The sequence below is a fragment of the Oncorhynchus mykiss genome, chromosome 15 (genome assembly GCF_057628025.1).
Source record: "Oncorhynchus mykiss isolate SJ-2025 chromosome 15, ASM5762802v1, whole genome shotgun sequence".
Lineage (NCBI taxonomy): Eukaryota > Metazoa > Chordata > Actinopteri > Salmoniformes > Salmonidae > Oncorhynchus > Oncorhynchus mykiss.
Genome location: NC_143036.1, coordinates 52,023,714 through 52,095,802, shown reverse-complemented (window position 1 = coordinate 52,095,802; position 72,089 = coordinate 52,023,714). Strand labels below are relative to the sequence as shown.

General features: G+C 44.0%; 1 protein-coding gene across 1 annotated transcript; it reads left to right on the top strand.

The window, feature by feature from the left end:
* The first annotated feature begins 23,191 nt into the window (after window positions 1–23,191).
* LOC110490198 (putative RNA helicase mov-10-B.1) lies at window positions 23,192–63,910 on the top strand. Its single transcript, XM_021563446.3, has 23 exons — window positions 23,192–23,652; window positions 31,759–31,858; window positions 32,259–32,506; window positions 32,795–32,891; window positions 33,713–33,857; window positions 36,988–37,264; window positions 37,840–37,965; window positions 38,074–38,236; window positions 38,414–38,565; window positions 39,226–39,399; window positions 39,501–39,613; window positions 44,202–44,398; window positions 44,487–44,584; window positions 47,771–47,868; window positions 48,286–48,384; window positions 48,548–48,656; window positions 49,916–50,033; window positions 50,255–50,446; window positions 54,518–54,589; window positions 57,145–57,270; window positions 60,127–60,215; window positions 62,642–62,760; window positions 62,859–63,910. Exons 1-23 carry the CDS (start codon window positions 23,528–23,530, stop codon window positions 62,918–62,920), a joined length of 3,099 nt encoding a protein of 1,032 aa, XP_021419121.3. The 5' UTR covers window positions 23,192–23,527; the 3' UTR covers window positions 62,921–63,910.
* The last annotated feature ends 8,179 nt before the right edge of the window (window positions 63,911–72,089 follow it).

Below are 72,089 nucleotides of genomic sequence, written 5' to 3'. Positions count from 1 at the left end.
TCGGACTGCTCGAAGATAGCGTACTTAATAACGCTGATGTCCGGGAGGGCCCTCGCCTTGGCTACGGTTGTGTGGGAGCAACAGTCCACCGTTTGCCTCAGTCTGGAGGTGGTACGAAAAGTGTTTGATTCTCCGAAGTCAGGGAGACAGGGTGCGCGTAAGCTGCTCCGACTATGTCAACCCGGAAGCCCTGTCCGACACATTCCTTCATGGATTATCGGAGGTGATTAAAGAAGAGCTAGCAGCCTGGGAGCTGCCCATGGACCTCGACTCCCTCATAGCCTTGACCATCCGGATCGACGGACTCCTACGGAAACACAGGAGGGAGAAGGGGTCTGTTTCCCTGTCGCACTCGAATTCCACCTCACCTCCAAGGAATCCCGGAAATCCCCGAAGTCTACATTTCCGAGAGAATTTGTGGCTAGATTGTCTCCTGCTGAGCACTTACGCGGACTGAACACCAAGAGCTGTCTGTACTGTGGAGCTATGGGACATTTCTTATCTACTTGCCCATTAAAAGACCAAGCTCATCAGTAGGTACAAGTACACTGGTGAGCTGTATGGGGAGGTTCCAATCTCTCACTAATTGTAACCCTCTCTATGCTACCCTGTTGTGGGGAGACCCGTCCAAATCAATCCGGGTGCTCATTAACTCTGGGGCTGACGAGAGCTTTATGGACACTTCCCTGGTGTCGGAGCTAGGTATCTCCACTCAACCCCTTTCCATCCCGATGGACGTCAGAGCGCTGGATGGGCGCTCTATTGACAGCGTCACCCACAATACGATTCCTACCAACCTGCGAGTCTCAGGCAACCACCGCGAGGCTATGAAAGTCTAATGTAACCATGGTTTTGGGGTTTTCAAGGCTCCAGAGGCACAGTCCCCTAATTGACTGGGCTATATGTTCCATCATGGGTTGGAGTCAGTTTTGCCATGCACATTGTCTGAAGTCGGCGCAGCCTGCCCCGGGAGATCTCCCGGCGGACTTGGGTAAAGCCTCGGATCTCTCCACAATTCCCGCGGAGTACCAGGACTTACGGGATATTTTCAACTCTGCCCACGCTACAGCTTTTCGTCCGTGTCGGCCCTACGATTGTGCAATCAACCTTCATTCGGGCAAAGCACTGCCTCGGGGGTTCTTCTTTGTGGAGAGAATATTTATGCTGCAGTAGTTTATGTGTCGGGGGGCTAGGGTCAGTTTGTTATATCTGGAGTACTTCTCCTGTCCTATTCGGTGTCCTGTGTGAATCTAAGTGTGCGTTCTCTAATTCTCTCCTTTTCTCTTTCTCTCTCTCGGAGGACCTGAGCCCTAGGACCATGCCCCAGGACTACCTGACATGATGACTCCTTGCTGTCCCCAGTCCACCTGGCCGTGCTGCTGCTCCAGTTTCAACTGTTCTGCCTTATTATTATTCGACCATGCTGGTCATTTATGAACATTTGAACATCTTGGCCATGTTCTGGTATAATCTCCACCCGGCACAGCCAGAAGAGGACTGGCCATCCCACATATGCTCTCTCTAATTCTCTCTTTCTTTCTCTCTCTCGGAGGACCTGAGCCCTAGGACCATGCCCCAGGAATACCTGACATGATGACTCCTTGCTGTCCCCAGTCCACCTGACTGTGCTGCTGCTCCAGTTTCAACTGTTCTGCCTTATTATTATTCGACCATGCTGGTCATTTATGAACATTTGAACATCTTGACCATGTTCTGTTATAATCTCCACCCGGCACAGCCAGAAGAGGACTGGCCACCCCACATAGCCTGGTTCCTCTCTAGGTTTCTTCCTAGGTTTTGGCCTTTCTAGGGAGTTTTTCCTAGCCACCGTGCTTCTACACCTGCATTGCTTGCTGTTTGGGGTTTTAGGCTGGGTTTCTGTACAGCACTTTGAGATATCAGCTGATGTACGAAGGGCTATATAAATACATTTGATTTGAAGGTCGACTAACGGGGCCTTAATGACATTATAGTTTAAAAAAACGTTACCCGCTACCACTCATCTCCTTGGCTTTCAAGCCTCTCCAGGGGGCGGTCCTTCGGAACGCCTACCATCTGTTTTGGATACGGGAAGGAGTTTAGTGGAAGACAGCCTTTAACACAGCTAGCGGGCACTACGAGTACCTGGTGATGCCGTTCGGACTGACCAACATTCCGCAGTGTTCCAGGCCCTGGTCAATGATGTGCTCCATGACATGTTGAACCGATTTGTGTTTGTCTATCTCGACAATGTCCTCATTTATTACAGTGTCCTCCAGCGTCTCCTGGAGAACCAGATTTTCGTGAAGGCAGAAATGTGAGTTCCATCGCTCCACCATCTCCTTCCTAGGATACGTCACCGTTGCAGGGAATATTCAGAAGGACCCTGACAAGGTGAGAGCGGTGGTGGATTGGCTTCAACTCACATCCAGAGTGCAGCTGCAACGTATCCTGGGGTTTGCTCATTTCATCCGGGGTTACAGCACCCTTGCTTCCCCCCTCTCTGCACACACCTCTCCCAAGGTTCCATTCATGTAGTATCCAGCAGCTGACCGGGCGTTCGACCTCAAGCAGCGATTCACTACAGCTCCCATCTTAAGCCACCCCCTCCAGTCCCGTCAGTTCGTGGTGGAGATCGACGTCTCGAACATCAGAGTGGGGGTTGTCCTGTCCCAGAGTTATGCCCAGGACCAGAAGCTGCATCCCTGTGCCTTCCTTTCCCATCGTCTTAACCCCACTGAGAGGAACTATGATGTGGGAAATCGAGAATTACTCGCAGTTAAGATGGCATTGGAGGAGTGGAGGCACTGGTTAGAAGGGCCGAACATCCATTATTGGTGTGGACAGACCATAAGAACCTGGAATAGCGCCGTACCGCCAAGCTCCTCAACTCCAGGCAGGCAAGTTGGGCCCTGTTATTCACTCGTTTCCGGGGGGGCCCGGCTAACCGGATGTTTGTCCTGGGAATGGGCACCTTCTTCGAGACTCACCGGTCATCCTGGCTCCCGTCAGACCTTGGCTTTCATCAGACAATGATTTGGTGGCTCACCATGGTTCCTGAAGTCTCCGTGTTCATTGCCGCCTGCACTGTGTGTGAGCAAGACTCTGCGGCAAGCTAAGGCTGGCCTCCAATCACTCCTTGTTCCTCCTCTGGTTTTTATCCCCAGTCGGATTGAGCCAATTTTAACAGCCAGTCGGAGTGAGCCAATCAGGACTTGGAGACGACTCTTTGTTGCCTCGTCTCTACCAATCCCACCATTTTAATAAAATACAAATATATATTATTGGAATTACTCAATAGTCTGCAAAACTTAAATGGGTCTCTTGTGCTGGGTTTAATACAAAGTACCGGTGACTCCTTACTACACCCACTCCATACACTGCAATGCAATACATACTTAATGGTTTGTAGAGAACTTTTCTACCTGTCTCAGCTAAAGATGGATGGGAAATACTCAGTAGGGTCGATACTAACCAAATATGGTTAGTTTTGGAGGGGGACTGCGTCGTATATACACACAACACCTCATTCTCTACCCCTTCCATAGTCCCTGTTGCAATACACTGTAATCAACTTTACATGTGATACATATTGTTTTGTAGAAATAACTTTTCTAAGCTAAAGTGGGGTTGGAAGGGTCTCTACCAAACAAATGTGTGTAGTTTCACACATATCCAGCATCACAGCCCTAAATGACCTGGTGGCCTACTATCCATGGTCCTGAAATCAATACACAAGCAACAACAACGAAACACAAAAGCTATTTAAAAAATAAAATAAAATCGAAACAAAATGTAAATGTAAACAATATTAACCAGGCTATTAGGACACAGTATAATCATACTTTCTGAACAGAAATTGAGAAAATGATTTACAAGTTGTAGGCCGATATGTGTTTCTTATCTATCAAGGGTTGCAGTACACAGTAAAGGCCTACTACCTAATTAAAAATAAGAAACAACAAAGACAAGATTATTTACAACGTATATTGTCATGATTATCAAGGTCAGCAAAGGCACTTTTTGCAGAGTTTAAAATGTATTACATAAGGCTACAAGGCTAACAGTACACATACAGGCTTTCAGAACAACAATGGAGAACATGATTTACAAGTTACAGGCCTATTTTAAAAGGCTAATTGATCATTAGAAAACCATTTTGCAATTATGTTGGCACAGCTGAAAACTGTGGTGCCGATTGAAGGGGTACGTGTTATGTGTTGATTTCCTATCGCTGTTAGCAGTATACTACAGTAAAGGCCTATTAAACACGTTTCCAAAACCAATAACAGAGACAAGATTGGAAAAGATATAATACAGAGACATATGTTGATTATCTATCAAGGTCAGCAAAGGCATTTTCTGTAGAGTTTAAAATGTATCTCGGATAACTGATACAAAACATACTCTGGTATGGGATTGTGACAAGGCGTATTCTCATTGCCCTCTAATAAGATTGCATTAGAGCAGTTGTTCCCAAACTTCTTATAGTCCCGTACCCCTTCAATCGGCACCACAGTTTTCAGCTGTGCCAACATAATTGCAGAAGGGTTTTCTAATGATCAATTAGCCTTATAAAATGATAAACTTGGACTAGCTAACACAACATGTCATTGGAACACAGAAGTGATGGTTGCTGATAATGGGCCTCTGTACACCTACATAGATATTCCATTAAAAAATTAGCCATTTCCAGCTACAATAGTCATTTACAAGGATATTGACCTCATTCCGTCAGTAGAAGATGCCTGGTTATTCTTTAAAAGTGCTTTCCTCACAATCTTAAATAAGCATGCCCCATTCAAAAAATGTAGAACCAGGAACAGATATAGTCCTTGGTTCACTCCAGACCTGACTGCCCTTGACCAGCACAAAAACATCCTGTGGCGTACAGCATTAGCATCGAATAGCCCCCGCGATATGCAACTTTTGAGTTTGAGTTAGGAACCAATATACACAGGCAGTTTGAAATAGCTAGCCTTCACTTTCCTAACAGAAATTTGCAAACTCCAAACAGTTTTGGGACACTAAAGTCCATGGAGAACAAGTGCACCTCCTCCCAGCTACCCACTGCACTGAGGCTAGGAAACACAGTCACCACAGATAAATTGAGAATTTCATTAAATAAGCATTTTTCTACGGCTGGCCATGCTTTCTACCTGGCCACCCCTGCCCTGGTCAACAGCCCTGCACCCACTACAGCAACTTGCCCAAGCCTTCCCCATTTCTCCTTCACCCAAATCCAGATAGCTGATGTTCTGAAAGAGCGGCAAAATCTGGACCCCTACAAAATCTGGACCCTCAATCTAAAATTATCAGACGAAATTGTTGCAACCCCTATTACTAGCCTGTTCAACCTCTCTTCCGTATCGTCTGAGATCCCCAAAGATTGGAAAGCTGCTGCGGTCATCCCACTCTTCAAAAAGAGGGTGACACTCTAGACCCAAACTGCTACAGACCTATATCTATCCTACCCTGTCTTTCTAAGGTCTTCGAAAGCCAAGTTAAACAGATCACCGACCATTTCGAATCCCACCGTACATTCTCCGCTATGCAATCTGGTTTCCGAACGGGTCATGGGTGCACCTCAGCCACGCTCAATGTCCTAGACGATATCATAATAACCGCCATCGATAAGAGACAATACTGTGCAGCTGTATTCATCGACCTGGCCAAGGCTTTCGACTCTGTCAATCACCACATTCTTATCGGCAGACTCAATAGCCTTGGTTTCTCAAATGACTGCCAACTACTTCTCAGACAGAGTTCAGTGTGTCAAATCAGAGGGCCTGTGGTTCGTACCTCTGGCAGTCTATGGGGGTGCCACATGGTTCAATTCTCAGGCCGACTCTTTTCTCTGTATACATCAATGATGTCGCTCTTGCTGCTGGTGATCCTCTGATCCACCTCTACGCAGACGACACCATTCTGTATACTTCTGGCCCTTCTTTGGACACGGTGTTAACTAACCTCCAGAAGAGCTTTAATGCCATACAACTCTCCTTCCGTGGCCTTCAACTGCTCTTAAATGCAAGTAAAACTAAATGCATGCTCTTCAACCGATCTCTGCCCGTAGCTGCCCGCCCGTCCAGCATCACAACTCTGGACGGTTCTGAATGATGTATTTGTAGTTGTCCAAATGTTCTAGGTGTCTGCTTAGACTGTGAACTCTCCTTCCAGACTCACATTAAGCATCTCCAATCCAAAATTGAATCGGCTTCCTATTTCGCAACATAGCATCCTTCACTCATGTTGCCAAACATACCCTCGTAAAACTGACTATCCTACCGGTCCTTGACTTCGGCGATGTAATTTACAAAATAGCCTCCAACACTCTACTCAGCAAATTGGATGCAGTCTATCACAGTACCATCCGTTGTCACCAAAGCCCCATATACTACCCACCACTGCGACCTGTATGCTCTCGTTGGGTGGCCCTCGCTTCATATTCGTTGCCAAACCCACTGGCTCCAGGTCATCTATATGTCTTTGCTAGGTAAATCCCCGCCTTATCTCAGCTTACTGGTTACCATAGCAGCACGCACTCCAGCAGGTATATTTCACTGGTCACCCCCAAAACCAATTCTTCATTTGGCCGCCTCTCCTTACAGTTCTCTGCTGCGAATGACTAGAACAAACTGCAACAACAACAAAAAAAATCACTGAAGCTGGAGACTCATATCTCCTTCACTAACGTTAAGCACCAGCTGTCAGAGCAGCTTACAGATCAGTGCACCTGTACATAGCCCATCTGTAAATAGCCCATCCAACTACTTCATCCCCATACTGTTATTTATTTAGCTCCTTCGCACTCCAGCATCTCTACTTTACATTCATCTTCTACACATCTATCACTCCAGTGTCTAATTGCTATATGGTAATTATTTTGCCACTATGGCCTATTTATTGCCTTACCTCCCTTATCCTACCTCATTTGCACACACTGTATATAGACTATTGTATTATTGACTGTATGTTTTTTTATTCCATGTGTAACTCTGTCGTTGTTTGTGTCGCACTGCTTTGCTTTATCTTGGCCAGGTCGCAGTTGTAAATGAGAACCTTTTCTCAACTAGCCTACCTGGTTAAATAAAAGGTGAAATAAAAAATAATTACATTTACAACATTAACAATGTCTACACTGTATTTCTGATCAATTTGATGTTATTTTAATGTACTTTTTTTTATAGCTTTTCTTTCAAAAACAAGGACATTTCTAAGTGACTCCAAACTTTTGAACAGTAGTGTAAATCTTGGTTTCTTGGGATGCTTGCCGTGAAAGGAATTATTTGATGAAATATGACTTGGTTCAACTTTGTTTTTTTACAACGGCTATACATGGCTTTCTTGCACGGACTGCAATTTTCAGAGCATAAAGTGTAAATGTGGAGGAGATAATTGGCTAAGAAGTTTGCAGGTAGCATTTCCTTATATTATCAAATGTAACACAGATCGTTGTTTGAATCCTCTGTCGAAGCAATGGTTGTGTAGTCTGTTTTGCTTTCCCTGCATTCAACTGTGAAATGACTGCTGAATTGCTGATTTGGACTCATACGGTTTGCTTTAATCAATCTTTGAAAGCAGACATTTTCTTCAGAAATGTCAAAACAGTTAAGGCTTTACCCTAAAGACGATTGGGGGAATAGTTACATGTTGTAATAACATCAATATCTGAAATCTGACTCACAAGACTGCACTTGGTCACTGATATGAGAGTTTGTGAGGGCCCTCATTAAATAATTCATAAAAATATAGAACTCCTGCTATGTCCTCAATGTTTTAGATTCTATAGAGATTTGATGGTCACTAGCCTTGATCTTAAGAGAGTCAAATATAAACTGTGACCAGTAGTGTCGTTTTATGGGCGTATATCCCTGAATGACAGATTACGGAGCTCAATCTGTAGGTCAACCTCTCATTGCCAACAGCTGGAAGATCAATAAAGCGAGATGAGGATACAGGGTTTCGCATTACAGTTTTGACCTTACAAAAGAAACAAAAGTACAGGAATATCTGGAGTGCTGGTCCAAATCGTTTGTCTACTGAGTCCTGCTGCACATACACTGCATGTGCGTGGTGCATCTCCCTTTGTAATCATTTACTTGAAAATAGTGTCAAGCGTGCCTTTTACGTTAGGGAGTGGAACGCTATATAACATGTACCTTTAACTGAGAAGTGGCTTCAGTCTTGCCACTACCATAAAGGCCTGATTGGTGATGCTGCAGAGACTGTTGTCCTGCTGGAAGGTTCTCCCATCGCCACAGAGGAACTCTGGAGCTCTGTCAGAGTGCTCATCGGGTTCTTGGTCACCTTCCTGACCAAGGCCCTTCTCCCCCGATTGCTCAGTTTGGCCGAGCGGCCAGCTCTAGGAAGAGTCTTGTAAAAATCTCTTTCATTTTCTTCCATGTTGTTATAGTGTTCTTAACTATGAAGTCGTTAACGTTCTTAATTCTATCCTTTGAAAAAAAACAACATGAAGATTCTGGGGCTATGCATCTTCAGTATGTACCTATTGTTCCTCTTTAGTGAATTTAACAATATGTTGCAAGTAAAAGCCTTGGGTGGCGAGTTGATACATTTCTACATCTGGAAGGTTAAAACCACCCTTAGAATAAATAGGAAAGTCCCTAAATCTATGAGTTTCCTTTGCCCATATGAAGTTTGTTATGGCAGAGTATACTTTCCTAAAGAATGTCTCCGGTGGGGTAATTGGTATTACTGAAAATAAATATAAATGCTTTGGGAGTCATTCTAAGAGAGGTTTAATCTATCTGGAAGATTTACGGCGAGATGATTCAATTTCATAAGATCTGATTTCAGGTTGTTGAGTAATGTTTTTTGTCACTTAAGTATTTCATATTTTTTGTTTTAATGTCACATGCAAAAAGCATTTCTTGCAAACTCAAAACCCAACAATTAAAAAATCAATAACGTATTAAGAAAAAAAAGAAGAAAAAAAAGAAATATGAACACAATAGAGCAAGCATCTGTGAAAATTATGTGTGAGTCAGAAAATCATATCAAATTCTATTCGTCTCATGCGCCGAATAAAACCTTACAATGAAATGCTTACTTACGAGGCCCCAACCAACAATGCAGTTTAAAAAATACGGACATGAATAAGAGATAAAAGTAACATGCAATTAAAAAGCAGCAGTAAAACAACAAAAGACAGATTATATACAGGGGGGTACCGGTACAAAGTCAATGCGGGGGGTAGTTGAGGTAAATTAGTATGTACATGTAAGTAGAGTAATTGAAGTGACTATGCATAGATGACAACAGAGAGTAGAAGCAGTGTAAAGAGGGGGGCAATGCAAATAGTCTGGGTAATCTTTTGATTTGATGTTCAGGAATCTTATGGCTTGGGGATGGAAGCTGTTTAGAAGCTTCTTGGACCTAGTAGACTTGGCGCTCTGGTACCGCTTGCCGTGCGGTAGCAGAGAGAAGTCTATGACTAGGGTGGCTAGAGTCTTTGACAATTTTAGGGGCCTTCCCCCTCTTTCTCCCTCTTAAACCCAGGTTCTGTTCTCAGGTCGTAAATTCCTGGAGGAGACTCTCTCGGCCATGCGGTATAGAGAGAGGGTTCAAAGAACAAAGGAACTTCTTCTACCTCACAGAACGTAAATATATGTATTGATTGCAGTTATTCCCGAATGAGTGAGCGTTCATGTGCAAAGGGATTAGCATTTAAATTATAATAATTGTCAACTGTGTAGTGTCTTTTGTCTTTCGCGCCCTTCTCAGTCCCTTAGTCTACCAAGCCGCAATATCGGTTTAGCCCACTAGGGTACATCCCCCTATAATTTTATTGTAACTATATCTACATTGTTGTTAGTTTATGCATTTCTGTGATTATTTAGTTAGTAAATAAATGATTAAGACAATTGATGTATGGATGATTCATAGTGAAGGCTGGGTTCATGCAGATAACCAACAATTTAGGACGTTTGGAATGAGACTAACGCGAGGTAAATAATAAGTTATAGTAGGAAAATTATAACTTTGCAATCTGAAGATTCCTTGGTGCCTCGACTTCCTAGTTAATTACATTTACATGATTAGTTTAATCACGTAATAATAATTACAGAGAATTGGATAAAATAAGTCTTCACTTTAATGATGCCAAAGACACGACACCAGGCAGTGATGCAACCCGTCAGGATGCCCTCGACGGTGCAGCTGTAGAACCTTTGAGGATCTGAGGACCCATGCCAAATATTTTCAGTCTCCTGAGGTCGAATAGGTTTTCTTGTGCCCTCTTCACGGCTGTCTTGGTGTGCTTGGACCATGTTAGTTTGTTGGTGATGTGGACACCAAGGAATTTGAAGCTCTCAACCTGCTCCACTGTAGCCCCTTCGATGAGAATGGGGGTGTGTTCTGTCCTCTTTTTCCTGTTGTCCAAAATCTCCTTTATCTTGATCATGTTGAGGGAGAGGTTGTTGTCCTGGCACCACATGGCCAGGTCTCTGACCTCCTCCCTATAGGCTGTCTCATTGTTGTCGGTGATCAGGCCTACCACTGTTTTGTCATCGGCAAATTGAATGATGGTGCTGGAGTTGTGTCTGGCCGTGTAGTAATGAAAGAACAGGGAGTACAGGAGGGGACTGAGCACGCACCTCTGAGGGGCCCCCGTGTTGAGGATCAGCGTGGCGGATGTGTTGTTACCTACCCTCACTACATGAAGGTGGCCTGTCAAGAAGTCAAGGATCCAGTTGCAGAGGGAGGTGTTTAGTCCCTGGGTCCTTAGCTTAGTGATGAGCTTTGAGGGCACTATGGAGTTGAAAGCTGAGCTGTGGTCAATTAATAGCATTCTCAAATAGGTGTTCCTTTTGTCCATGTGGGAAATGGCAGTGTGGAGTGCACTAGAGATTGCATCATCTGTGGATCTGTTGGTGCGGTATGCAAATTGGAGAGTGTCTAGGGTTACAGAAATGAGTGCTACGGGTCGGTAGTCATTTAGGCAGGTTACCTTAGTGTTCTTGGGCACAGGCACAATGGTGGTCTGCTTAAAACATGGTATTATAGACTCGGAGAGGGAGAGGTTGAAAATGTCAGTGAAGACACTTGCCAGTTGGTCAGCGCATGCTCTCAGTACACATCCTGGTAATCCATCTGGCCCTGCAGCCTTGTGAATGTTGACCTGTTTAAAGGTCTTACTCACATCGGCTTTGGAGAGCGTGATCACACGGTCTTCCGGAACAGCTGGTGCTCTCATGCATGTTTCAGTGTTACTTGCCTCGAAACGAGTATAGAAGTAGTTCAACTCGTCTGGTAGGCTCGTGTCACTGGGAAGCTCTCGGCTGTGCTTCCCTGTAATGTAATGGTTTGCAAGCCCTGCCACAGCCGACGAGCATCAGAGCCGGTGTAGTACGATTCGATCTTAGTTCTGTATTGACGCTTTGCCTGTTTGATGTTTGGTCTGAGGGCATAGCGCTATTTCATATAAGCTTCCGGATTAGAGTCCCGCTCCTTGAAAGCGGCAGCTCTAGCCTTTAGCTCAGTGCGGATGCTGTCTGTATTCCATGGCTTCTGGTTGGGGTATATACTGTACGTACAGTCACTGTGGGGACGACATCATCGATGAAGACAATGACTGATGTGGTGTACTCCTCAATGCCATCGGAGGAATCTCGGAGCATATTCCAGTCTGTGCTAGCAAAACAGTCCTGTAGCTTATCTCCTGCTTCATCTACCCACTTTTTTATTGATCTAGTCACTGCTGCTGCCTCCTTTCATTTTTACTTGTAAGCAGGAATCAGGAGGATATAATTATGGTCAGTCTCTGTGTGTGGAGTATAGGTGGTCCAGAGTTTTTTCCCCCTCTGGTTGCATATTTAACATGCTGATAGAAATGTTAAAACATATTTAAGTTCCCCTGCATTAAAGTCCCCGGCTACTAGGAGCGCAGCCTCTGGGTGAGCATTTTCTTGTTTGCTTATGGCTCATTCAATGCTGTCTTACCCCCACAGTCAGAGGCTGGCACTATGTAAACAGCTTAGAAAAATGAAAAATACAGATGAAAACTCTAGGTAGACAGTGTGGTCTACAGCTTATCATGAGATACTCTACCTCAGGTGAGATATTGCTCGAGACTTCCTTAAATATCATGCACCAGCTGTTATTTACAAACATTCATAGTCCGCCGCCCCTTGTCTTACCAGATGCCGCTGTTCTATCCTGCCGGTATAGCGTGTAACCAGCCAGCTGTATGTTGATAGTGTCATCGTTCAGCTACGACTCCGTGAAGCATAAGATGTCATAGTTTTGAATGTCCCATTGGTAGTTTAATCTTCCGTGTAGCTCGTCGATTTTATTCTCCAAAGATTGCATGTTTGCTAGCAGAATGGAGGGAAGTGGGGGTTTATTCGATCGCCTATGAGTGAATTTGTGTATGTGTGTATGTGTTGGAGTGAGTGTGTGTGAGTGTGTATGGCCCTGTGAGTGAACATAGACAGTGCAAAAAATATATATAAAAAAAGGTAAATAAAGACACAAGGATAACTCCGATAGTCTGTGTAGCTATTTATCTGTTGTTTTGCTTGAGGATAGAAGCTATTCAAGAGCCTGTTGGTGTCAGACTTGAAGCACAAGTACCTCTTGGTGTGAGGCAGCAGAGAGAATAGTCTATGGTTGGAGTCTTTAACGATTTTCTGGGCCTTCCTTTCACACCGCCTGATATAGAGGTCCTTGACGGAAGGGAGCTCGGGCCCAATGATGTACTGGGCAGTCCGCACAACCCTCTGTAGCGACATGTGATCACGGGCAGTGCTATTGCCGTACCAATCAGTGATGCAGCCACTCAAGATGCTCTCAATGGTAAAGCTGTAGAACCTTGAGGATTTGAGGGCCCATGTCAAATTTGTTCAACCTCCTGAGAAGGAAGAGGCTCTGTTGCGCCTTCACTCTGCGTGTGTGTTTGGACTATTTTAAGTCTTTAGTCATAATTTAAAGTATTGCTGTAGATCATGAGTTATTATTATTTTCCACGTTAATTTTATATTCTGAGGTTTTAGAGTATTCCGAAAATATTTTTAACAACGGGGGCATTGAGTTTTCAATATTAGCCAGGTATATCAGGAGATTGTTGGCAAATAGGTTTCATTTGTATTCATGTTTACCAATACCCGTTAAGTTATGGTTCTGTATCATTTTTGTCAGCAAGCAGGTAAATTGCCAGTGCAAACAGGCTGGGGATGAAAGAAGATTGAACCCTTTAGCCTGAATGCCAGGAAACCTGTCACCACCCTACAGTGAAGCATGGTAGTGGCAGGCATCATGCTGTGGGGATGTTATTCAGCGGCAGGGACTGGGAGACTAGTGAGGATCGAGGCAAAGATGACCGGTGCAGAGTACAGAGAGATCCTTGACGAAAACCTCCTCCAGAGGAGGACCTCAGACTGAGGCAAAGGTCCACCTTCCAACAGGACAACGACCCTAAGCACACAGCCAAGACAACGCAGGAGTGCCTTCGGGACAAGTCTATGAATGTCCTTGAGTGGCCCAGCCAGAGCCCGGACTTGAACCCGATCAAACATCTCTGGAGAGACCTGAAAATAGCTGTGCAGCGACGCTCTCCATTCAACCTGACAGAGCTTGAGAAGATCTGCAGAGAAGAATGAGAGAAACTCCCCAAATACAGGTGTGCCAAGCTTGTAGCATTATCCCAAGAAAACTCAAGACTGTATTCTGAATTCTTATGTAAATGTGATATTTCAGTTGTTTGTTTTTTAATAAATGTCCTAAAACTTCTAAAAACCTGTTTTTGCATTGTCATTATGGCGGTAGTGTGTAGATTGAGGGGGGGGGGGGACTATTTAATCCATTTTAGAATAAGGCCGTAACAAAATATGGAAAGGGTCAAGGGGTCTGAATAGTTTCAGAATGCACTATGCACTCCTTTCTTGAAACATTCATATCTTAACAGCCTCGTCGATAATAGATATGTTTGTGCAGTGGTGAACCTGCAGGCCTTCAGTGTGTGACAGGTTTGTGAATATGAAAGGAAAGCAACCGAAATACCAGCGCACTCATTTAGGAGAGTGCACTTTCTGTAAAAAACACAGAAGCACCAGTGGTGTAGAGGAGGGTATACGCAGGTATAAACCCTATACCCAGTGGGCATTGTGTATACTCACTTCTTAATCTCTACTGATGCATATCAAAGTAGTGTAGTGGAGGTATGCAACTCATTATGTAGTACACAGTGGTGGTCAGTGCCATTTAAGTGCCAGTTGTTTTCATGAGCATGGCCTTATTTCTATTACAGCATATTGGATGACTCTCATTCATATTCCACTCACACAGTTCAATGTAACATCGATAGGTTTAGGCTTACTACATGATAAACATTTTCACTATACCCATCATGAGGTTGCTACAACCTAGCCTATGAATGAAAGTTTACAATGTAGGTGCACACAGCTCGAGAGACAAATTTAGAGGTGACAGGCACCTGATACAGGGTGTAATTTTTAGTCCAACAGTTGCAAACAAGAGTTTCTATTGGACAAATTCAAGTATGTTTATGCATGTTTTGTACAGTCTGTAAGCAGTTACACCGGCGGGCCCCGGTGGCAATAAATTAGTAGAACCAGAAGCTTACCTTGACTTGGAAGAGTTCCAGTGTTGTGTTCGATAGTCATAGCCAGCTAGCTAACATAGCATCCCTCTGTTTGAGCAGGGAGTTTCAGTAGACTGAACTAGCTAGCTGCATTTGCTAGCTAAGTGAAACTGAAACTGGGGGGAAAAAAATCTCTATTTCTCTTGCTTCTCCTTCATTTTGTAAGAAAATAAATTTGTTCAAAACTATTGTCTTTCTGAGTCAACTACTCACCACATTTTATGCACTGCAGTGCTTGCTAGCTGTAGCTTATGCTTTCAGTACTAAACTCATTCTCTTATCCTTTGATTAGACGGAGAGCATGTCAGTTTATGCAGCAAGAGCTCTGATACGTTTGGAGGACGTCCTCCGGAAGCTGTCATAATTACTGTGCAAGTCTACGGAAGGGGGTGAGAACCATGAGCCTCCTAGGTTTTGTATTGAAGTCATTGTACCCAGAGGAGGACGGAAGCTAGCTGTCTTCCGGCTACACCATGGTGCTACCCTACAGAGTGCTGTGGAGGCTATTGTAGCCCTTCTTTGCAAAATAGTGTGTTTTAAATCAATTATTTTGGGACGTGGTTATATTTAATATCTAAAAAGGATCACTAAAAAAATGTAAAATGTATTTATGAAATTCACTGAGGATGATGGTCCTCCTCTTCCTCTGATGAGCCTTCACTGGTAGTACAATAGAGAAAACATGCAAATTAGCCTACACAATCACAAAGCACGTGAAATACACTGAACAAAAATATAAACGCAACATACAACAATTTAAGATTTTACTGAGTTACAGTTCAAATAAAGAAATCAGTCAATTGAAGTAAATTAATTAGGCCTTAAATCTATGGGTTTCACATAACTGGGAATACATATGTGCATATTTTGGTCACAGATACCTTAAAAATAAGGTAGGGGCGTGGGTCAGAAAACCAGTCAGTATCTGGTGTGAAAGACTCCTTCGCATAGAGATGATCAGGCTGTTGATTGTGGCCTGTAGAATGTTGTCCCACTCCTCTTCAATGGCTGTGCGAAGTTGCTGGATATTGGTGGGAACTGGAATATGCTGTCGTACATGTAAATCCAGAGCATTCCAAACATTCTTAATGGGTGACATGTTTGAGTATGAAGGCCACGGAAGAACTTGGACATTTTCAGTTTCCAGGAATTGTGTACAGATCCTTGCGACATGGAGCCCTGCATTATCATGCTGAAACATTAGGTAATGGCGGCAAATTAATTGCACAACAATGGTCCTCAGGATTCCATGCTGCTATCTCTGTGGATTCAAATTACCATCGATAAAATGCAATTGTGGTCGTTGTCCCTAAACTTATGCCTGCCCATACCATAACCCCACCGCCACCATGGGGCACTTTGTTCACAACGTTGACATCAGCAAACCGCTCACCCACACGACGCAATACATGTGGTCTGCAGTTGTGAGGCAGGTTGGATGTATTGCCAAATTCTCTAAAATGCTGTTGGAGGAGGCTTATAGTAGTCATTCAATTATCTGGTTAACAACGCTGGTAGACATTCCTGCAGTCAGCATGCATGCTTCCTAAAAACCAAACCAAATAAAGAAAACAAAAAAACAAAAGCTATATATCAAATCAAATGTATTTATATAGCCCTTTGTACATCAGCTGATATCTCAAAGTGCTGTACAGAAACCCAGCCTAAAACCCCAAACAGCAAGCAATGCAGGTGTAGAAGCATGGGGGCTGGGAAAAACTCCCTAGAAAGGCCAAAACCTAGGAAGAAACCTAGAGAGGAACCAGGCTATGAGGGGTGGCCAGTCATCTTCTGGCTGTGCCGGGTGGAGATTATAACAGAACATGACCAGCATGGTCAAATGATAATAATCACAGTGGTTGTCGAGGGTGCAGCAAGTCAGCACCTCAGGAGTAAATGTCAGTTGGCTTTTCATAGCCGATCATAAAGAGTATCTCTACCACTCCTGCTGTCTCTAGAGAGTTGAAAACAGCATGTCTGGGACAGGTAACACGTCCGGTGAACAGGTCAGGATTCCATAGCCGCAAGCATAACATTTGATACTGGAGCAGCAGCACGGCCAGGTGGACTGGGGACAGCAAGGAGTCCTCATGCCAGGTAGTCCTGAGGCATGGTCCTAGGGCTCAGGTCCTCCGAGAGAGAGAAAGAAAGAGAATTAGAGAGAGCATACTTAAATTCACACAGGACACCGGATAAGACAGGAGAAGTACTCCAGATATAACAAACTGACCCTAGCCCCCCGACACATAAACTACTGCAGCATAAATACTGGAGGCTGAAATAAAATAAAATAAAAAACTAAAAGTAGTAAAAGTAACTCTGTCAGGGTGTCTCTTTTGGGTCACTTTTGCCGGTCCCAAGCCCGGATAAAGGAGGAGGGTTGGAATTGTGACATTAAAAAAAACAAGAATCAACAGAAGAAAGTTCATTTGTAGTTCTAAACTAATTTTGGGTGTTTTTTACTCACTTTTTGTCTCTCCCACAACGTTATTCCTCTCTACTACAGCGTCCATCACAATTACATGCACATGGCCATTTAGCGACTTCTAGGACAGCCAATAGCTACTTTCCTTACTGATGATGTCATGACTTCCGCCGAAGTCGGTCCCTCTCCTTGTTCGGCGGTCGACGTCACCGACCTTCTAGCCATCATTGATCCATTTTTCATTTTCCATTGGTTTTGTCTTGTCTTCGAATCACACCTGGTTCCAATCCCATCAATTACATGTTGTGTATTTAACCCTCTGTTTCCCCTCATGTCCTTGTCAGAGATTATTTGTTGTATGTAGGTGTTAATTGTTAATTCTGGTGTGCGACGGATTTTGCACCCTCTATTTGTTATTTTGTATAGTTTTTAGTTTTCGGAGGTTTTGTTGTTTATTAAACAGCTCCGTTTTCCCAAGTTCATTCTCCTGCGCCTGACTTCCCTGCCACCAGCACGCACCACATTACAGAATCTTCGACCATACTATGGAGTCAGCAGGAGGAGGGTACCCCAGCCATTGAGGTGGAGGAGCATGCAGTTATGCTTCACCATCTTTTTTTGTGTTGTTTTTTGGTGTTGTTGTTTTTAGTTTATTTGACCCCCTTTTTTCTCCCCAATTTCATGGTATCCAATTGTTAATAGCTACTATCTTGTCTCATCGCTACAACTCCCGTACGGGCTCGGGAGAGACGAAGGCCGAAAGTCATGCGTCCTCCGAAAAGCAACCCAACCAAGCCGCACTGCTTCTTGACACAGCGCGCATCCAACCCGGAAGCCAGCCGCACCAATGTGTCGGAGGAAACACCGTGCACCTGGCGACCTTGGTTAGGGCGCACTGCGCCCGGCCCGCCACAGGGGTCGCTGGTGCGCGATGTTTCCTCCGACACATTGGTGCGGAGGAAACAGGGACAAGTCACACTGCCGGTTGGTGCCGGGTTGGTTCCTCTGGAAATCGAGGCAGCAGGCAGGGCGCTCTGGCGTCACCCCAGGTGAGCCAGCACCATTCTCTCCCAGAACCCTCTGTTGCACATATGTTTGTGTCTGTCACTTTTCCTGAGTTCCCAGCATAAGGCACTCGTAGATTCAGGCGCGGCTGGGAATTTCATTGATAGAGCGTTAGCTCATAGTTTAGGGACCCCCATTTTTCCCATGGATGTGCCCTTCCCCGTTTAGATAGTCAACCATTAGGGTCAGGGTCAGGTAGGTGTTTAGGGGTTTCCGTTGGTGCTACAACGGTGGAGAGTCCAGACCAGGTCTCCACCATGCGCATTACCCCTGAATAAGCCAATTTGGCTCTCACCTTCTCTAAAAAGAAGGCGAATCAATTACCACCTCATCGACGGGGCGATTGTGTGATAGACCTCCTGGTAGATGCTGCACTTCCCAGAAGTCAAATGTATCCCCTCTCACAGGCGGAGACGGAGGCTATGGAAACATATGTCTCTGAATCCCTGCGTTAGGGGTACATTCGGTCCTCCACTTCACCCGCCTCCTCGAGTTTCTTTTTTTGTGAAGAAGGAGGATGGGGGTCTGCGCCCGTGTATTGACTATCGGCATCTGAATCAGATCACGGTTAGATATAGTTACCCCCTAGCGCTCATAGCTACAGCGATAGAGTCAATGCACGGGGCGCACATCTTCACCAAACTAGATCTCAGGAGCGCTTACAACCTGGTGCGTATCCGAGAGGGAGACGAGTGGAAGACGGCTTCAAGTACCACCTCAGGGCACTATGAGTACCTTGTCATGCCGTACGGGTTGAAGAATGCGCCCTCAGTCTTCCAAGCCTTTGTAGACGAGATTTTCGGGTACCTGCACGGGCAGGTGTAGTGGTGTATATTGATGAGATTTTGATATACTCCACTACACGCGCTGAGCATGTGTCCCTGGTGTGCAGTGCTTGGTCGCCTGTTGGAGCATGACCTCTACGTCAAGGCTGAGAAATGCCTGTTCTTCCAACAGTCCATCTCCTTCCTAGGGTATCGCATTTCCACCTCAGGGGTGGAGATGGAGTGACCGCATTGCAGCTGTGCGTAATTGGCCTACTCCCACCACGGTAAAGGAGGTGCAGCGGTTCTTAGGGTTTGCCAACTACTACCGGAGGTTTATTCTGGGTTTTGGTCAGGTGGCAGCTCCCATTACCTCACTGCTAAAGGGGGGCCCAGTGCGCTTGCAGTGGTCAGCTGAGGCGGACAGGGCTTTTAGTCACCTAAGGGCTCTGTTTACCTCGGCTCCCGTGCTGGCCCATCCAGATCCCTCTTTGGCGTTCATAGTGGAGGTGGACGCGTCCGAGGCTAGGATAGGAGCGGTGCTTTCTCAGTGCTCGGGTACGCCACCGAAGCTCTGCTTCTGTGCCTTCTTCTCGAAGAAGCTCAGCCCGGCGGAGCGAAACTATGATGTAAGGGACCGGGAGCTGTTGGCTGTCGTCAAGGCCTTGAAGGCGTGGAGACATTGGCTTGAGGGGGCTAAAAACCTTTTTCTCATCTGGACTGACCACTGTAATCTGCAGTACATCCGGGCGGCGAGGAGCCTGAACCCTCGCAAGGCGGGCCATGTTTTTCACCCGTTTTGTATTTACCCTTTCATACAGCCCAGGCTCTCAGAACTCTAAGGCAGATGCATTGTCCCGGCTGTATGATACAGAGGAGCGGCCCCTGGATCCCACTCCCATACTCCCGACCTCTTGCCTGGTGGCACCGGTAGTGTGGGAGCTGGACGCGGACATTGAGCAGGCGTTGCGTACCGAGCCCACTCCCCTGCAATGTCCAGCTGGGCGTCTGTACGTTCCGTCTGCTGTCCGCAACCGGCTAATCTATTGGGCCCATATGTCATCCTCCTCTGATCATCCTGGTATCGGTCGGACGGTGCGCTGTCTTAGTGAGAAGTACTGGTGGCCCACTTTACCTAAGGACGTGAGGGTTTATGTTACCTCCTGCTTGGTGTGCGTCCAGTGCAAGGCTCTTAGACACCTGCCCAGAGGTAAGTTACAACATTTACCCGTTCCACAACGGCCATGGTCGCATCTGTCAGTGGATTTCCTGACTGATCTTCCTCCTTCACAGGGTAACGCCACAATCCTGGTTGTTCTGGATCGTTTCTCTTAAGTCCTGCCGTCTCCTCCCTCTGCCCGGTCTCCCTACGGCCCTACAGACTGCGGAGGCCTCGTTTACACACGTCTTCCGGCACTACGGGGTGCCTGAGGATATAGTGTCTGATCGAGGTCCCCAGTTCACTTCAAGGGTCTGGAAGGCGTTCATGGAACGTCTGGGGATCTCGGTTAGCCTTACCTCAGGTTTTCCCCCCCGAGAGTAACAGGCAGGTGGAGAGCGTAAACCAAGATGGGGGTAGGTTTCTGAGGTCTTATTGCCAGGACCGGCCGGGGGAGTGGGCAGCGTTCGTGCCCTGGGCAGAGATGGCCCAGAACTCGCTCTGCCACTCCTCCACTAACCTCACCCCCTTTCAGTGTGTATTGGGGTATCAGCCGGTTCTGGCTCCTTGGCATCAGTCAGACCGAGGCTCCTGCGGTGGACGACTGGTTCCGGCGTACCGAGGAGACATGGGACGCTGCTCATGTCCATCTTCAGCGCGCCGTGCTGCACCAGAAAGTGGGCACAGACCGTCACCGCAGTGAGCCCCCGGTGTTCGCACCAGGGGATCGGGTCTGGCTCTCGACCCGAAACCTGCCCCTTCGCCTGCCTTGCCAGAAGCTGGGTCCGCGGTTTGTGGGGCCATTTAAAGTCCTGAGGAGAGTGAATGGGGTATGTTATAGGTTATAGCTTCCCCCCAATTACCTTATTAACCCCTCGTTCCAAGTGTCTCTCCTCAGGCCGGTGGTGGCTGGCCCGCTCCAGGTTCCTCCGCACCCTCTGGACATCGAGGGGCCATGGCATACTCCGTTCGTTCCATACTGGATTCGAGACGTCGAGCGAGGGGCCTTCAGTACCTCGTGGACTGGGAGGGGTATGGTCCGGAGGAGAGATGCTGGGTTCCGGTGGAGGACATGTTGGATCCTTCCATGCTGAGAGATTTCCACCGTCTCCATCCGGATCGCCCCCATGCCTCGCCCTCCGGGTCGTCCCCAAGGTCACCGCTGGAGATGCGTGTCAAAAGGGGGTACTGTCACGACTTCCGTTGAAGTCGATCCCTCTCCTTGTTCGGGCGGTGTTCGGCAGTCAACGTCACCGACCTTCTAGCCATCATTGATCCATTTTTCATTGGTTTTGTCTTGTCTTCCTACACACCTGGTCCCAATCCCATTAATTACATGTTGTGTATTTAACCCTGTTTCCCCTCATGTCCTTGTCGAAGATTGTTTGTTGGTTGTAGGTGTTCATTGTTAATTCTGGTGTGCGACGGGTTTTGCACCCTCTATTTGTTATTTTGTATACTTTGGTTTTCTGAGGTTTTGATGTTTATTAAACAACGTTTTTACCAAGTTCATTCTCCTGCGCCTGACTTCCCTGCCACTAGCACGCACCACATTACAGAGGAGTTGTCAACACTGATGTGTTTTTAGCCACCGGTACCTTGTTGGGTGCTTTATATGCGCTACAGTCAATTATGAGTGCATGCATACTTATATTAAATATATCATTATCAACATATGATAGTTAGCAAATGAATTAGATAACTAACGTTAGCCTGCCTAGCTGGAACTTCTGAAGAGGGATTTTTTAAAATGTTTCTACAATTTCCAAAAGATAATCAAACTAGATCAAATTTTAAAATGTTCAGAAGAGAATTCCAGGACCCCGGAGCTAAGTAACTAAAACTATTTATACCATGACCTGTTCTAATTTTTGGTACTGTTAGAAGCAAATGAGAATGGGACCGTAATTGATATTTGTTTACTGACCTGACTAAAAAAAGAACAGAGATAAAATAGCATTTTACCCAATATGGCCTTATAAATCAGTGTATACCAGTGTTTAAGACAACGCAAGGTCAATGAGGACCAGCCAACAGCGCTGTAGAGATCACAATGATTCGTTAGACGTTTTTTATTTGTAATGAACCTGAGGGCTGCATGATACACTGAATCAAGTGCTCTCAGGGTAGTGATTGAGGCCTGCATATATCACTAAAATCTAAAACCGCCAGTAATGTACATCGTACCAGCTCCTTCCTTGCCTCAAAAGAAAAACAAGCCTTATGCCAGTAATAAAAACCTATTCTCAGCTTGAGCTTCCTTATCAAGTTCTCTACATGCACAGTGAAGCTCAGCTTGTCATCAACCCACACACCCAAATATGTGTACACTTTAACATGCTCTATAGTATGTCCAGCCAATGTAGCAATGATATGATTAGCAACACGCCTGGCATTTTAAAATACCATGCATTTTGTTTTACCTGAATTTAGAACCAGCTTTAAAATCATACAGATTCTGTTGTATGATGTTAAATACTCTTTGGGCAGATGAAGAGGTCCCAATGAACGTCCCAAGGGAATAAGGGTACGTCCTTGTATACCATTAATTATGTTAGCAAATTTTGTGAACAAAAACAGTTTAGAACTCACACAATATATAAACCTACGTAATTCCCAAACATTCCAATTTATGAAAACGTGAAAATTACCGTATCTATGTGGTCGCTTGTTAGAAACATCTCTAAAACGTATAATTCTTCCTGTGGTGTAACGTTATATGAACAGATTTTACAAAGATTTCATGTTGCTAAAAATGTTATTCAGTTCCACTATAAATGCAACAATGTTTCACACATATGTTATTTTCAAAGAGATGGCTAACAGCAAGCACACTGCCATAAAAAAAACTTCCACTCACCAGGTGATGATCATTTGAAAGTTAACTTCTTTTTGAAAGATAAATTATAGAAAAGGGAGAAGCTAACAAATGAGCAAAAACATCCTGTTTGATAACACCTGCTGCAGGGCCGCAAACTAGCCCACAACGAAAGCTAGCTAGACCGTGGAGAAACTATTGCTCACTATTGCGCAGTTGGAGTTCAAGAAGGCAGAAGCACAGCTAGAACAATGAGGTTACCAGGTTTATTTGCCATTGAATAATATGCATTATTTGAGTTTAACCTGTAGTTGTTGGCTCTCTTCAAAAGTAAAATATCATATTTCAGCTGAAGTTCAGATATTTTTGGTTCTTTACCTTGTAAAGATGTTTATGGGCTTTTCCTAAATTGGTGATTTATTTGTCTTTTCCCTTCATTTTAAACTTTTGCAGAGTATGAGATTATTATTCCCCTATTAGGTGTAACCTTATAAAGTTGTAAATATCTTTGATAGGAAACTCCCCGCCCCCCGAGTAGTGATGTGTCCGGTTTCGTTTCTTCAGTCTGACAGGATTTCCGCAGATCCTCCTCAGTGGCTCCATGATCACTTATGTTTTCTGCACAATGAAACTCAAATAGCTATATTTTTTCAAAGTAGCCTATTTCACCAGCTGCTCACAATCGGATATCACCATGAATTTAAGAACGCGTTGCCAAATTGGACTGGATTTTTATGAATTCTTGAATGAAACAAATCGAGCATCAACCAAACTTAAAAGTGACCTCCGAGACATCTACAACTCAGAGTTTCGAAACAGGTAAACTTATCTTCATCGATGATTTGTTCAAACTTGGAGACTTGTTGACAACTCCCTTTGTGCACCTTCTGTGACTTATAGTAAGATTTTAACCCCCAACATTTCTCGAAATGTTCACCATCACTGTAAAGCCCTAGTTTGGCAATTGTTTCTAGAATACCTTTTTTTGGAACGTAAAACCATAAATGAATTTTGAACGCGCGGCCCCACTACATCCTGCTAGCAGCCCCCTATAACTTAACATGTCAAGTGCATGTTACAGGAAGAAAAGTAAACAAAGTCTACTTATAAAGACGTAAAACAGGGTTACATGTAACCTATAGTTAGTGTATGGCGATGTCAATGCAGAACTAGCAGACCAGATACTTCAGAGGACGTGGCTACTTAGCCTGGATAGTGGCGAGAAGCAACGGGCCTTGTGCATCGGACTAGCCTCATTGTATGAAAGGAAGAGACGGTGGGACAACTTTTTTTCACATGGGTGTTGGGGGGGAGGACCCTTAAGCCACATTAATTTCCGAAATGTAATAGGCTATTGAAATCAACTTGTCTAGTCAGATAAACCGCAGGCCTAGCATACGCCTCTTCTGTTAACTTGCACTAGAAGACATAATGACAATGCATACATCAGAAATAATGCAACCAGCTAGCTGACATCTGTAAAGTTCTCTTTCATAGTTGATCCTCTCGACGGCACCGGGGAGAACGCAATAGCGCTTAACAGTGTAGCCTAAATATTCTTCCCTTGCAAACATGTTGAGATTAAAAGCAGTTAAAACAAAAATGTTTCTGATAAGAATGAACTTCGTCATTGATGCATATTCTACGTGGTAAAAACAGTGAGCTGTTATGTAAATGTTCGACCACAATAACACACCCATATTTGCATTTGTTCGAGGTACGGAAATAAATAAACTTACTGTATTGCTCCACTCCTTTTCCCCAGAGAAAATAAATAACATTTGGTGCATCATTGTACTGCAATAAATACTTAATTATGCAGGAGTTAATTTCATATTAGGCTACAAGTGAGATGTTACAGGCCTGTCTGTTTCCAGATTTCAGTTAGTACTTCATTTAACCCATCTCAAGTGCAAAGTGATCATTTTAGTTCTCGTTTCCGCTCTCTCGTTGGTTGGCAAAGTAAACATATGTGAATTCATCTTTCACAATAAACAAGTAATTCACAATACTCAAAGTAGGCAATGTAATAACGACATTAGTCTTTGTCATATTTACGTGGGCATAGTAAAACCTAACGTTTGTTCTGAACATACAGGATACTTTAGCACAATTAAATAGTAGCCATACATTCAGTAATGGCAGTGTAGTACAATACAAGGAATACTTGTACATTGGTGCAATAGAAGCAGTGTTGTGGGTGTAGAGAAGTGCAAGGAGACCTTGTGACAATGACATGGCGGGATCAGATACTTTATTGTACATTAGAACAGAAATGTGCCTTCTGGTTTTCCCAACACCCTGCAGTGCAGCACCCCTCCACCCTGGGGCTCTGCACTGCTGTTGACTCAACTTGTGTATTTGTTTGTGTTGGGAAGGGGAGAAGACATTTTCCATTCTCACCAATGGATTATAAAGTTGTATTACATTCTATGGAGTCATCCACATCTTTATCCAGCATATTGTCCATCTAGAGAGGGATAGACAGGCCTGACAACACAAGCTGACTCTGTAGTCCACCCTAGGATAAATGTCTGTCATCAAGCATCATTGTCTGGGGGGGGGAAAGGACAACACATTCAACTCTTCTCCAGTCATTTGTTTATCAGCACAATGTTGATGGGACATTTCAATTTGATTATAACCCCCAAACACTCGAGATGAATTGCTAGCCTAGGCAGCACCTAATAAATTATCTAAGCCAAATCGTCCAAGTTATTAGTCTTCATCAATATAATACTAGACAGATGCATGCCACTTTCATACATTAGGCTTATGATTGGTTGGCATTTCGGTAGGCTAGCTAGCTAGATACAGTATCTAACGTTAAGCCTTATAAAATGTAGCTAGCTAGCCCTCTCCTTAGTTATTTAGCTAACGTTCGCTAGCTAGCTAGGGTCCATTACAGGGTTAACTGGGCAAGCAGCTATGGTAACTTACCCACAATGCATGGCTGTAGCTATTGTGTCTCTCAGAATTAGTTATTCAAGTTAGCGAGCTAGTATAATTTGCTAGTCAAAAGTTGCGACCTAACGGTAGCTAGGTAGTTACCTTATATTACTGGCTAGCTAGAGATGTAATGCAAGAGGTCACAATCAGATTTTTTTCCTGTTGCACAAAGTTAGCTTTTTGGCATAGACAGCCATTGCTTGGCCTCCAGACACTGAGTGGAACAAATATATAGCTAGCTAGCAGATTAGCTAGACAAATAACACAATCATGTTACCTGAAGTAAAATGCAGCTGATCCAAGCACGACGTTATATTTCGACAAACCAACAACAACGCCGTTTAGGTTTTTGCTTGTCAAAAAGATACAATATTCGACACGTCAAATAACACACTTATATTATAGGTTGTTGTGTGTGTTGCATTTGCACGTGCAAGCCAACCGCCACCAAACAAACCGGATTAAATTGTTTTTTTTTAAAGGCAAATATCTTTGACGTTATTAGCAACTTCTGGGGTTGCTAGCACCAAATTGCAACCAGCCTGAAAACAATTACCAGTAGAAACTGCAGTCATTTTCAATATTCTTAGCAATGATTTAGGAATCCTTGTGAGTAAGTATTCACTAGGTAGCCAGTTGTTGTTCGCCTATTGGAATTGAACTTCAGTTCACGAAGAAAAAAAACGAGCTATCCAGCTACTTAACCCTGTTTCCCAAAGCTAACATTATAAGCAGCCACCTAGCTTCGTCTGGCTAGTGGGGCCTGATCCGACCGGGGTATGTGTTGTGAAGTTAGCCACAATAGTGGAATTTGCGATTCGCCTTCAAATTAAAAGTCCCTTGTTGAAAGAGACGCAGAAGGTTACAATTTGTGGAATCATGCCATATTTAGACTAGTTAATGTTGAATAGGGTTCGATTGGGGATCACTGAAATGGGGTATTAGTCTACTCAGTACCCAAGTACTTTTTCCCAAAGTTCTCAGACTCCGAAACATCCACGTTGCATTGTTTTCCCTCTGGAGTAGTGTTCAATACACATTGTTGGTTGACTGGTACAATACATGTGGCTCAATTCACAGTGCTTTCAGAATCCCGCAGAGCTACGATGCTAAGGTTCTCTGGTGATCACTGAGTAGACTGATACCCATGTCATTGATCCACAATTTATAGGTAAGGCTGTACAGTGAAATAAGTTTGACCCCCGATGCAATTCTAAGTATTTTCTGCGATTGGGTGTGATTTCAACAGATTTTTGTCAAAATAACATAGACGTTTGTTGATTTTATATAACATGCTAACCTCGTTGTAGCATGATCTATTCAATTATGGCATAATTCCACTACTGGTATCTGTCAATAATGTACTTTTACTCTGAAGGCTAACCGCAAATTCCACAGTTGTTGCTAATCCTTATTGTCGCTAGCTTCACATAGATGGGTCCAACCACCGTTAATCAAATAAGAACTGTCTTATATATTAGGGATATTTTAGATGATGGTGATACCTAGCTAGGTAGTTAAGTTAGCTAGCTAACTATAGCTACTGAAACAGATTGTCGTTGTGCTATGTTTTTGGGGAAGGCCATTGTTTGCATCCGTCTAGGGTCTATAATAGCTTGCCTGCTTTTTTTATGACCATCACTGTCGAGAGCTTGGGGAAGGGCAAAACTTTACCAGCGTCGATATGTATCGATGAGTCCTTGTGACATATGAAATACGAGTGATATTGTTATAACTACGTAAAAAATATATTTAGGTGTTAAATTATTAAGTCCAGTTTGGTCAACAAGATTATTTGACACGTCAAATAGTCTTGTGTTGTTTGAACTGTATCTTTTTTGACACGCAAAGACCCAAACGGCGTTCCATAATATACACAGCACTCGATTTAGCTGATGTTTACCTACCATCTACCACTACACTCACAGAAAATATATAAATAAATACCATACTCCACAATTTAAATATATTTAGTCCTACGTCAGGCCAACAGCCTGAAAGGATGGGACACACTTGACACACTGTAACTCTTCTGACATCAAATATCGCTCACCCAAATACCTCTCTGCAGATGCCACCACAACCTCTATTTTCTGCGACTTACGTTCCATCCATGCAGTAGAGTTGATAACCATTGCTATGTGCCAAAAAATCCGTTATTACTGAAACATGTACCTTGTTGGTTTATCCTTCTGTACTGGTACAGATCTACTACTCACACCACCCATCTCAGGATCCCTCCCCCTTGACCCATCTTCCTCTACTTTCTTCACTGCCTCAGCATATGACAACTTCTGCACCAGTCTAATCTTGGGAACATCAACCTGCCTCTCTGGCACGGGACATTTCTGATCCCCAGCCACATGGGCACCCCTACAGTTAACACATACAGGGCCTTGCAAAAGTATTCACCCCCTTGGTATTTTTCCTATTTTGTTGCATGTAATATAAATTGAGATATACATAGATTTTTATTTGGATTTCATGAAGTGGACATACACAAAATAGTCCAAATTGGTGATGTGAAATCAAAACGATGACTTGTTTGGGGGGGAAAAATGGAAAAGTGGTACATGCATATGTATTCATCCCCTTTGCTATGAAGCCCCTAAATAAGATCTGGTGCAACAAATTACCTTCAGAAGTCACAAAATTAGTTAAATAAAGTCCACCTGTGTGCAATCTAAGTGCCACATGATCTTAGTATATATACACCTGTTCTGAAAGGTCCCTGAGTCCGCAACACCACTAAGACCAAGGAGCTCTCCAAACAGGTCAGGGACAAAGTTCTGGAGAAGTACAGATCAGGTTGGGTTATAAAAAAAAATATCAGAAACTTTGAACATCCCACGGAGCACCATTTAAATCCATTATTAAAAAATGGAAAGAATATGGCACCACAACAAACCTGTCAAGAGAGGGCCACCTACCAAAACTCACAGACCAGGCAAGGAGGGCATTAATCAGAGAGGCAACAAAGAGACCAAAGATAACCCAGAAGGAGCTGCAAAGCTTCACAGCGGAGATTGGAGTATCTGTCCATAGAACCACTCTAAACCGTACACTCCACAGAGCTGGGCTTTACGGAAGAGTGGCCAGAAAAAAAGCCATTGCTTAAAGAAAAAAACAAGCTAACACATTTGATGTTCGCTTAAAGGGATGTGGGAGACTCCCCAAACATATGGAAGAAGGTACTCTGGTCAGATGAGACTAAAATTGATTTTTTTGGCCATCAAGGAAAACGCTATGTCTGGCGCAAACCCAACACCTCTCATCACCCTGAGAACACCATCCACAGTGAAGCATGGTGGTGGCGGCATCATGCTGTGGGGATTTTTTTCATTGGCAGGGACTGGGAAACTGGTCAGAATTGAAGGAATGATGGATGGCGCTAAATACAGGGAAATTCTTGAGGGATACCTGTTTCAGTCTTCCAGGGATTTGAGCCTGGGACGGAGGTTCACCTTCCAGCAGGACAATGACCCTAAGCATACTGCTAAAGCAACACTCGAGTGGTTTAAGGGGGAAACATTTAAATGTCTTGGAATGGCCAAGTCAAAGCCCAGACCTCAATCCAATTAAAAATCTGTGGTATGACTTAAAGATTGCTGTACACCAGCGTAACCCATCCAACTTGAAGGAACTGGAGCAGTTTTGCCTTGAAATCTCAGTGGCTAGATGTGCCAAGCTGATAAGAACACCCCAAGAGATTTGCTGCTGTAATTGCTCCAAAAGGTGGCTCTACAAAGTATTGACTTTGGGAGGGTGAATAGATATGCACGCTCAAGTTTTCAGCTTTTTTGTCTTGTTTCTTGTTTGTTTCACAATAAAAAATATTTTGTATCTTCAAAGTTGTAGGCATGTTATGTAATCAAAATATACAAATCCCCCCAAAAATATATTTCAATTCCAGGTTGTAAAGGCAACAAAATAGGAAAAATGCCAAGGGGGTGAATACTTTCGCAAGCCACTGTATCACTACTTTCCCTAATGCTACACATTCCTTTATCTCATGCCCTTCTGCACACTTCTCACACCTAGGAACCTCTCTCCTACACACTGCTGCCACATGCCCATAAGCTTGACGCCTATAATAACATAATGTATTCGGCACAAAAGCTCATACAGGATTATTTATATATCCTAACATCACTTTGTCGGGCAAATATTCAACATCAAAACTCAAAAGAACAGACAATGTCTGCGTCGCACCAAGCGACGAGCATCACAAACACCGGGAATCTTCCCCTTCAGTTGGTCAGCTTTCACATTTACCACTACCCCAGTAATCACTCCTTTCAATGACGCCCATTTTCTTGAGAGCAAAACAATTCACATCTCTTGCCCCCATTCGTTTAACATGGAGCGCCTACTCCCTCTGACCAGCAGAAACACAAACAATTATCACAAGACCACTTCTGGTTACCCTCACCGACTCCACAGCACTCAACTCTGTTTTCACACACCCTGAGTCCACTTTTTCCAAAAACCTTACTCCTACTGTCAGACTCATCTTTATCCTGACCATGTTGCAAGCCTCGGGCTCTGAGAACTTCACCACACCTACCACCTCTGATACTTCGCCTTCATTCACTTCCATTTCTCCTCCTGTCTTCAACTCACTCTGCTTACTATTCCTACCATTCTTCTGCACCAAAGCTCAGTCATGTGAAATCCATAGATTAGGGCCTAATTCATTCATTTAAATTGACTGATTTCCTTATGAACTGTAACATAGTAAAATCTTTGAAATTGTTGCGTTTTTATGTTATTGCTAAGTTTACATCTGTCCCTCATTTTTAAGTTCAAACCTGTTACACGAACTGAACTCTCGTATTAATATGGTGAAAATTCCTTAAAAATATATATATTTTTTTTCAAAATAACCAAATCCTAGACTAGAACCAGCTCATCTGCTTTTACATCATTTGTCCATATGCTGGTGTTTTGTGGTTACCTATGGGTGAAGCTTGTATTCAATTGCCACTCCCGGTTGTACACCAATAGCTTCAAGCCGGTGTCTATTCCATAAGTTACCACGGGATAAATCTATGATGTTAAAATGCCTATTTGCTCTATTCCATCTTGCTGCGCAATCTGCTGTCTCATCAGCCCAGCCAGGCACTTTATAAACTTGATCTCCACTATAAAAAGCATCTAGACATTATCTCATATTTCTTTTAGACCTAACATTTCATTTTCAACAGCGGAGATTTGTATAAACCTTGCTGTCTGTCTCTTTGACATTTGTTTCAATATTCAGATTTGACCTCCAGCTGTCCCATTGTAGCCTAATGAAGGTGTCGGGAGGCTTCGTCTCGGGCCTAACACCCATGCCAATATATCCTCCAAACACCGGCTTCTAGGGCATTATCACTTAATTATAGGCACTTACTATAGTATTATTTATTTTTTTACCTCTTGAGATGTGAAAACATGTTTTTTTTTTTTATTCCAAGTTTTCTTGTTTTTCAGTCAACATTGCAGTAGCACTATCAGTGATCATGTTAGATATTTCCAGCTTTAGCTGAGGTAACGAGAACATAATTAGTTTTACAGCACTTTCCACGTGTGTGTGTGTGTGTGTGTGTGTGTGTGTGTGTGTGTGTGTATATAGACATATTTCCTTAATCACCAGATTCACTCTGTCCAGTTTGAAATATAGTTGAGTAGTGGAGACCGAGTCTAACTAACTTGGATTGTCTCTTGCGGAGGTCACAATTGAGCTTTTCAAGAGGAAGAAAGTCAACAATCTGGTCAATCCACATTTTAAACGTAGGAGAGGAGTCAGAAGCCCACATTAGGAGAAAACATTTGAAACACGTTTTTTTTCATGAAGTTAAATGTGCTCTTCACGAAAGAATGTTAAAACGAGTTGAACTCAACACTTCTCAAAAGGCACAGAATTGGTGACTTGTCTGAATGGATGGGAGGTGTTGATGAAGACTTCTGCATTTGAACCTGTCTCTCTTTTAGGGATGGAGTGAGAGACCCTAACTTCAGTTCAATGCTGTATGCTCTCAAGCTGTCCAATAATGCCAAAGTCTACTCGGGAGTGGTGCACTTCAAACCAAAGGTAGGCCTACAACACTAGCCTGGTACAGACTTATATTATCATATGGCCCTAGCCTGGTAGCTTTGGGCAGGGTGTAGGTAGTGGGTTACTGTTGTGTTCCTAAAACAGCTCGCCAGTTGTGCGTGCATGTGTCCAAAGTCCTGGTTCATGATCGGCCCACACCCTCTCCAGCTCAGCTTTTACAACCAGTTGCAATCTAGCAATCGATACCAACCGCATTCTGGCGTGTGTTTCCGTATGTTACAAAGTCAACATTGTCAAAGCCAAACCCCCCCCCCCAAAAAAAGAAGACCGAAATGTGTTTTCCAAATGACTCTGCTCTGATAGCAGATATAGACATGGCACTAGACTAAAGAGACAGAGGGTTGAATTTGACCCCTGTGTGTGTGTTGGTCTGCAGGTGAGGGATTTCTGTCAGGACCAGTGGCAAGGACCCCGGGGAAAGGGGCGTGGCCAGAAGCAGCAGGGGGCATCTAGCTCTTGTCCTGTTCAGAATGGAGGCAAGGTGAATGGAGTGGGGCAGAAGAATGGGGCATGTGTGAGCGGGGTGTGTGTGTCGCCCTCATCTGACCCAGCCCAGACATCACACACCCCCAGGAGAGACTGGAGACTGGCCAATAACATCCTCAGGAAGTTCAAGTCTGACAGGTGATTGGTCCAGACATGGAGCTGTTTGTCTTTACCTTTATTCTTCATTCATCAGGTCCTTATCGATCCTTGGTGGCCCAATCCCAAATGCCCTATGGACTGACAGGATGTGATGAGTATATGCAATATGGTTAAGCATCCACCTAGCCTTTCAGTAAGCAAGTGAAGCTATTATCATATTGCTCACACCTTTCAAATCCTCTCAGATCTCGGCATGTGCATAGGGTCTAGGGGTCCATTTGGGATTGGGCCTCTGTAATGTGACTAACCTAACTCCTAACTCCTCAGAGCGGAGTTGATCTCTGACCGTGGCGGTGTACGCATCACTTCTGACCACCCTGTTGTAGACGGTCTGATCAAGTTCAGTCTGGAGAGTGAGACCGAGGTAAGACCAGACCTTGACCTTTAACCCTGACTCTAACTCTGACCCTAATGCTACTTTCATAACATCTTGTAAATTTGTTAATACCAGCATACGACTGGGAAAAATCCACTTAAATACCCCTCCAACTGGTAATTACTAATGGGAAACTCGTCTATCATCTCTGAACTCTTCCCACATGCTGAACTCTGAAGTCACATACTAAGGAAATTACCTTGATAACAGCATTTTTGGCAGTTAAATGCAACAACAAAACATTATTTATAATTTATTCATATTGTTTTAGAACACTAATTAGTTTGCCAACATAATAGCTGTACTTTTAGTTTATGGTTGATGCAGCTTGTTTGCCATATCAGCCAATCGCCACTCTCGACGAGTTCAAAGCACGTGAGCGCACAGAACTCGTTTCTCCCAGTTTACAAGTAGTATTTTACGAGTTTCCCACTTGTTATGAAAACAGCATTTCCCTAGCATCATTTAAATTGGGGACACAGGGGAACGCGCAGCACCCAACACCAGAGACTTTCCCCACAAAGCCGACGTGCAATTTATACAGGTGCGATTAATGGTCAGACGCGGCGCATGCAAGTCTAAAGTGATAGCAGGTCGGGCGGCAAGATCGGGGAGACTGGGTACAAAAGGCTCCCGACACGAGGTCCAACTGCTCTGAACTCTAATTCACATATAAGAGACGGTAGTTAGTCGTCGCACATCTGTAAGTCTATTTTTACTCTAAGACCAGATCCGAGACACAATTAGTAGCCGTTTTCTTTCAATGACTTTACAGGAGAAACTAACAAACTCTCCTTCTCTCCCCCCAGGTGTACGTAGTTCGTCTGTTCCTGGAGAACTCCTCCCCCAGTCCTCTCTTCTTCACCTACTACTCTGCTCTGCACCGGATGACCTGCTTCAACCTACAGGACAAGCAGAAAGTCACCCGCAACAACCCACTGCAGCTGGGACCAGGCAAGACACACACACACACACACACACAGGCAGGGCTGGATTAAGACATTTCAGTCTTGAATTCAAACAAACAATAGCCCAGGCCAATGAAGCGAAACACAGATTGTACAATATTAGGAGGCAATATATATAGTGTCTAGGTCATAAGCTACAGTAGGCTAGCAAATACAATTTCCAGTGTCACACTTTTACTCACCAAAGGCTTCACCTTCGCCATTTGGTCATGGCCGACGTGCTTCTCTTGGCAATAGCCTAGCTCAAGATGAGCTACTTTGAAACGAGTGCTGCCGTTAGATGCTAATTGGTCCTACAGACAGATTTGTCTTCTCTTTTCAGCAGTAGCCATTTGCTTTCCAAACTGTTTTCCCCAAAATTGTATTTTGAAATCTGCAAAAGGCAAACCGACAGCTGCAACCAACCATAGAAATATAATCCATAGATGGCAGTTCAGATTAAAATCAGGACTGGCATCCATTGCTAATGCACCCATGAGTTTAACAGTCAAATTGCCAGGGTAAGAGGTTACAAAACCCTTCTATGGATTATATATCTATGGCCACAACGCAACAAGCTGTAGCCTATATTTGGTCAGCATTCACAAGGCCACAGGGCCAGATGGATTACCAGGACGTGTACTGCGAGAATGCGCTGACTAACTAGCAAGTGTCTTGACTGACATTTTCAACCTCTCCCTGTCCGAATCTGTGGTACCAACATGTTTTAAGCAGACCACCACAGTGCCTGTGCCCAAGAACACTAAGGTAACCTGGCTAAATGACTACCGACATGTAGTACTCAAGTCTGTAGCCATGAAGTGCTTTGAAAGGCTGGTCATGGCTCACATCAACACCATCATCCCAGAAACCCTAAACCTACTCCGATTTGCATACCGCCCCATCAGATCCACAGATGATGTGGTCTCTTGTGCACTCCACACTGCCCTTTCCCATCTGGACAAAAGGAACACCTATGTGAGAATGCTATTCATTGACTACAGCTCAGCGTTCAACACCATAGTGCCCTCAAAGCTCATCAATAAGCTAAGGACCCTGGGACTAAACACCTCCCTCTGCAACTGGATCCTGGACTTCCTGACAGGCCGCCCCTAGGTGGTAAGGGCAGGTAACAACACATCTGCCACGCTGATCCTCAACACATGGCCCTTCAGGGGTGCGTGCTCAGTCCCCTCCTGTACTCCCTTTTCACTCATGACTGCACGGCCAGGCACGACTCCAACACCATCAATAAGTTTGCAGATGATCACCGACAACGACGAGACAGCCTATAGGGAGGAGGCCATTACAAAAACCTCTCCCTCAATGTGATCAAGACAAAGGTAGATGATTGTGGACTACAGGAAAAAGAGGACCGAGCATGCCCCCATTATCATCGACGGGGCTGTATTGAAGCAGGTTGAGAGCTTCAAGTTCCTTGGCGTCCACTTCACCAACAAACTAACATGGTCCATGCACACTAAGACAGTTATGAAGAGAGCACGGCAAAACCTATTCCCCCTCAGGAGACTGAAAATATTTGGCATGGGTCCTCAGATCCTCAAAAGGTTCTACAGCTGTATCATCGAGAGCATCCTGACTGGTTGCATCACTGCCTGGTGTGGCAACTGCTCAGCCTCCGACTGCAAGGCACTACAGAGGGTAGTGCGAACGGCCCAGTACATCACTGGGCCCAAGCTTCCTGCCATCCAGGACTTCTATACCAGGCGGTATCAGAGGACAGCCCTAAAAATTGTCAGACTCCAGCCACCCTAGTCATAGACTGTTCTCTCTGCTACCGCACGGCAAGCGGTACCAGAACGTCAAGTCTACTAGGTCCAAGAGGCTTCTAAACAGCTTCTACCCCCAATCCATAAGACTCCTGAACATCTAGTCAAATTGCTACCCAGACTATTTGCATAGTGAGCATTTCACTGTAGGTATTGTATTCGGCGCATGTGACTAATAAGATACCGCACGGCAAGTGGTACCAGAACGCCAAGTCTACTAGGTCCAAGAGGCTTCTAAACAGCTTCTACCCCCAATCCATAAGACTCCTGAACATCTAGTCAAATTGCTACCCAGACTATTTGCATAGTGAGCATTTCATTGTATTCGGCGCATGTGACTAATAAGATTTGATTTGACTTGATTTGGCGCACATGCTGCCTTCCAGACTGTAGGCATGCTGTTAACTGCCCAAGTAAAGGAAATACTTGAGTAAACAAGGAATATAAAGAGTATGTCACGATGTGGGTTGCATTTTCCTGGCATAGATTCTACAGGTGGACCTAAACTATGCCATGGTGCATTGAACCTGCTCTGATAGCTTCTGGTAGCTCGTGGTGGCACAACACCTTGTTTCCTTAATTTTGTCAGATACCTGAATGTGCTTGTGATAAAACCTATTCCACAATACTTTTTTTGTATTATTGATACTCTGTGTTCTCTGGTGTATTTTGAACATTGCGAGTGGGCTCCTGTGACATTTGTATTTGTTTTGCCTCTTGGGCCCCTTACGGGCTTGGGGCCAGCCCTTGTCACACAAAAGGCAAGTCACATTTATTCATTATGCAGTTCATTTAAATATGTTAATGAATCAGTTACTTAACCAACTACCCATGTGGGCATCCTTCCTCCATCTGATGATTAGCAGAGTGGCAGCAGCAGGCTATCTACCCTCATTAAGAGTGGGCTCCTAAGTCTTCCTGTGGTATATATTAAATATATACTAACTACAGTATATAATATACACTGTATATAGGCACGCACACACGCAAAGTCTCCCGCAACAACCCTCTACAGCTAGCACCAAACAAGACCCGCAGTCACCCGCAACGACCTACTACAGCTCCGACCAGGCAAGAGTTGCACAGCCCAAATCGCTCCCTCAGCCTTCATTTTGGCCCCAACCCTTCAATGTTTACAGTTCTGTAGGGTCTGGACAGGTGTAAGTGGTGGAGTTTCCACCATATTGCTAACATCTTACCGATCTACAGACATCAAAAGGTCTGGGCCAAAAGAAAGGCCCAGGGAACCTGACGCATGCTGGTGCACACACACACACGCTCTCTTTCTATAATATGTTACTAAACCCCCTCCCTCTCGTCTCCCCCCTCCCTCTCTCTCCTCCCCAGGTGACCAGTATGAAGTGCAGCTCCAGTTCAAGTCCAGCCTCCTGGGTTTCTATCCAGCCACTCTGGTCTTTGAGTTTAAAACCTCCATCTCCTCCTCCTCCTCCTCCTCCTCCTCCTCCTCCTCTCCTGCCTTCCACCTGCTGCGGTTCATCGAGGCCCAGTATGTGACAGGGCTGGCCAGGGAGCTGGCCCCAACTGCGCCCTACAGACCTAGAGCTATCATCAGCGCTACGGATTATCTGCCTTACACTGTAGAGGACGGGGAACCACCTGAGAGGTAGGTCACACACACACACACCTGGTAACACACACATTAAACAGGTCAACATTCACGAGGCCACAGGGCCAGATGGATTACCAGGATGTGTACTCGGAGCATGGACCAACTGGCAAGTGTCTTCACTGACATTTTCAACCTGTCCCTGACTGAGTCTGTAATACCTACATGTTTCAAGCAGACCACCATAGTCCCTGTGCCCAAGAACGCAAAGGTAACCTGCCTAAATGACTACCGCCCCGTAGCACTCAAGTTGGTAGCCATGAAGTGCTATGAAAGGCTGGTCATGGCTCACATCAACACCATCATCCCGGATACCCTGGACCCACTCAAATTCGCATACCACCCCAACAAATCCACAGATGACGCAATTGCACTCCACACTGCCCTTTCACACCTGGACAAAAGGAACACCTATGAGAATGCTATTCATTGACTACAGCTCAGCGATCAACACCAGTCATGAGTAATTGACTGTTCTCTCTGCTACAAAAAAACTAACCCTGTCTCTCTCCATGGTTCACCCTGTTCTACCACTCTCCTCCTCTCCGCCCCTCCTTCTCTCTCCCCGTCAGTCTCTCAGCCAACAACCTGGCAGCCGTGGAGCGTCTCTACGACTACAAGGTTCCAGGATATGTCAGAGATCTGATCAAGTTCCTCAAAGGACACGCCTCCTCCTCTACTCTTTCACTGGATGCCCAGTGAGTGCCTCCTCTTCCTCCTCTGTAATCCTAGACCACCCTGCCAGTGTACAATATGGGTGCTGTGAAGGTCTCTTTCTTTCTCTCTCCCTCCCCCTCTTCCCCCAGGTCTATCCTAGAGTCAGGTCTGAGTAGAGAGAATTACTCTAAACGGTTCCAGCTGCTGCTGTATCTAGAGGAGCTACAGATGGAGGTGGACATTAAGAGATACAACAAGCCCAATACTCCCATGGTCCGAGACAAGACCAACAAGAAACTACTGGTGCTAGAGGTACACGCAAACACAGATGTACACACACACACGGTCAGAGACGAAACCAACAAGACACTAACGGTGCTGCAGGTCCGGACACACACACACACACACACACACACTAGGAACGTAGTTCATCCTCTACTAGATGGTGCAGGGTTTATCTCCAGCCCAGTATGTTGTGTGCTCTTGCAGGTACCAGGTGTGTCCGAGAGCCGTCCGTCTGTCCTGCGGGGCGACGCCATCCTGGTGACAAGGTCAGGTGACTCTAAGGGGGGCGTGGTCAAATACCGTGGTTACGTCCACCGTGTGGAGCTGGACTCCGTCAAACTGGGATTCAACAGCAGGTAAGGACATGATTGGAGGAGGCTGCTTCCTGAAGGGATCTTATAAGTCAATAGCTCGCTCTCTTCATGGTTACCATGGTTCTTTGGTTACATTCCGATTCTCGACTCTGTCTTCAAAAGTGTGCACTCGTACACTCCCCCTCAAGCATTGGATTAGTGAAAGCATGGCTGGAGAGAGTTTCAACCTTATTCCTTATACCAGTTAATTTATTTTAAACCCATGAGGTGGAGTGGACAAGTGTACACTGTTACTCTGACCTCTCACACTAAAAGGAATTGCTCAAACGTTTGTTACAGAATTGAGTCTGAATCTGCCATCCATTGGAAGTTGTTTTGTGACGTCGATTGTGGTGAAAACAAAGTCATCAGCGATTGGATCGTCTCTAACCAATCACAGTATCAAAGCCAATTGCATACTAGGAAAACGCAGCTTTACCCACATGTGTTCTGGCACTGGCCCAACCCATCGGTTTCTGGAACCAATCAGACAGCCCAAATGTGTTTACGTTCAGGGAGGGGTCTAAAACAAACGCCCGTGGGTGTGGTGTTGTGTTTGAAAGGATTAAGGAGTCTGAATAGCCTGGCAAGTACACTTCGGGGGAGAAGGGTCGAGAATCGTAATGTAGTCTCTGTCTCTCTATCCCCCCCACCTCCCTCCAGGTTTTTGTCCTCCTTCGTGGATGGTCTGAAGTTTGATGTGGAGTTCACGGTGAACCGTCTCACCACTAGGCTTCAGCAGAGAGCAACAGAGCTGGCTGACAGACACAACCTGGGGAACGTATTGTTCCCTTCTGGAGACCCAACTATCCAACCACCCAAAAAACAACCTCTCTTGTGAGCTCACACCACCCATCTGCCCGACCCACACTTCCTTTTTGACCTTTGACCACTGAGCCTTACACACTAACCCTAACCCCCCTTCCCCCTCTCCCTAGGTTGTATGACAGGGCTCTAGAGCAGAACCCAGAACAGTACACAGCAGTCCAGAACATTGTAGCTGGATCCTCCCGACCGGCTCCTTACCTGGTGTTTGGGCCACCTGGGACAGGTAAAACACGTGTGTTTGTGTGCTAAGTTAATATACAGTGCCTTCGGAAAGTATTCAGACCCCCTGACTTTTTCTACATTTGATGTTACAGCCTTATACTAAAATGGATTAAATACGTCCTCAGCAATCTACACACAATACCCCATAATGACAAAGAGAAAACATAATTTTTTTGCAGATTTCTAAAAAACAAAAATACCTTATTTACATGAGTATTCAGACCCTTTGCTATGATTTAGCTCAGGTGTATCCTGTTTCCATTGATCATCCTTGAGATGTTTCTACAACTTGATTGGAGTCCACCTGTGGTAAATTTAATTGATTGGACATGATTTGGAAAGGCACACACCTGTCTATATAAGGTCCCACAGTTGACAGTGCATGTCAGAGCAAAAACCAAGCCATGAGGTTGAAGGAATTGTCCGTAGAGCTCAGAGACAGGATTATGTTGAGGCACAGAACTGGGGAAGGGTACCAAAAAAATTCCCCAAGAACACAGTGGCCTCCATCATTCTTAAATGGAAGAATTTTGGAACCACCAAGTCTCCTAGACCTGGCCCCCTGGCCAAACTGAGCAACCGAGGAGAAGGGCTTTGGCCAGGGAGGTGATGCTAACAGAGCTCTAGAGTTCCTGTGTGGAGATGGGAGAACCTTACAGAAAGACAACCATCTCTGCAGCACTCCACCATTCAGGCCTTTATGGTAGAGTGACCAGACGGAAGCCACTCCTCAGTAAAAGACACATGACAGCCCACTTGGAGTTTGCCAAAAGGCACCTAAATACTCTGACCATGAGAAACAAGATTCTCTTGTCTGATGAAACCAAGATTGAACTCTTTGGCCTGAATGCCAAATGTCACATCTGGATGAAACCTGGCACCATCCCTACGGTGAAGCATGGTGGTGGCAGCATCATGCTGTGGGGATTTTTTTCAGCGGCAGGGACTTGATGGCTAGTCAGGATCGTGGCAAAGTACAGAGAGATCCTTGACAAAAACCTGCTCCAGAGCGCTCAGGGTATTAGACTGGGGTGAACGTTCACCTTCCAAAAAGGACAACAACCCTAAGCACACAGCCAATACAATGCATGAGTGGCTTCGGGACTTGTCTCTGAATATCCTTGAGTGGCTCGGCCAGAGCCCGGACTTGAGCATGATCGAACATCTCTGGAGAGAGCTGACAATACCTGTACCGCAATGCTCCCCATCCAACCTGACTGAGATTGAGAGGCTCTGCAGAGAAGAATGGGAGAAACTCCAAATATGGGTGTGTAAAACTTGTAGCGTCATAGCCAAGCAGACTCAAGGCTGTAATCACTGCCAAAGATGAGTCAAGAAAGTAGTAAAGGTTCTGAATACTTCTGTAAATGTGATATTTCAGTTTTTTTCTTTTTAATACATTAGCAATTTAGAAAAACCTGTTTTTGCCTTGCCATTATGGGGTATTGTGTTTTTTAAATGTATTTTATTTATCCGTTATTTTACCAGGTAAGTTGACTGAGAACACATTCTCATTTACAGCAACGACCTGGGGAATAGTTACAGGGGAGAGGAGGGGGATGAATGAGCCAATTGTAAACTGTGTGTAGATTGATGAGGCTGTAACGTAACAAAATGTGAAAGTCAAGGGGTCTGAATACTTTCCGAAGGCACTGTGTGTGTGTGTGTGTGTGTGTGTGTGTGTGTGTGTGTGTGTGTTAACCAACACCGTTGAAGTTGTATTAGTCATATGTTCAAGATACACATGGTACTGTATATACATCGTACAACAAAATGATTACTTGCAGGTTCCTTCTAGAAAATGCAAAAGAATTAGAAATAATAAAATATAATAATATGAACATAAAGTCTGTAGAATAGAATAATACATTTTAGCATAAGGATAACACGGGAAGGCATGATTTATTGTCCAATATTTACATGTATATTGGGGAAGGGGAGGATGGTGGGCAAGTATATAAATAGAGCAGTATAATAAGAGTCTGGTTGTGGTGTGTGTGTGTGTAGAATGAATGTATATATGTGTGTGCATGTGTGCTAAGGTGTGGAGAATCCGAACAGGTGGTCAGTCCAGTTCAAGTGTTCAGCAGTCTGATGGCTGCTGACGGTAAGGAAGAGAGCAGCTCGTGGCTGGGTGTGTGTGTGGGGTCGATGATGCTGCGTGCCTTCCTCAAGCAACGTCTTGCATAGATGTCCTGGATGGGTGGGAGCACGGTCCCAGTGATGTACTGGGCCGTCTTCACCACCCGCTGGAGGGCCTTGTGGATGGAGCAATTCTTGTACCAGGCCATGATGCAACCGGTCTGCCTCCTTAGGAATTAGAGACACTGTTGCGCCCTCTTGACAAGAGTGGTGGTGTTGTCCATGACAAGACCTCTGAACTTAAAACATGTGACTCTCTCTACTGCAGTCCAATTGATGTGGATCAGGGAATGTTCCCTCTGCTTCCTGAAGTCAACAATCAATTCCTTTGTTTTGCTGACATAGAGGGAGAGGTTGTTGTCATGACATCACCATGGCAGTTCACTTACCACCTCCTATAGGCTGACTCGTCGTTGTTTTTGGATATCAGGCCTACAACCGTGGTGTCGTCAGCAAACTTGATGATAGAGTCGGTGTCGTGCAAAGCCACTCAGTCGTGGGTGAACAGGGAGTACAGTAGAGGACTGAGGGCACACCCATGGGCAGGGCCCCTGGGTTCAGAGTCAGTGTGGAGGAGGTGTTGTTGCCAATCCTCACAGCCTGTGTTCTGTCCGTCAGGAAGTCCAGGATCCAGTTGCAGAAATTGGTGTCCAGACCCAGGACTCTGAGCTTGGTGTCAAGCTTGGGGGGGAACAATAGTGTTGAATGCTGAACTGTATTCAATGAACAGCATTGTCACAAAGATGTTCCTCTGGTCCAGATAGATGTGTGAATAGCGACGGAAATGGCATGTTCTGTGGACGCCCTCCAGCTGGTCAGCACACACTCTGGTGATACGACCAGAGATGCCATCTGGGCCGGCTGCTTTGTGAGGATTCACTGTCTAATAGTTTTCCTCGCGTCAGCCTCAGAGACCGAAAGCACCTGGTCGTCCAGAGCAGCGAGAGTCTTCATGGATGGCTCTGTGTTGTCTGCCTCGAAGCGAGCATAGAATGTGTTAAGCTCGTGTGGGAGGGAGGCTTCAATGCATACCGCCTTAGCTGGATTTTTCTTTGTAGTCTGTAGTCCTTGCCACACGCGACGCGAGTCTGCGTTGTCGGAAATCAATTCAAGTTTAAGTCTGTATTGTCTTTTTGCATCATCAATGGATTTGCAGAGCTCGTACCTGCTTGCCTTGTGCGCGTCGCATGCCATCTCATCAGTGTTCATTCTACTGACATTCAATGCTGCAGTACAGGCTCTCAGCATTGTACAGATATCGCCATTCATCCAGGCCTTTTGGTTGGGGTAAAGTAATAATTCATGCAAAAATAGCCATAAAAAAAAGCTACGTCGAGCAGGAACCGGCAAAACGTGCGCCCTCCTCAGCATCACCATCTTTTATACTGAACAAAAATATAAACGCAACACATAGTTTGTACCATGTTTCATGAGCTGAAATAAAAGATCCTAAAAATGTTCCATATGCACAAAAAGCGTATTTCTCTCAGATTTTGTGCATAAATTTGTTTACATCCCTGTTAGTGAGCATTTCTCCTTTGCCAAGATAATCAGTCCACCTGACAGGTGTAGCATATCAAGAAGCTGATTGAACAACGTGATCATTATACAGGTGCACCTTGTGCTGAGGACAATAAAAGGCCACTTTAAAATATGCAGTTTTGTCACACAGTACAAAGCCACAGATGTCTCAAGTTTTGAAGGAGTATACAATTGGCATGCTGACTACAGGAATGTACACCAGAGCTGTTGCCAGATAATTACCATAAGCCACAAGTAATTTTAGAGAATTTGGCAGTACACAATTGTGGCCTCACAACCGCAGATCACGTGTAACCACGCCAGCCCAGGGCCTCCACATCCAGCTTCTTCACCTGCAGGATCATCTGAGGAGGTGGGCAGGGAGGTGTTGAGGAGTATTTCTCTGTAATAAAGCCCTTTTGTGGGGAAAAACTTATTCTGATTGGCTGGGCCTGGTTCCCCAGTTGGTGGGCCTATGCCCACCCATGGCTCCCAGGCCCACACATGCCCCTGCCCAGTCATGTGAAATCCATAGATTAGGACCTAAGGAATTTATTTCAATTGACTGATTTCCTTCAATGAACAGTAACTCAGTAAAATCTTTGAAATGGTTTCATGTTGCATTTTATATTTTTGTTCAGTATATTTTATTTTTGCCTGTGGTTAGTGTCTGCCCTAAGATTGAAAGGTTGGGTGTTTGATCCCCGGCCGAGTCATACCAAAGACTGTAAAAATGGGACCCGATGCGTCTCTGCTTGGCACTCAGCATTAAGGAGATAGCTAGACTATTGCAGTGGCTTGCTTCCTGTCCCGGGAGTGTAATTGTACATCAAGCTGCCTCGCGCTACAGAAACAGGAGATGGTCTCATGCCTTATGAGCAGTTCCGACTTACTTACTAACGCTGTGTGTGTTTGTTCCCCCCCAGGTAAGACTGTGACAGTGGTCGAAGCCATCAAACAGGTGCTGAAGACACAGAGTCACGCCCACATCCTGGCGTGCGCTCCGTCCAATAGCGCGGCAGACCTGCTGGCTCTGAAGCTTCTAGAACACCTGGAACACAGGAAGCTGTTCCGGATGTACGCCGCATCCCGTAACCCTGAAGATGTGCCCAATGATATACGGGTGTGTGTGAGTGAGTGTGTGTACATCAGTGTGAGGTTTGTATTTTGTGTGTGTGTAACACCTCTCTCGTGTGTGTGTTTCTCTTCAGGACTGCTGTAACCTGGGTCAGGATTGCTTTGTGTTTCCCTGTAAAGAGGAACTGATGAAGTACAGCATCATGGTCACCACCCTAATCACTGCCGGACGGTAAGGATAGCCGCTAGTCGCTAACACTGGAGATCACCATAGGAAAATGCTACACTAGGGTAACGCAAGATCATAATCACCACTCTGCTCCATGCAGGACAGTAAGGATATACACTAGCCCAGTGGTTCTTAACCTGGGTTCGATCGAACCCCAGGGGTTCGGTGAGTCAGTTTCAGGGGTTCGGCGGCGGTCAAGACACACATCCGATTCATATGATTCGTGATGACACGCTCCGCTTGGCCATCATTGGCTGCATGTGATCGCGCTACATCGCTTGGCCTATCTGTGCTGCAGGGAATTTGGTGCGCTCAGTAGTCGACTTGTGACTGTCGTGATGGTACGTCTTGTGATTTCTTTCTTAATATTTTAATCCCTTCATACTTACTATGTCGAGCAAAAAAAGAAAGTGGTCGGACGAATATGTACAATATGGATTCACATGTATAACGGAACGTGATGGGAGTCAGTGTCCTAACTGCATGATTTGCAATGCCAAGTTGAGCAATTCTAGTCTAGCACCGGCAAAACTAAGAGAACACTTCCTTAAGCTGCATGGAGATGGAAAATACAAGAACACAACACTCGCTGAATTCAAGGTGAAGAGAGCCAGATTCGATGAAAAGGCTACTCTGCCTGTTCTCGGCTTTGTACCCATCAACAAACCGATCCTCACAGCATCGTACGAAGTTGCTTACCTGATCGCAAAGCAGGGCAAACCACATACCATTGGTGAAACACTCATAAAACCAGCTGTGTTGAAGATGGCGAATATCATGCTGGGAAAAGGGGCTGAAGTTAAGTTATCCCAAATTCCTCTTTCAAATGACACCATCAGCGACAGAATAGAGGACATGAGCAACGACATCTTGGCTCAAGTAGTTGCAGATCAGATTTCAAGCCCGGCAAAATTCAGCCTTCAACTCGACGAGACCACAGACGTTTCCAATCTAAGCCAGCTTGCTGTGTTCGTGCGCTATGTGAAAGACAACGTGATAAAGGACGATTTTTTATTTTGTAAGCCTCTTACAACAACAACTAAGGCAGCCGATGTGAAGAAACTTGTGGATGACTTCTTCAAAGACAACAATCTTTCGTGGGATATGGTTTCTGCAGTTTGTTCGGACGGAGCTCCAGTCATGCTGGGAAGAAAGTCTGGTTTTGGTGCGCTAGTGAAAGCCAATGCACCACACATCATGGTTACGCATTGTATTCTGCACAGGCATGCGTTGGCAACAAAAACCTTGCCTCCAAAACTGGCAGAAGTATTAAAAATTGTAGTGGAATGCGTGAACTATGTGCGAACTAGTGCTCTGCGGCATTGCATCTTCAGTGAGCTGTGTAAAGAAATGGGCTCTGAATTCGAGGTACTTCTGTACCATTCTAACGTTCGGTTGTTATCCCGGGGACAGGTGCTGAATCGTGTTTTTGCCGTGCGTGTGGAATTAGCCCTGTTTTTGCAAGAGCACCAACATTGTCATGCAGATTGCTTCAAAAATTCTGAGTTCATTCTCATTTTAGCGTACATGGCCAATATCTTTGCAGCTCTCAATCATCTCAATCAAAAGATGCAGGGCGGTGGAGTCAACATCATCGAAGCGGAGGAAAACCTGAAGGCTTTTCAAAAAAGGCTACCGTTATGGAAACGACGAACAGAGAACGATAACTTCGCAAACTTTCCCCTGCTGGACGACTGTGTAAGTAAGATCGAAGATGTATCTGGAATCGGAGACATTTCTGTACCCGCGGAACTGAAGCAAGCAATTGCCACGCACTTAGATTTTGATGATTTTGTTCTTTGAACACAGTGATGTTGATGCACGGTTCATTTTGTGCACCAGTCAAATATATACCTGTTTTGAATTTGAAAAAATCATTTTATTTTTCCAATTAAGAAAGGTTCGGTGAATGCGCATATGAAACTGGTGGGGTTCAGTACCTCCAACAAGGTTAAGAACCACTGCACTAGCCACTAACACCTGAGTTCCCCATAGACCAGTGGTAACCAACCTTTTCTGAGTCCAGATCACTTTCGCAGTCAGAAAGCAAGCCCAGATCTGCTGTTCAGATTAGATTTTTAAACATGACTTAACTGTAAGCATATGCAACATTTAACCTAATAAAAACAGTTCTGTAGGAATGAGCCTAATACATTATCACAGCATATTGGCTATATGCTTGGCCTGCCAATATTGTTATTCTCAGACCATATTATATTTCAAAACTCGAGCTTTGATGACAAACTAGATCAGTTGTTGTATCACTTGCGAGGCACAGCTGAGTATAAATTGAAATAATTTGCTTTTTTATTTTACTGGACTGATGGTACCTGCATCTGATGGTCAGTTTCAGCAGAGGAAAGGAGAGAGCAGCAGACTGTCTCCCTGTCACTGTCCCTGCTCTCTCCTTTCCTCACATGAGACTGACCAGAGAGAGGGGGGGGGGGGACACAGTCTTCCACCTGATGGCACCGCAAATGTTTCTGCCTCGTACAAATTCATGTTCCTATGACCAGAAAAAGTGAAATATTCCTTGATATTAAAATAGACACAACGAGCTGCTAATTATACAAATGCAGGCCTATCGCTACATTGTAGCTAATAATGAATTGCAGCTGCAGCACGAGGGGAAGTAGGGACAAGCGCATTTACTGTTTTGTAACTGTTGAATAAAAACAGTTGCTGAATTAAAAACGTAAAACAGTAACTCACTGAAGCTCTGCTGTATTATCAAATCTCACGTAGGCTCGTATCAGATTTTGCTGTGGGGTCGTGGAAGTTGTACTAGGCACAGTGATTTGAGCTATCCGACTGGCCAGCACAGTAGACGCACTTGATTTAGCCATAGCGCCAGGTCCACCCGGTAGGCGGAATTTGTCCCTTCAGGCAAATTAAATGGTTTACATGAGAACACTTTACCTACCCGGCACGCATGGCTTCTGAATCAAGTGCACCTACTGCCAAAAGCGCAAGATGAATTAAAAAAGCAAAAATAGGACAGCAAGCCTTTATAGTTGACTTTTCTACAGAAAGGTGTGTTGATCGACTAGGAGTGCCTTGAAGATGCCAGTCAATTGTCAACGACCGGTAGGTGGCCACTGCCATAGAGTACTGGGAATCCCCATAGCGAGACACTAATGCTAAGCTAACTTTTGTCCTCTCTGTCTGTCTCGTGTATGTGTTCTCCAGGTTGGTGACAGGTGGTGTTCCTCCAGGTCATTTCAGTCACGTGTTTGTTGACGAGGCGGGACACGCCGTTGAAACGGAGACCATCATATCACTGGCTGGTGAGAGAGGGATGGATGAGGGGGGAGGGGGCTTAATGCTGATTGGCTGAAAGCCGTGGTATATCAGACCGTATAACACAGGTATTACAAAACATTTATTTTTACTTCTGTAATTAAGTTGGTAACCAGTTTATAATAGCAATAAGGTACCTCAGGGGTATGTGATATATGGCCAATATACCACGGCTAATGGCTGTGTCCAGGCACTTGGCGTTGTGTTGTGCTTAAGATAAGCCCTTAGCCAAATACCCCACCCCCTATTGCCTTATTGCATCATGGGTAAATTGTGACTGACTGATCTACAAATAATAATGATTATCTATTTACGATGGAAGGTGATTTGAAGATCAGGCAGTCACCTGCACTGTCGGCTGCAATGTCAAACAAGCCCAATAATTTAAGTGTGTGTGTGTGTAGGGCTGCTCCAACCAGAGACGGGTCAGGTGGTTCTAGCTGGAGACCCTAAACAGCTGGGACCCATCCTCAGGTCTCCTCTGGCTCTGAAACACGGCATGGGTCAGTTCCTCTTCTTTTCACTCCTTCTTCCTCTACTTCCTCCTCCAAATTCTTCGTCCTCTTATTCCTCTCCCCACTCCTTGAAAATCCTTTGACATAGAAGAGCAGATTGTAGAAGCTGCTATGATTCTGAGGACTCGCTCTCTCCCTATCTATCTCTTAGGTGTGTCTCTGTTGGAGAGGCTGATGAAGGATGTGTCTCTGTATCAGAAGGAGGAGGAGAATGGAGTGTTCAACAACTGCTACGTCACCAAACTACTTAGAAACTACAGGTATGTAAGCTCTTCTGATCAGGCTGGTTTAATGAGGCCAGCACAAGCACTTTGGGAGAAAAGGACAAGCGTTGGAACTAGGGATGCAAATTTTGGTCCATTTTGCTGCCGACTAATCGACCCTGATTAACCGGTCAACAAACGGTTACATTTTTTTCCAAACAGTAAAATGACGTGACCAACAGAAAATATTATGTATGCATACAAGAAACTGACATTTTTTCATAAAGAGCTTAATGGAAACATGCAATAATATAGCAATAAAACGTCATTTTCAAACATTTTGCCAAAATTGAATTCTTGGGGGAAAACACCATTCTAAACAGCACACCTAATGCGAGTGGTGCCATATGTGACAGAGATGAAAATCTCCTTTAGAAACATATCTAATAGCAACAAGTAGGATGGGTTGCTGATATGTGTAGGATTGTGCCTTTTGGCTTCTGGACAATGAAAGAAAGTTCATATGAAAACCAATAGAGTACCACAGTATGAGTCATAATACCCATAAAACCTAGCAGTCAAACAAGGAAATGGTTCCAATAGTTTTTCCAACATTCATTTTTCCCATAGGGGATTTTAGAAACACTTAAAACAAGGGCTGCGTTTCGTTTAGGCTTACCCTGGCATGACAGTTTTGGTAACCATGTAAATCTCTCTAGGACAAGGTGACTTCTCAATATATTTGCTTATTTACCCCCCCCAAATGAAACGGTAATTATCTGCTAATGTGGCCATCATAAAGAACTCCCAATGCCTTGATGATCTGGACAAGAATGCCAAATCGAGGCAAAAGTAAGACTCTCTCGACTAACTAATCTAATGTTATAGCCTATGCACTCGAATGGCGAATGGGAAGCGAGTTTTAATAACGAGTTGAGATTGAGAAATAACTTCTTCTGTTTTCAATAATCGTGGCCGTCACAGTTTTTATCACGCGAAGGCTTTGAGAATTGTTATTTGTTGCGCAGTGACTGGGTTTACAATGGAACGTTTCACTCCAGTACAAGCAGTTTGAGGAGCTGCTGTCACGCTGTCTGACAGGTGATGGGCTATTCCGCTCCTCGAACTAGGTTTTGTATGCTGTGTGCGTGAGAAATAATACATGACGACTTAACGATTTAAGTAACACAAAAGTATGCTAATTAACCTATTAACCTATAGACCGATAAGCATGACCAGTAAAATATATTTTTTGTTAACCGTTAGCATCCCTAATTGAAACTGTGTTTCCTTTCATTGTCTCCCTCCCTCTCCAGGTCTCATCCCTCTATCCTGAAGGTGCCTAACGAGTTGTTCTATGAGGAGGAGCTACAGGTGTTTGCTAACGAGATGATCCGGAACTCCTACTGCACCTGGGAATACCTGCCTCAGAAGGTACACAGACAAACACACGTTCTCTGAGGTCTCAGCGTAAATCCCAACACCATTTTAAACCAACAAGGAGCACCATCGAGGACCACTTCGGAAATTTGTGTTTTAATTAATGCTTACATGTGTCATCCTCTGGGACGAAATGCACATCTTGTGGGCCAAAAAAAGACTTGATTCAATTAATTTAATCTTAATAGCCTGCTAAGCATTGGTTTTACCTCCAGAATTTCCCGGTGGTGTTCCATGGTGTGGCTGGTCGTGATGAGCGGGAGGCTTCCAGTCCATCTTTCTTTAACGTGGCGGAGATCGAGGTGCTGATGGATTACCTCAAGAAGCTGCTGCAGGGGCAGGGCAAGAGGGGCCTCGCCACAATCTCACCCAAAGACATCGGTATCATCGCCCCCTATAGAAAACAGGTGGGACTACACCCTATAGGATATAATATACTGGACAGAAATATAAACACAACATGCAACAATTTCAAAGATTTTACTGAGTTACGGTTCATAAAAGGAAATCAGTCAATTTAAATAAATTCTTTAGGCCCTAATCTATGGATTTCATATGACTGAATACATATATGCATCTGTTGGTCACAGATATCTTAGAAATAAGTTAGGGGTGTGGGTCAGAAAAATAGTCTGTATCTGGTGTGACCACCATTTGCCTCATGCAGCGTGACACATCTCCTTCGCATAGAGATGATCAGGCTGTTGATTGTGGAATGTTGTCCCACTTCTCAATGGCTGTGCGAAGTTGCTGGATATTGGCGGGAATTGGAATACTCGGTCATACACGTCGATCCAGAGCATCCCAAACATGCTCAATGGGTGACATGTCTGGTGAGTATGAAGGCCATGGAAGTACTGGGACATTTTCAGCTTCCGGGAATTGTGTACAGATCCTTGCAACATAGGGCCGTGCATTATCATGCTGAAACACGAGGTGATTGCGGTGGATGAATGGCACGACAATGGGCCTCAGGATCTCGTCACGGGATATTTCTGTGCATTCAAATTGCCAATTGTGTTTGTTGTCCGTAGCTTATGAATGCCCGTACCATGACCCTACAATGGGGCACTCTGTTCACAATGTTGACATCAGCAAACCGCTCCCCAACACGACTCAAAGTTGTGCACAAAATGTGCGTATGAAATCTTTTATTTCAGCTCATGAAACATGGGACCATGACTTTACATGTTGCGTTTATATTTTTGTTCAGTGTATATATAACTCTTACCATATATAATATATACAACCCTAACCCTATAGATGGCCTGGCACACACTATAAGATCAAATATGTAGAGCACATATGTCAGAGTCAAGGCCCGCGGGCCACATCCGGCCCGCAAGAAGGTTTTTTACGGCCCCTGGGATGATCTTGATTTATTATTAGAACCGGCCCGCAGCAAGCCGGCAGCCCGCAGATCTTTTACACGCACCAATACTACATTTCCCACAATGCAAAGGTGACGCACCGAGCAGTAGGCTGCTTCATTTCAATATTTATTGGCACAGCAGTCGTCAGCATCACAGTAAAATTAACTTTCAGATACCCATCAAAAATGGCAAAACGGAAGGTGGATACTGAGAACCGGGGGTTTCAAACAAGGTGGGAGTCGGAGTATATGTTCACGAAGGTAGCTGGAAAACCTGTGTGTCTTCTGTGTGGAGAAAGTGTGGCGGTACTGAAAGAGTATAATCTGAGACGACATTATGAAACGAAACACGCGGACAAAAACAAGAATATGGACATGGAACAAAGGCTACAAAAGGCAGAGGAATTAAAACGAGGCCTCAAATCTCGACAGGCTCTGTTCAAAAAAGCCAAATCACAAGGCCAGGCTGCTGTCAAGGCCAGTTTTATTTTGGCAGAAGAGATCGCTAAATCAGCCCGGCCATTTACGGAGGGGGGTTTCATCAAAAACTGCATGATTAAAGTTTGTGACGAAGTTTGCCCAGAAAAAAGGCAACTCTTTTTAAATGTGAGTCTGAGCAGAAACACCATTGCCGAGAGAGTAGACCAGTTGTCCATCAATCTAAAAGAGCAGCTTGTGAAAAAGGGAAAAGATTTTATTGCATATTCCTTGGCTGTGGATGAGAGCACCGACATTTCTGACATTGCCCAGTTGTCAATTTTCATCCGCGGAGTGGACTCCAACCTAAGCGTGACAGAGGAGTTTTTGGCTTTACGTCCTATGCATGGCACAACTACGGGGCATGATTTGTATGAAGAGGTGTCAAGATGTGTAAATGAGATGGAGCTGCCTTGGGAAAAACTCGTGGGTTTGACAACCGACGGAGCACCTGCGATGTGTGGACACAGGAGCGGACTGGTGGCGAAGATACGGGAAAAGATGCAAGAGGAAAACGCGACAGGTGAGCTGACAGCTTATCATTGTATCATACACCAGGAAGCGTTGTGCGGTAAAGCCTTGAAAATGGAGCATGTAATGAGCATCATCACGCGCACAGTTAACTTTATCAGAGCCAAAGGTTTGAATCACCGCCAGTTCAAGGCATTTCTGACGGAGTTAGAAACGGAGCATGGTGATTTGCCTTATCACACAGAGGTGCGATGGCTAAGCCAGGGAAAGGTGCTTCAAAGATGTTTCGAGCTTCGTGAGGAGATTTGTCTGTTCTTGGACAGCAAAGGGAAAGACACAACACAACTCCGAGACGAAATGTTTCTGTGTGAAATGGCTTTTCTGTGTGACATTACGAGTCATCTGAATGCAATAAACTTGCAGCTGCAGGGTCGGGATCGTGTCATCTCTGATATGTACAGTACAGTGAAGGCATTTAAAACCAAACTGACTCTGTGGGAGACGCAGATGCGGAAAGAAAATTTGAGCCACTTTCCCAGCTGCCAGACCATGAAAGAGAAGCTCTCTACCAGTGCGTTCCCGAGCACACAGTTGGCTGATAAAATAGGTATGCTTGCCGCTGACTTTCGACGCCGATTTGCTGACTTTGAAGCACAAAAAAGCAGGTTGGAACTGCTCGGTAACCCATTTGCTGTTGACGTGGAAAGCTCACCACCAAACCTCCAAATGGAGTTGATTGACCTCCAATGCAATGATGCACTGAGGGCAAAATATGCGGCAGTGGGTGCTGCGGAGTTCGCCCGTTTCCTCCCCGGCACAATGCCCCAGCTGCGCATCCAGGCTGCTCAAACGTTGTCTATGTTTGGCAGCACATACCTGTGTGAACAACTGTTTTCTTTGATGAACCTGAACAAAACATCACACAGAAGTCGACTTACTGCTGAACACCTCCACTCAATTCTGAGGATTTCTTCAGCTCAGAGCCTTACCCCGAACATTGATGAACTTGTGGAAAAGATGGGACACCACCAAGTATCACCCTCAACCTCAAACAAGTGAACATTACTGTGCAATCACATATTTAGAGTTTTTACTCAGTTCAAGTTTAAAAGTTAAAATTTAATATTTGTTTTCACTGCATGTTACTTCTCCTTAAACAAAGTGTTGTTTTTGATTAATAGATTTTTGCACTTTATTTTTTTGTATTTCAATCCAATTATATTTTAAAAATATTTCAGTTGAGTGGATGATAGAAAATTGCTATTATTGTTTTTTCTTTGAAGTAAATTTAGCCCACTTTTGCTAAAATAGAAAATATAGTCTACTGATGGTGCCTTGAATACCGGTTTCTTTCATTTAATGTTCATGTTATGGGGATATTTATATAAAGGAAATTTGTCTTTTGTGTCTGTTGAAAATTAAAGATTACTGACAGAGCCATAAGAAAATATTGCTTTATTTATCTGATCATATTGTAATATATTTGTTAGGTTTTCAGTAGGTTCAATTAGGTTCACTAGACTATATGCGTCATTTAAAAATTTTTCAATGAACATTCGAACAGTCCGGCCCTCGTCTTGTAGCTGATTTTTTTATTTGGCCCTCCGTCCATTTGACTTTGACACCCCTGATGTAGAGTATAACTCATAAAGCTATAATAGGAGTTGTAGAAATGTGAGTTGTAGATCTGTCATTCTCATTGAAACCCAGTCTAAGAAGATCAGTACTTTGTGTGCTGTTCTTACGTTTTTGTTTTTGTGTCTCGTACTTCCAGTTTTGTACACCAGCTTCAAAAGCTATTTTTGGATAGGTAAAATATATTTCACAGCGGTTTAGATGGTACAATGATTCTCTATTCAATGACTGCTTGTTTTGTGACAAATTGAAATTACGCACACTATTAGAATTTTAGCAACCAGGAAATGGCGGAGTAATATCTTCATAGTGCACCTTTTACCATACAGGGCCACTGGGCTGCATCTTTCAAAACCCATTGGAGGAGGTGGTGCAAGGAAGGGACCTCCGATCCTCTCCTCCAATGGGTTTTGAGTGGAATTGAGGAAATAAGGATAGAGGTAACAAGGATTTGACGGCTACAGAGGCAGCCGTTGTAAAGCCCAGCCCGTAGCTCATATAGAATGTTTGTTTCTGTGTGAAGGTGGAGAAGATCCGTAAAGCCTTGAAGACGCTGGAGAAAGTCTTCAAATCGACCAGCATCAAAGACCTGAAGGTATGGAGACATTACTAAATCAATCTCTCTTTCTTTCTCTGTCTCTCTCTCTCTGGGCAATTCCACGGTAAGAGTGATGCCAAACAAAAACCAATGATTGCAAAGTTAAACAAACCACATTGACTTCAACAGCCAAACCGTCATTCTGTTTCTCAAGTAAATGTGTATCTGTAATATGTTCTGTGGAAATGTTGTCCTTGTGCAAAAAGATGTATGGTTTGTTTACCTTTGCAATCATAGTTTTTTTGGTTTAATATACATTTTGATATACACAAACTCTGTGGAATTGTCCCAATCTCTTTCTCTCTCTGTCTCTCTCTCCTCACTACTGAATCTCTGTCACTCTGTTATCTTTAACTCTTTACATTTGTGGTAATAGGCCTATATTGATAGGGCAAAATTAAAATGGTTCAAACAGAATAAATATGAGAAGTATATGCATACCCCCCCACCAGGTTTCTGATCACTACTTTGTTTCCATTTCTGTCCCCCTCTCCGCCAACCCTACCCACACAGCCCCTGCCCAGATGCTCATGCGCTGTCGCTCTCTCTCTCTCCCACACTGCTCTCTCCTCTTCTCCCTTTTGCTAAATCTCCCTCCTGTTTCCTGATTCTGCCTCTTCGACCCTACTCTCCTCTTTCCGCTTCCTATGACAGTCCCCTTTCCTCCTGTCCGGCTCGACCCTCTCCTCCTGCTCCATGGCTGAGTGACTGATTGCATGCTTACAGAACAGGAGGAAAACTAAACTTCCAGAGGACCTATCATCCTTTCACTCCCTCTATACCTTCTCGTCCTCTGTATCAGCGGCTAAAGCCACTTTCTAAAACTGAATTTCAAGCTTCTGCCTATAACCCTAAGAAACTTGGTTCCACCTTCTCCTCCCTTCTTAATCCCCCACCACCCCCCCCCCCCCTCTCTGTGGACCACTTTGTCAACCACTTTGAAAATAAGCTTTACAACATCTGCTCAGTCTAGTGAGGTACAGCAGCCCGACAACCTGCCCAGTCGACCCCATCTCTGGAGACCTTCTCACTTCCCTCATCAACTCATCCCGTAGCAATTGGCTGCGTCCCATCTGACTCTTTCGCTATCTCTATAAGAACGATGTTCTTGACCCTAACCAGTCAAGCTTCAAGACAGGTCACTCAACCGAGGTTGCTCTCCTCTTTGACAGAGGCGAGCAACCTCTGTGACAGATCTGCTGCCTTAGACACCGTGAACCATCAGATTCTCCTCCCCACCCTCTCCACCCTCTCAGGTCTGGGCGTCTCTGCACACCCTTGGATCCTACCTGGCAGGCCGCTCCTACCAGCATTTGTCTAACAAATTCAGAGAAATAATCTGGATACATTCAGTAACATAATAAGATTATTATTTGTATTTTTTTTTAAATGACAAGGGTTTGAATTAGACATTTACCTGGTGTCTTCAAGTGGCTACACTGCTCAAGTGTGGACAGTTACTAAATCATTTCAATGCACTTATGATTCAAGGAAAGAGACTTCAACTATTAGGTGTTTATTTGTATTTTTTTTGAGCTCGCCTAGCTGTGCCGTTGCGGTACTTAAGACGGCACACGTATTTGTTTGTTTGGGACACAACCCTGAATCCTCATCACACAAATACTGTTGTTTACGCAATCCAAAAACGGCCCGTTTTATAAGTCGCAATCTGGGTCAGGCGGTCATCATTTGAAAGCTTGTTCTATTGCCAACATGACGAGCTAATTTATAAAATACCAACTTACAGTGCTAGTCTTTCACAAGGCAGTTCAGAGAAACGGATATAAAAAAAGATTCTGCGCTTAGAGTGGATTGATGAGAGCATTCAGGCGCGTGTTCCACTGCCAATTGTCTTCACAACGGGACAAATAACAGAGCGATCCTAAATGTTGATACTGTAGTTGACATGAGATTTCTAAGTATGGAAAGGTGAAATGCACATTTGGACTGTGTGGTTTGCTTGTTTGACGCCAAAGTGGTGTTCATTATCATCCTCAATGTCTCACCTTTCAGAACACATCAAGTACTCTTGAATTACAGCGTTCCCCTTTCTCAGACAACAAAAACGTTGCGTTAGGGATTTTGGGGCATTTTAATGTTGTGCTTGGTGCTCACATTTAGAGCGTCTGTCAGTTGAATCCCATAGAGCGCTTTAAAGCGGAGACCCTGAGGTCTGACATAATGTGTTGCATGTTACTGTACAGCCACTGTGTTCCAATTTAGGCGCTTATCAGTGACCAAGTCTGACGTTTTCAACCCATATACGGGTTGTGAGTGTAAGGGCTACAGATATTTGCGGTGGCTAATTAAAACTAAATAAGTCTATTGTTTCACCCCACATTTAGCCAGGATGTTTAGCTAACAGCTAGCTAAAGTGGTTTACAGTTTGGTAACAATCTCCCCTACACTCTCTTCTGCTAGCTACGGTAGTGCTGCCATGTCAATAACATGTTGTTTACGATTAGCTATTGTGATGCACCTTCCATGCGTTTTGTGAGGCATGTGTGTGCGGGGCTGTGTACAGAGCTAAACTATGTGTGCGTGTCTGTTAGGTGGGGTCAGTGGAGGAGTTCCAGGGTCAGGAGAGGAGGGTGATCCTGGTCTCGACGGTCCGCAGCAGCGCCAAGTACGTCCAGACAGACCAATACTTCAGCCTTGGTTTCGTCAAAAATGAGAAGGTACATACACACATTTAATATACCATTTTAAGAGGGCTTCTAGCATTAAAAAAACAACGGGAACGCAGTAGGTGATTTTTCAATTGAGTAATATGTATTTCAATAAACCCAACACAAACACTTTTCTTGACAAAAATATGCTTCAGCAAAAATGACTATAATCAATCTACAAGTAATGCAATTCAACGCATAGTTTTCACAAACACAAATATTCCATAAAGAATCCTCAATTGAATCAATAAAAAAAATCAGTCAGGATGGGCCTGGATACATTTAACCATGCTCAAATTCATAGACAAAGCTATGGATGCAAGGACTGACCAGCCGTTATATCAAAATGATAGTTTGAACCGTGTTTTGAGGCTATACAGGGTTTGTTTATATTTGCATTGTTTACAAACATTGGAGTAAAACAAGCTTCTATTTTAGTTTCTGATGGGGGTACGACAGTTGAACTAAGCTCATGAGGCATTTAAAAATGATATTCTTCAAGAATCAGCTCTAGCAGGGCAGAAGTTTGATGAACTGACTTGTTGGAAAGGTGGCATCCTATGAAGGTGCCACATTGAAAGTCACGGAGCTCTTCAGTAAGGCCATTCTACTGCCAATGTTAAGCTATGGAGATTGCATGGCTGTAGCCTCAATTTTACACACCTGTCAGCAACAGGTTTGGCTGAACTAGCTGAGTCCACAAATATCTTTCACACATACTTTTGTGCACTTCTTAAAGCGGTAGTGCTCATTTTAGGCCACATCTATCGTTCATACAAAATGGAATTATTTAAACATAGGGCTGAGAATTATTTCATATACAGTGCCTTGCGAAAGTATTCGGCCCCCTTGAACTTTGCGACCTTTTGCCACATTTCAGGCTTCAAACATAAAGATATAAAACTGTATTTTTTTGTGAAGAATCAACAACAAGTGGGACACAATCATGAAGTGGAACGACATTTATTGGATATTTCAAACTTTTTTAACAAATCAAAAACTGAAAAATTGGACGTGCAAAATTATTCAGCCCCTTTACTTTCAGTGCAGCAAACTCTCTCCAGAAGTTCAGTGAGGATCTCTGAATGATCCAATGTTGACCTAAATGACTAATGATGATAAATACAATCCACCTGTGTGTAATCAAGTCTCCGTATAAATGCACCTGCACTGTGATAGTCTCAGAGGTCCGTTAAAAGCGCAGAGAGCATCATGAAGAACAAGGAACACACCAGGCAGGTCCGAGATACTGTTGTGAAGAAGTTTAAAGCCGGATTTGGATAATAAAACATTTCCCAAGCTTTAAACATCCCAAGGAGCACTGTGCAAGCGATAATATTGAAATGGAAGGAGTATCAGACCACTGCAAATCTACCAAGACCTGGCCGTCCCTCTAAACTTTCAGCTCATACAAGGACAAGACTGATCAGAGATGCAGCCAAGAGGCCCATGATCACTCTGGATGAACTGCAGAGATCTACAGCTGAGGTGGGAGACTCTGTCCATAGGACAACAATCAGTCATATATTGCACAAATCTGGCCTTTATGGAAGAGTGGCAAGAAGAAAGCCATTTCTTAAAGATATCCATAAAAAGTGTTGTTTAAAGTTTGCCACAAGCCACCTGGGAGACACACCAAACGTGGAAGAAGGTGCTCTGGTCAGATGAAACCAAAATTGAACTTTTTGGCAACAATGCAAGACTTATGTTTGGCGTAAAAGCAGCACAGCTGAACACACCATCCCCACTGTCAAACATGGTGGTGGCAGCATCATGGTTTGGGCCTGCTTTTCTTCAGCAGGGACAGGGAAGATGGTTAAAATTGATGGGAAGATGGATGGAGCCAAATACAGGACCATTCTGGAAGAAAACCAGATGGAGTCTGCAAAAGACCTGAGACTGGGACGGAGATTTGTCTTCCAACAAGACAATGATCCAAAACATAAAGCAAAATCTACAATGGAATGGTTCAAAAATAAACATATCCAGGTGTTAGAATGGCCAAGTCAAAGTCCAGACCTGAATCCAATCGAGAATCTGTGGAAAGAACTGAAAACTGCTGTTCACAAATGCTCTCCATCCAACCTCACTGAGCTCGAGCTGTTTTGCAAGGAGGAATGGGAAAAAATGTCAGTCTCTCGATGTGCAAAACTGATAGAGACATACCCCAAGCGACTTACAGCTGTAATCGCAGCAAAAGGTGGCGCTACAAAGTATTAACTTAAGGGGGCTGAATAATTTTGCACGCCCAATTTTTCAGTTTTTGATTTGTTAAAAAGGTTTGAAATATCCAATAAATGTCGTTCCACTTCATGATTGTGTCCCACTTGTTGTTGATTCTTCACAAAAAAATACAGTTTTATATCTTTGTTTGAAGCCTGAAATGTGGCAAAAGGTCGCAAAGTTCAAGGGGGCCGAATACTTTCGCAAGGCACTAATTTCTCCATGGTGATTTTTCATAATATCACTTGATTTGTGCACTGTTATATGTGGCAGTGTCACAGTATACTGTACTGCACACACAGCACGCACACACACAACATGTGTTGTGAACCAGTGGTTCCCAATTTTGGAGTTTGGACCCTATATGGGATCCCCTGAGGAAATCTGTAATCTTATCAAACAAATAACTTTTCTCTCTTCAAATTGGTATAGAACATAACCTTTTAGTATCAACTAAGGGCCTTTTACACTATTAGAATGCACTTTTGTGGCATTATTATGTGTTGGGGACAGCCCGCAGGACCTAAAATTGACTGAATATGAACACACAGCATTCACTAAGGATTTACATTTTGTGCATAAACAGTTTAATCTACACACACACCACAGTGACAGTGCTGACCTCCTGCTCTCTGTGTCCAGAGGTTCAACGTGGCGGTGACCAGAGCCAAAGCCCTGCTGATCGTGGTGGGAAACCCCTTAGTGCTGCGAGGAGACCCCACCTGGGGCAGGTACGTACTGACCCTAACCCGAGTGGAGCAGCGGTCTAAGGCACTGCATCTCAGTGCTAGAGGCGTCACTACGGACCCTGGCATGATCCCGGGCTGTATCACAAACGGCCGTGATCGGGAGTCCCATAGGGCGGCGCTCAATTGGCCCAGCGTCATCCGTGTTAGGGGAGGGTTTGGCTGGGGTAGGCAGTCATTGTAAAATAAGAATGTTGTTCTTAACTGACTTGCCTAGTTAAATGAAGGTTAAATAAAATAAACCCTTAGGGTTGAGAGGAGACCCCACATGGGGCAGGTATGTCCTATCCCTTAATGCTGAGAGGAGACCCCACCTGGGGCAGGTGGGTACCGACCCTAACCTTTAGTGCTGAAAGAGACCCCACCTGGGGAAGGTAGGTACCAGTGGAGGCTCTTCAGAGGAAGAAGTGGAGGACATATTCTTAAGTGAACTTCTAAATAAAAATAATTGAATAAAACACACTGATGTGCAATGAAGGTCCTGTTGCTCAAGTGGCGCAGTGTTCTAAGGCACTGCATCTCAGTGCAAGAGGCAGTCCCTGGTTCGAATCCAGGCTGTATCACATCCGGTTGTGATTGGGAGTCCCATAGGGCGGCACACAATTGTTCCAATGTCGTCCGGGTTTGGCCGGAGTAGGCCGTCATTGTAAATAAGAATTGCCAAGAGTGTGCAAAGTGGTTATCAAGGCAAAGGGTGGCTACTTTGAAGAACCTCAAATATAAAATACAGTTTCGACCACTCCACAAATGTCTTGTTAACAAACTATAGTTTTGGCAAGTCGGTTAGTGCTTTGTTAGCACTTTGTGCATGACACAAGTCATTTTTCCAACAATTGTTTATAGACCAATTAATTCACTGTATCACAATTCCAGTGGTCCAGAAGTTTACATACACTAAGTTGACTGTGCCTTTTAAACAGCTTGGAAAATTCCAGAAAATGATGTCACGTCTTTAAATGATTCTGATAGGCTAATTGACATAATTTGAGTCAATTGGAGGTGTACCTGTGGATGTATTTCAAGGCCTACCTTCAAACTCAGTGTCTCTTTGTTTGACATCATGGGGAAATCAAAAGAAATCAGCCTAGACCTCAGAAAAAAAATTGTAGACCTCCACAAGTCTGGTTCATCCTTGGGAGCAATTTTCAAACGCCTGAAGGTACCAATTTCACCTGTAAAAACAATAGTATGCAAGTATAAATACCATAGGACCACGCAGCAGTCATACCGCTCAGGAAGGAGACACGTTCTGTCTCCTAGAGATGAACGTACTTTGGTGCGAAAAATGCCAATCAATTCCAGAACAACAGCAAAGGACTTTGTGAAGATGCTGGAGGAAACCAGTATAAAAGTATCTATATCCACAGTAAAATGAGCCCTATATCGACATAACCTGAAAGGTCGCTCAGCAAGGAAGAAGCCACTGCTCCAAAACCGCCATAAAAAAGCCAGACTATGGTTTGCAACTGCACATGGGGACAAAGATTGTACTTTTTGGAGAAGTGTCCTCTGGTCTGATGACACAAAAATAGAATTGTTTGGACATAATGACCATCGTTATGTTTGGAGGAAAAAGGGGGAGGCTTGCAAGCCGAAGAATACCATCCCAACCATGAAGCACGGGGGTGGCAGCATCATGTTGTGGGGATGCTTTGCTGCAGGAGGGACTGGTGCACTTCACAAAATAGATGGCATCATGAGGAGGGGAGATTATGTGGATATTTTGAAGCAACATCTCAAGACATCAGTCAGGAAGTTAAAGCTTGGTCGCAAATGGGTCTTCCAAATGGACAATGACCTCAAGCATACTTCCAAAGTTGTGGCAAAATGGCTTAAGGACAACAAAGTCAAGGTATTGGAGTGGCCATCATAAAGCCCTGACCTCAATCCTATAGAACATTTGTGGGCAGAACTGAAAAAGCGTGTGTGAGCAAGGAGGCCTACAAACCTGACTCCGTTACACCAGCTCTGTCAGGAGGAATGGGCCAAAATTCACCCAACTTATTGTGGGAAGCTTGTGGAAGGCTACCCGAAACGTTTGACTCAAGTTAAACTATTTAAAGGCAATGCTCACAAGTACACTCAATTAGTATGTAAACTTCTGTCCCACTGGGAATGTGATGAAAGAAATAAAAGTTAAACCATTTAAAGGCAATGCTACCAAATACTAATTGAGTGTATGTAAAGTTCTGACCCACTGGGAATGTGATGAAAGAAAAAAAGCTGAAATAAATCATTCTCTCTACTATTATTTTGACATTTCACATTCTTAAAATAAAGTGGTGAACCTAACTGACCTAAGACAGGAAATTCTCTACTATTATTCTGACATTTCACATTCTTAAACTGTACGAATGAATCACCTAAGGAACCCTAACCCCTCTCTCACTCCCCCTTCTCTCCCCCTCCAGGTTCCTCCAGTTCTGTTCCCAGGCGGAGGGGAAGACAGGGTTTGACTCATCCCAGGCTGACGGAGAGGAGGTGGTGGTGGAACGCCTAGCTGCCCTGTGCTTACAGGCTGATCCCCACGGTAACACACACAGACAAACGCACCTCCCCTTTAACTGTTCAAAATATAAAATAAATGTTTAATTTTGGAAGTTAACTGTTTCTCTCACACACATCCAGTGGAGACGGAGGAGAGTGAGGTTCAGCAGCAGATCGAACCAGAGTGGAGGAACGAGCAGTGAGAGACACGCACATCGTACAGGAGACCCAACGACCATACTGATCAGGAATCAATTCTCCCTACAAACATCCTCTGTCATCCCTAGTACAGAGGTTTTCAAAGTGTGAGGCACGCTTTCCCCCCAGAGTTTCATGTAAGGAAATCCAAATCAAACTGTATTCAGTTCTCTAATAATGAATAAATACGTTTTTAAAAAGAGGTGTCCCAGCTTTTGGGGCGCGGTTGTCTTGATGTTCTCTGAATGGAGGCCCACTGTCTCAGACTTTGAAAGCGCCTGCCCTAGTCCTACTGCACTAAGCAACATTTGGTACCAGGCCAATGTTATTGTATCATTTCAAAACAAGGACCAACAGTTTCCTACTCCATACCAGGTGAACTTCCTATGAGATCCTTCAGGACCAGTCCTCTAGGATAGTGAATGAATTTATAAAATGACTTTGTACCCTCCGTCTATGCTGGTGTTTAGTTTTATTATTATGAGTGTTGTATGTGGTCTCACAGACACGGACTGAGACCAGGATTAAATCCCATCGCCCTTTGTCGGCTATGCAGCCTTTAATGGAAATGTTCCGCGTTCGCGGCTCAATCAGAAATGACCTTTTTAAAGTGATTTTGGCAATTAAGCTTGACATTTTAAAGGGATAGTGTGTGATTTTTTGCAATCCTTTTTTCTACTTAGAGTCCGATGAACTCATGGATACCATTTGTATGTCTGTGTGAAGTTTGAAGGAAGTACAAAGTAGTTTCACGAGGTATTGCTAACTTGTGTCAATGCAATGGACGCTAGTTAGCAACTTCCTTCAAACTACACCTAAGAGAGTTCATCATCATGGCTGTATGTCTGTCCTGCCTTTAAAATCTGTGCTGCTGCTCCTCTACTGTTCGTTAGAGGTTCAGTTCTCGATAAATTCATCAAACTATTTCTCTGCCGGTGTGCCTGACCTTGTTGATGTAATCAAAGATAAACTGGAATAAATCATTATATGTCTGATCTATTGTCAAGATTTTAACCACAGAGATCCTGTTAAATTACTAATAGGTAATTATGCTTTTAACTTCAAATGTTTCTCTCTCCTTCCGTGGTGCGTTCAGTATGGCAAAATGTTGCTCTATTCATGCCATTTCTATCTGCAAGGTTCCACTGCTAGAAGCTATTCATTCAGGGAATCCGCAAGCCAATACCATTTAAAAATACTTTATTAATCTTGACAAATTGAAAATGTTAATAATCATCAAACAGGGAGGGGCTACATGAACTTGTCTAATAAGAAACTCGTTTCCATAACATTTTGCTATGTTGTTCCTTAATGAATATGATCCAGTTGATCTTGGAAAGAAGTCAAGCAGCAGAGCCTGATGGGTGTTTCTGAGTCCAGGATCCGTATGTATCAAGCATCTCAGGGTAGGAGTGCTGATATGGGATCAGGTTCCCTCGGTCCATGTCATTTTACTCATTGTGATGTAAAAGGAAAAACTGATCCTAAATCAGCCCTATTCTGAGATGCTTGAGACATGGCCCTCTGGACTAGGTTTAAACTGCTCCGTAAATCCTGGACTAGGTTTAATAATCCAGGAGTATTGTTAATGTGAGTCTGGGAAACCAGAATAGATTACAATCCAACTTTGTTGTCCATTGGATAGAATGGTCATTTTGTTTTCTGCCTTTCCCAACACCCCCAGATACACGAACACATGTTGAGAGGCAAAGGGTTATCTGCAGTGCAGCACCCCTGAATGGAAAGCAATTGTGGGGGGGTTAAGTGCCTTGCACAACGGCAGGAAATGTAAATGTATCTGCTAGGGTTAGTGTGAGGCTAGGGAACCAGCCTATAGAGTAGTGTAGAGGAATGGTGTAATGTGATAATGGTCTGGGTCTGTTTTTCATGGTTCAGGCTAGGCCCCTTAGTTCCAGTGAAGAGAAATCTTAACGCTACAGCACACAATCTAGACGATTCTGTACTTCCAACATTGTGGCAACATTTTGGGGACGGCCCTTTCCTGTTTCAGCGTGACAATGCTCTCGTGCACAAAGTGAAGTCCATACCGACATGAAATGGTTTTTCGAGATCGGTGTGGAAGAACTTGACTGGCCTGCACAGAGCCCCAACTCCACTCCATCGAACACCTTTGGGATGAATTGGAGCGCCGACTGCGAGCCAGGCGTAATCGCCCAACATCAGTGCCCAACCTCACTAGTGATCTTGTGACTGAATGGAAGCAAGTCCCCGCAGCAATGTTCCAACATCTAGTGGAAAGCCTTCCCAGAAGATTGAAGGCTGCTATACCAGCAAAGGGGGACCAACTCCATATTAATGCCCATGATTCTGGAATGAGATGTTCAATAAGCAGGTGTCCACATACTTTTGGTCATGTATGTTGGATTTTGCATCTGTTGAACCAAAAAATTATCAAATACGATGTACTCCTGCATATCCATCATGTGTTACCTATGTTATATTCTAACATATAAAACCAATATGAATTTGATCTATAATTGACAAAAGTATAATTCCAAATACTTGGTGAGATCAAGGACTTGCTAATTCAATAATTGAGGGGAAATACTGTGGTGGAAAGATGTCAGGTAGTTACAATAAAACTGAAATCCATAGTTTCTATGTTGGAAGGAACCCACTGGGATTAGACCTAATTTCAATGTCTAGTTTTGATTGACATTATGTTGAGATGTCAACTAATGTGAATTCAAAGTGAAATCAACAACAAATGTCACCATGTTATTGGATTAAGGTTTAAATTGGGTGACTTTTTGCAAATCCAATCAGTTTTCCACGTTGATTCAATGTCATGACATTACATGTTGATTTCAAACTTTTTTTTCCCAGTTGGAAGTGCTGGCATGTACAGGTAACTGCCAAAATAATGAAAACACTTGAGTAAATAAGGGCTAGAAAGTGTATTGAAAGCAGGTGCTTCTACACAGGTGTGGTTCCTGAGTTAATTAAGATAATAACATCTCATCATGCTTAGGGTCATTCTAGGCAGGCCATTATTTTGGCAATTATTTTGGCTACCATGGCTATGCACCCATTGGATGATAATTTCCCCATCCACAAGTGGTCACTGAATGGTTTGATGAGCATGAAAATGATATAAACCATATACCATGGCTGTCTAGTCACAAAATCTAAACCCAATTGAGCACTGGAGCAGCTCCTGAGACAGCGTTTTTCACCACCATCAACAAAACACCAAAATATGGAATTTCTCTTGGTAGAGAAATAGAGTTCCAGACCCCTGTAGAGGCGATGCCGAGGTGCATTGGAGAAATTATGGCTTGTGGTGGCCCAACACTCTATTAAGACACTTTGTTGGTGTTAAGACAGTCATTGATACAGTAACACAGAGGTTTAATACTATCAATATCCCTTAGTATTTTCACCTATTTAAATGGTCATTTATTCATCTAAATCCGGGTAAAAATATGCACTGTACCAGTCAAAAGTTTGGACACACCTACTTATTCAAGGGTTTTTCTTTATTTTTACTATTTTCTACATTGTAGAAAAATAGTGAAAACATCAGAACTATGAAATAACACATGGATTCATGTAGTAAGCAAAAAACTGTTAAACAAATCAAAATATATTTTATATTTGAGATTCTTCAAAGTAGCCACCCTTTGCCTTGATGACAGCTTTGCACACTTGGCATTCTCTCAACCAGCTTCATGAGGTAGTCAACTGGGATGAATTTCAATTAACAAGTGTGCCTTGTTAACAGTTGAATTGTTCCATTTCTTTCCTTAATGCACTTGAGCCAATCAGTTGTGTTGTGACAAGGTCGGGTTGGTATACAGAAGATTGCCAAATAGGGCTAAGTCCATATTATGGCAAGAACAGCCCAAATAAGCAACAAGAAACGACAGTCCATCATTACTTCTTTGGGATCGGTGTCCCATCCATGGGACGGTTGAGCTAACGTAGGCTAATGCGATTAGCATGAGGTTGTAAGTAACAAGAACATTTCCCAGGACATAGACGTATCTGATATTGGCAGAAAGCTTAAATACTTGTTAATCTAACTGCACTGTCCAATTTACAGTAGCTATTACAGTGAAATAATACCATGCTATTGTTTGAGGAGAGTGCACAATGTTGAACATGAAGAGTTATTAATAAACAAATTAGGCACATTTGGGCAGTCTTGATACAACATTTTGAACAGAAATGCAATGGTTTATTGGATCAGTCTAGAACTTTGCACATACACTGCTGCCATCTAGAGGCAAAAATCAAAATTGCACCTGGGCTGGAATAATACATTATGGCCTTTCTCTTGCATTTCAAAGATGGTACAAAAAAATATAAAAGAACGGTTGGTTTTTTCTTTTATATTATCTTTTACCAGATCTAATGTGGTTTTTTTCTCCTATATTCCTTTCACATTTCCACAAACATCAAAGTGTTTATTTTCAAATGGTACCAAGAATATGCATAGCCTTACTTCAATGCCTGAGCCACAGGCAGTTAGATTTGGGTATGTAATTTTAGGCGAAAATTATAAAAAGGGTGGATCCTTAAGACTTGAAGGTCAGTCAATCCGGAACATTTCAAGAACTTAGAACATTTCTTCAAACGCAGTCGCAAAAACCATCAAGCGCTATGATAAAACTGGCTCTCGTGAGGACCGCCACAGGAAAGGAAGACTCAGAGTCACCTCTGCTGCAGAGGATAAGTTCATCAGAGTTACCAGCCTCAGAAATTGCAGCCCAAATAAATGCTTCACAGAGTTAAAGTAACAGGCACATCTCAACATGCATCAGATTACCTGGCTTCCACAATTAATTTAAGTAACCTTTATTTAACTAGGAAAGTCAGTTAAGAACAAATGTTTATTTACAATGACGGCCTACCCCGGCCAAACCCTAACCCGGACGACGCTGGGCCAATTGTGCGCCGCCCTATGACACTCCCAATAACGTCCGGTTGTGATACAGCCTGGAATCGAACCAGGGTCTGGTTATTTCATAGTTTTGATGTCTTCACTATTATTCTACAAGGTAGAAAATTGTCAAAATAAAGAAGAACCCTTGAATGAGTAGGTGTCCAAACTTTTGACTAGTACTGTATAGGGACCACAATGGACTTTATTTTGCAACCCGGGTCACTTTTAAAATGATTTGTGTATATATAGAGTGGGGAGAACAAGTATTTGATACACTGACGATTTTGCAGGTTTTCCTACTTACAAAGCATGTAGAGGTCTGTAATTTTTATCATAGGTACACTTCAACTGTGAGAGACGGAATCTAAAACAAATATCCAGAAAAATCACATTGTATGATTTTTAAGTAATTAATTTGCATTGTATTGCATGACATAAGTATTTGATACATCAGAAAAGCAGAACTTAATATTTGGTACAGAAACCTTTGTTTGCAATTACAGAGATCATACGTTTCCTGTAGTTCTTGACCAGGTTTGCACATATTGCAGCAGGGATTTTGGCCCACTCCTCCATACAGACCTTCTCCAGATCCTTCAGGTTTTGGGGCTGTCGCTGGGCAATACGGACTTTCAGCTCCCTCCAAAGATGTTCTATTGGGTTCAGGTCTGGAGACTGGCTAGGCCACTCCAGGACCTTGAGATGCTTCTTACGGAGCCACTCCTTAGTTGCCCTGGCTGTGTGTTTCAGGTCGCTGTCATGCTGGAAGTCCCAGCCACGACCCATCTTCAATGCTCTTACTGAGGGAAGGAGGTTGTTGGCCAAGATCTTGCGATACATGGCCCCATCCATCCTCCCCTCAATACGGTGCAGTCGTCCTGTCCCCTTTGCAGAAAAGCATCCCCAAAGAATGAGGTTTCCACCTCCATGCTTCACGGTTGGGATGGTGTTCTTGGGGTTGTGCTCATCCTTCTTCTTGCTCCAAACACGGCGAGTGGAGTTTAGACCAAAAAGCTCTATTTTTGTCTCATCAGACCACATGACCTTCTCCCATTCCTCCTCTGGATCATCCAGATGGTCATTGGCAAACTTCAGACGGCCTGGACATGAGCTGGATTGAGCAGGGGGACCTTGCGTGCGCTGCAGGATTTTAATCCATGACAGCGTAGTGTGTTACTAATGGTTTTCTATGAGACTGTGGTCCCAGCTCTCTTCAGGTCATTGACCAGGTCCTGCCGTGTAGTTCTGGGCTGATCCCTCACCTTCCTCATGATCATTGATGCCCCACGAGGTGAGATCTTGTATGGAGCCCCAGACCGAGGGTGATTGACCGTCAACTTGAACTTCTTCCATTTTCTAATAATTGCGCCAACAGTTGTTGCCTTCTCACCAAGCTGCTTGCCTATTGTCCTGTAGCCCATCCCAGCCTTGTGCAGGTCTACAATTTTATCCCTGATGTCCTTACACAGCTCTCTGGTCTTGGCCATTGTGGAGAGGTTGGAGTCTGTTTGATTGAGTGTGTGGACAGGTGTCTTTTATACAGGTATGAGGTGCAGTTAATACAGGTAATGAGTGGAGAACAGGAGGGCTTCTTAAAGAAAAACAAACAGGTCTGTGAGAGCCGGAATTCTTACTGGTTGATAGGTGATCAAATACTTATGTCATGCAACAAAATGCTAATTAATTACTTAAAAATCATACAATGTGATTTTCTGGATTTTTGTTTAAAATTCCGTCTCTCACAGTTGAAGTGTAACTGTGATAAAAAATTACAGACCTCTACATGCTTTGTAAGTAGGAAAACCTGCAAAATCGGCAGTGTATCAAATACTTGTTCTCCCCACAATGTATGTTTTTTTTTACTGACAAGTAAAATCAATCAAGCAATCCAAACTGTGCAAAGGCCAATTGATGAATGGAAAGAGACTAAACTATGATATTGAAGTGCCCGAAGTCGGTATGTTTTGTTTATTGGTTGTGTGGTGCATTGGCACAGAAACCTGTTGGTGGAAAATGTGTTGCATATATTTCATATAATTATAAACATGGCATCAACATTTTGAACATCTGATTGCCCCTAGCTGATCATTGTCTGCAACCGGCTCTGATCGTGAAGTAAAGAAAGGCAGGGAGTGTGAGCTTGTCTGTGGTGGTCAGCAAAGCCTCAACCTTCTGCCCCATAGCCCTTCGTGGCACCGACTGTGCCACAAAAGAATGCTGAAGTGTCACAGTTGATATGTATGTTTTTTTAAACACAAACACAGTTGTTATTTGTGGTCTAAAATTATTTTGAGTTAATTCTATGAGGGGGGAGGGTATTCCATTTATTTTACAGTACAAGGGGAGGATCATGTGAAAATATTTGTAATGTTGGGGAGGGGGGGGGGGTTCTTTTTTTTTATTTCACCTTGAGTTGGACCATAGGAATCACAAGAATGAGTAGTCTGAGGTGGATCAGTGTACGGTTTGTTCAATCAATATCCAAATTTAAACAATGAAGACAGATAATCAATTCATTTTTCTATGTTAATCCACAACATTGAATTAAAAGGGACATTTCACCCTGGTTCTGTCACGGCACAGAGTGAATACTTTATTAACAACATTACGTTTCTGTCGTAAACATCACCATTATGAAAACCACAAGCTAGAACAAGCGCTTTTGTGCGTTTTCCTTTCACTGGAAGAATTGTGACGTTTTGACTCCCTGTGTATTTGGCTGCTCATAGTGTTCTTCTTTGGGGTTTAATAGAGGTTGGCCTCCAATATGTTGCATTACCGGCCCCAACTGGACTGTAATATAAATCCATTACACTTTGTGATACAAAATTATATATTTTTATTATAATAATAATAATAATATTAAATATATATTTAAAAAGCACCCTTCCATCTAATCCTATACTCATTAAAAACCCACTACCTCATTCCACTACTTTGACCCTATCTGCTCCTGCACCATATCACCACAACATATATTTTCTGTGATTTTACACTCCATCTCTGCAGTACAGTTGATAACCATTGCTATGAACGCTGAGAAGCATATACGGTACCACTTGGCTTGATCCCTCTGTGCTGTCACAAATCCACTACTCACAGGGATCCTCTCAGGATCCCTCACCCTTGACCCACTACTCTGAATCTGCCCACCTCCACCTGCCTCTCTCATACCGGACACTTCCGATCCCCAGCAACATGGGCACCCCTACAGTTGACACACACACACAACTTTATCCACCGAAACTACACAATCCTCTGCCCCATGCCCTCCCGCACACTGTTGCGACATGACCATAAACGCTGCACCTGAAACAAAAGCTCTAAACAGGATAACTGAGATATTCTAACATGACTTTGTCAGGTAAAATGCTTGAAAACAAAAAGGACTGACAGTGACTCCTCGGTTTCACCACATGCACCACCGGGTATGCGTCGCACAAAACAGAGGGTGTCACAAACATCAGGAATCTTCAACATAATTTGCTCTACCAGCACACTTGACGCTACTCCAGAAATCACTCCTTTCAATGTCCTATTCTTAAGCACAATGCAAGAAATAGATCTTGACCCAAGTTGCGTAACGTGGAGCATTAGTGCAGTACAAAGTTAGAGGTGAGCTATTTGATAGATTCCTCTGCTCCCCCTACCTCAGGCTTCCAGTGGGGAGACCTGAGGTCAACCTAACCCCACCCCCCTCCCCATCTCGTACTTCTGAGTGGGAGACCTTCCCTGGCAGCAATCTGCCAAGCTCACAAACTAGAATCAGGGCGCCCACTCCGACGAGGTTAATTAACCCACAGTCCCCACACGGTGACATGATATCATTGACGTGACGTCAAAACCGATCGTGCAAATGTCACCATTCCATTTTTTTTGTGCGGGCGCCCCGTGCCGCCCCCGGGCAAGATGCCGCCTTGTGCGGCTGCCCATGTCCCCTATACCTAAATCCTCAACTGATGCCATAGTAGTCACTGCTAGACTGTTACATTCGGCAGAGTAAACGTTTGTTTGTTCCATCTTTGACTAATTTTAGCTAACGTAAGCAAATAAGAGTATCTCAAACTATTCCATGCTTGTCTGGAAAACACTCAGTTACTAAAAATAGCATTGACGATATAGCTAACTCACTCTGTTTGTGTGTTGGTAGCAATGATTAATGTGTATAAATTGTCTATGATTGATGAGTTGGTTCTCAGCTGCCAATTTAGTGATGCTAGCTAACAGCAAGCTGACAATGTTGAAATGACAATGTTAGGTGTGCT

What these genes read in the sequence shown, in the direction of transcription:
- LOC110490198 (XM_021563446.3), top strand. Translation starts at nt 23,528, where the DNA reads ATGAATTTAAGAACGCGTTGCCAAATTGGACTGGATTTTTATGAATTC. An exon ending in AACTCAGAGTTTCGAAACAG is followed by an intron (nt 23,653 to 31,758) that starts GTAAACTTATCT and finishes TCTCTCTTTTAG; the next exon opens with GGATGGAGTGAGAGACCCTA. An exon ending in GTTTGGGCCACCTGGGACAG is followed by an intron (nt 39,614 to 44,201) that starts GTAAAACACGTG and finishes GTTCCCCCCCAG; the next exon opens with GTAAGACTGTGACAGTGGTC.